The sequence below is a fragment of the Juglans regia genome, chromosome 6 (genome assembly GCF_001411555.2).
Source record: "Juglans regia cultivar Chandler chromosome 6, Walnut 2.0, whole genome shotgun sequence".
In the NCBI taxonomy this organism is placed as follows: Eukaryota; Viridiplantae; Streptophyta; class Magnoliopsida; order Fagales; family Juglandaceae; genus Juglans; species Juglans regia.
The window spans coordinates 7,049,477-7,121,565 of NC_049906.1; the positions used below are offsets into that span (position 1 = coordinate 7,049,477).

The window sequence follows — 72,089 nt, forward strand, 5'->3', positions numbered from 1 at the left end:
ATGGATAACAACCGAAATACTCTCAACCATCCCAAGACTAAAGACATCAAGGGTCATCTAATCTAACAACATTATTAAGAGCCAAACTAATGTATGAAGCAGGAATCATGTCCCACTTATGCAGATATATTTGGTGCAAAGTTTCAAAAATTATAAACCCGCAATTAAGCAATATAAGACCTTCCATTGTTAATTATGACATATCATGATTGTTTAGTATGATATCATAAACATTTTGGAAGACTTCCAATGAAAATAGTTCAATATAGAGACCTAATCCGCTATTACATAAAGACACTTCTACAAGCATAATATGAAAGTAGTCCCCATGTGCTAGTGACATCATAGAACTAGAACTAGGATTGTGAAAGATAAAGCATAATACAAAATGCACATTAAAGAATCACAAGGATATGAATTATGAAACAATTTCATTTTCTATATATTATTATTTATCAAAAAGACAATTACTTACTGTCTTATAATTTTTAATGCTGATTCTTCATTTGGAAGATATACATCTAGATCAGTATTCATGCATCAGTTAAGGAAGACACTAGGGAGCTAGGTGTTTTCTTGAAAGTTTCTGAAACTTTAAAATAGCTTTTATAATGTTTTATAAAAATAGTGGGACCCTAGTACTGTATTAGATACTACAGAACTGGCACCCACCATCAAGTGTTTTAACTTTTAACCATCAATTTTGAAAGAAGCAGCTACCTCATAGTTGGTTTTCTAGGTGCCCTTTGTGATTTTTTTGAGTGGTCACCAACCCATTCTCTTCTTCTCTTATTCCATGCTATCTTCGCTGCACAGTAAGGCCATCTCCTTGAAGGAAAAGGTATTCAATTCAAAACTTCATAAGAAGAGGGAAGAACATTTAGAATGCATCAGAAAACTTCATGGAAACAGGAAGTTCTGTAAGTCATCAAGATTAAAAGCTTCTAAAAAATGTTGGGGAAAATTCTCATCTAGCATGCACTTTCATCTCATATTACACCCCATTTACTATAAGTCCATAATGTACCACCCACTTCTAGTACTTCTATTCTCAGCTCACAAAAAAATGCTGATAAAGCCATTTTACAAAGTTCATATTCAGTAAAGACAAACCAAATTCTAGAATGCTGTCATTGAAAACAAATATCATAGATGTTAAGATGGTGTCTCTTGGGGTACAAACCCCAAGAGACACCATATATAAAACCTTCCCAAGATTGAAGCGTGACCTTAACAACCAAAACGCCCCTCCAATTGCTGCTGCCCAGATTTGCTGAGAGCACTTCCTAGAAATTCTGCAGTTCTAATTCTTGTTTCTATCAAGCCATCAATATTAAAATGTTTTAAATCATAGAACTAGAACTAGGATTGTGAAAGATAAAGCATAATACAAAAATCATAAGCACTTCTTTAAATATGGTACATGCTTCAAGATGGTACATCAAAACAAATAGATGCAAACCCAGAATACCCCTTCATTCTCATGCAAAAGTCGATTCTATTACATGTCAGCCTGTGAGCTGCCAAACACAAGCTAGTAATTTAAGTTAAAGTCTAATGTACATGCAACCAATTAACTAACTAACTAACTAACAACTATATATTAAAAATATGCAAGCATTAAAAGCAGTTCATAGGAGCTTGTCCCAAATCAGGGTATGCCATTCAGTTCAGCAGCAAACAACTTGCTGGTATGTTAGCCTCGACCAACTTCACATGCTTACATTTGGAATCAAGTCTGAGCTTTGGAACTACTTAGTTTAAGCCTTTAAATCAAATTGAGACCTGAACACTAACATTGTGAGATCTCAATTTTTATTAGTTATAGTGTTATTTTATTTGTGTTATTATGTTGTTTATACTCTTGGTATTTTATTATTTAGGTGTGTTATTATTTATTTTGGTATGTTGGGTTTTTATTATTATTATTTTTATATGTGTTATTTTATTTGTTGTATTTTAATTATTTATTGTTTTGGTCTGTTTTAAATTGAGTTTTTATTTCCTTGCTATTTTTATTTATTCTATTGATGTTATGTTTGTAGTATTTTATTTGTAGTGGATTTTATTTATTTGTGGCTTTTTATTTTAATTAGTAGTGTTTTAGATTGTTGGGCCGTGTGTGTGTTTTAAAATGTTCCAACCCGGTTTGTGTGGCCCGAAATCCAGCAGCAGCCCAGCCGAAGACCGGCCCAGCCCGTAGCCCGGCCCAGCCCGCGAGAACCCAGCCCCCACTAACCCAAACGGCGCCGTTTTGGATGGAGCTAGGGCTCCATCTTATTCTCCTCTGCGCCGTTGCTGCTTCTTCTTCCTTCTTCTTCATTTCTTCTTTATTTCTTCTTCTTCCATCCGAGTTCCACGCAGCTGCTGCCGAAATGGATCCCAGCCGTGAGCCACCTCCACCTCATCTCTCTCTCTCGTGTCGTTCGGCATGCACCCCGAGAGCTTGCTATCAACCCATGGCACCGCACGGTCCCTTGTCCTTCCGCAAGCTCCTCGGTGTCGATGGGCATGGCTTCCGTGAGTGCCGCCGTGCCACGCGTCCGCGAGAAGACTTCTATTTCTCCACGGCATGCTGCCGTTATTTCCTTCCTCCACCATGCGACACGGGTGCCTTGCAAACCGCCCCTTTGGCCTATTTATAGGCTCGGTTTTCTTAAGTTTTGGAGGGCGATTTGAGTTCTATTTAGCTTTCATTTCTTGGTAATTTTAGTGGTTTAAATCTGTGATTTTGTTGGGAATCCGAAAGCTTGAGGCTGCTTTTGGCCGTGCTTGGTGTTTGTTCTAAATTGAGGAATTTTGTTGGTTGTTTCCGTGAATCAAAACCGTGAGTGTGTGGGCTGTCGGGCACTGTGTTGCCGTGTACCATTGTTGCGCTGCCGCTTGTACAATTGTCCATTTCGTCATGTATGTAATTTTCTCTAGTAATATTGTATGTAATTTTCCATCAAGTGATATTAATTGGCTTTATAACTGTTGTTTAATTATAAATTGTTGGTTTATTGGAAATATATTGTATTTGTTGAAGTGTTGGGCTTTAAACGATGTTGTGGAAAAATTGGGCCTTGGGCCGGATTGGAGGATGGGATCACGCTTGTGGTTATGAAACTGTATTTCAGCATTTATTGAGAATTTGTAAATGAAGTATTTAAATGCGTATCTCAATAAACTGTTGAAAAGCATATTTATCGTTTTATTAAATTGTGCGGTGATGTCACGAAGTCTGTTGGATATTGATACTGCTGCATGTGTTTCACGACCCCAAGCCGAGATGGGGCATTATCTCGGTGGAGCTCCTCTGGTCACTCGGGAACGTAACAGACTGACGTGACATCCCCTGAGTTGTCGCAGGGCGACGACGGGAACGGACGAGACGGTAACGCTCTCGTACCGATTACGTGACCTTTGGCTGGCGAGGTTAGAGGATGATCAGCTACGTACGCGCTAAGCGCGGAACTGAGCATCACTCGTTACGAAGTCTCATACACGGACGTTACCCGTGATGTGACGAAGAGAGCCAGGTCGTGTGAACGGTCCATAGGAGAGACCGTGGCGCATGCTTAATAAAATAATGGTTATGATTGGACCAAAATGGGATTTTGGCGTGAGTGGTTAAAAAGGGTATTTTGAGAAAAAGAACATGTGCTGTTGTTTTATGTGGATTATGTCCGTATGGGGACGCGTGATTTTATATATCTGTTGGATGTTATTTCGGTTAATTACTTGCTGAGATGTCATAATCTCATTGTGGTGTTTTACCCTACGGTTCCATTTTATGGTGCCGTAGAGTCTGACGCAGAGCCCGAGTTTGAACCTGAAAGGCCGACTCCGCCAGATGTATAAGTTGCTGATTTGTTGTTCAGTGTTTTGGGATTTGTTTTCCTTCTGATACTTCATGTCTTTAATTTATCTGTCGGATGACAGTATAATTCTTGTAAAGTTATTTTTACTGTTTTTGAACAAATTCTGGTACTAAATAAAGAAAGACTTTTATTTCTCCGCTGCGTATATTTTTGTACACTTATTGCATGTTGTACACACTCTGAGCATTGGACGATGGGGTGCGTGATCCGTGTGATCATCATCCCGGTATCACGAACTCCACTAAAATAACACGTGGGGGTCGAGGGCGCCACAAACATTACCGGACATTTGCCAACATAGAGATTCACAATTGTATGTGTTTACAAAGTGTCTTACACAAAAAATAAAAGCATGTAAATCTCTTAAACAAAAAATCAAAGCATTTTAAAAGTGATATTGAATCTCAAATAAACAAAAAATAATTTGAATTGGTTGCATAGAAAATATTCTCAAGGAAAAAGAATCGGCTTCTATAGTAACTTATTCACGGGATCCCAAGATAGGTATTCCTGAAATGTTTCAATCTTCAAATTGAACAAAGGCCCCAGTAAAAGCTGAAAAAAAAAACAACAAAAATGATGGGTACAAGGAGAAAACAACGCATCCCTGAACAAGAACCCACAACTTTTCCAGAGACATTACATACTAAAATCTATGCGAAGAAAAAATAGAAGAAAAGAAGAATCGAAACACACAAGGGAGTGGCAAAACTGTTGCGGCCGCGTGGGGGTCGTGGTTTGCGAATAGAGCAAGGGAGAGAGGGAGGGCCTCGGGCTGCTGGGATAGGCATGGAGGAGAAAGGGGCTCCGACGGAGGACTGGCGATTGTGTCAAGGTGTTAGCGGTGGCGAACGGTTCCCCTAGCGGCGACGACATAGAGAAACCTGAGAGAGACAGAGGTTGAGGCCAAATTTGGGGGAAAGGATATTCCCGCCGTGGGGGCTGGGGGAGAAGGAGGGGGTGGCCATTGAGGTGAGGTGGCGGTAGCGTGGAGGGGTCGCTGGCGACGGGTTGTGCGTGGCGGCGTGGGTTGAGGGAGAAGAGGGATTGGGAAGACAGAGCGGGACAGGGAAAGAAATGAGGGGAAATGGTAATGCGGGTTGTTTAAATTTAATTTCACTTTTCCGGCGATTTGGATTTGCCGCTAATAGTATATAATTTACTAGATATGCTCTTGCGCAGTGTTTTAAATTTCATACCGTACCGGCCTGTAAGGCTGAAATTTTTCGTTTTGGCCGTCCGGCCGGTACAGGTATTATATCTGTTTCATACCGGTTAAAATACCGGCCGTACCGGCAGGAACCGGCCATTTCGAACTAAATTTCAGTCTGTACCGGCCTATATTTCGGCCGATATTTCGGCCTGTATGTTTTTTTTTTTCGTTTTTTCAAACTACAAATTTATTTTTAACTCCTAATTTAGACTAGACTATTTATAATTTTTATATATATTTATATATATAATTTATTTATATATCGACTATCCCGAAACGTTATCCCGAAATGCTATCTCGAAACGGTACCGGTACCGAAATATTTCGTTCCAGTGCCTTGACCGGTACGACGTCCGGTACGGTATTCAAAACATTGCTCTTGCGGCAAAAATACGGAGAATATTTTCGCTACAAATAGTATCTCTTGTTCAATTTGCGATGATAATAAAATCGCTGCAAAAAGTAAAAGTAATTTCTTCTCCATCCACTCAAAAATTCGAGATGGAAAGCAAGCGGCGACTTAGAAATCGTTGGAAATAATGTTTATTAGTGGTATTTTTGTTGCAACGATATTAAAATCGTTGGGAAAGACCTAAATTTTCTAGAAGACTATTTCTAGCGTTTTTTATTCGCCACAAAACTAGCTATTATGGCGATTTTTCCATTCGTCGCAATTAAAATACTGCTACAATTGTTAATATTATTTGCGGCGATTCAAACTCGCCTCAAAAGGTCGAATAGTCACCGCAAATGAGTGAACAATAATTGCACATCAGTTTTTCGGATACATTGCTTTAGATTTCAGCGGCGATAATAAAATCACTACAAATAAGGGTTAATTGCAGCGATTTTTTTTTGCGACGATAGTAAAATCGTTGGAAAATGCATTATTTCTTGTAGTGATTTTTCCTACTTTATAAATTCGCCACTACATCATGCACGTACGAATATAGTGCATGTAAAGGTGATCACTGAATTGGGGAAACGGATTTTTGAGAGAAAGAAAGTTCGCTCACCAAAATACAGTGAATGACAGAGAAAAAGTAGGGCTGTAATATTATAAAATCTACTCCTGCGCTGTTTTCTTCCTGTTGCATCATTTACTTCTTTGTTTTTTTTTCTATTTTTATTAATGCAAATTATAAGAACTAGGAGGAATGTTTGAATTAGTAGATGCCTTTTTTATTAATGCAAATCATCGACACCATTTTCAAGCATGCAGCAGCCCCTCCTAGCTAGTCATGTATTGAAAAGCATGGATCTTAATTTTGGCCAGCTTTCATTTATCATATATATATTTGAATTGAATGCTGAAATTAGAAAGCATGCAGACGTTGGTCTTCCCTTGTGTGCCTCAATATATATTAATGTCCAGATCAAACTTGGAGAATGTTTGGTCAGCGAATTATGTTTATATATAGTTCTTTGTCATATCATGCGGATGTACTTAAGATTTAACCCTAAGAAAAACGATTTTCAGCAATCTTTTAACCATAATCTTTTTATAATTTCTGATCAACATGGTCTCGCATTATTAGCAAAATATTTTATTTTACTTATAATATATATGATAATTAATTTATTTGATGCTACATCAATAAATGATAATAGAATGATAATAAAAGGCTTATGATCAATGAGTTTGGCTTACATTCTGTTAAAAATTCACTAGATATAATATACATCTTCTTAAAAGTAAATAAACAAGATTAATTAGAAGATTGATGGAAAAGTCAACTCAAAATTGAATATTTAACCGGGTGTAAGCCAATGAATTTTTCAAACAGGAATATGTAATCCAAACTCGTTAATAATAGCATTTTCCTTGACATAATAACATTATTTCGGTAATTAAATTGGAACATCTATTGCAATGGTCAAGACTGTAATAATAATGATCCATAACCAAAGTATGTACTCACATATTCAAAATTATATTATCATCTTCATGATACTGCAATCACTACAACAAAAAAGACTTTTTGGGACGATTTTCTCTTGGAATGAAATAAAAATCATCTCAAAAAATCATATTTAGGGACGAATTTCATATTTCGTCCCTAAAAAATGATGGAAGAACAAAACTGTTTGAACGCGTTCAAACGGGATAATTAGGGACGAAATATTTTGTCCTTAATAATAATACCGTTCGAATGTAATGCTTTAACGTTCGGACTGTTAAATTTAATCGTTTGAATGTACATTTTGGCGCGTTAGAACGTACAATTTTCACCATTCGAATGATTAATCAGCACTGTTCGAAAGTACATTTCGGCACGTTAAATATAATTATTATAGCGGGAAATTGATCTACTGTTCAAACGTACAATATTCAGCATTCGAATGTTATTTGCATGGTTCAAACGGTGATCATATGTTTTTTTTGGGAGAATTATATTTATATTAACTAGTAATTATAAAAAATTCATCAATTAAATAATAGAAATAATATCAATCAATAACTAGTTTAGAAAATATAAACTCATACTAATTCATAATTAAATACTGAATTTACAAAACACTAACTATTGTCCATTCTAAAAACAAAAATAAATAAATAAATAAAAGATAGAAAGTACTAAGAACTTAACTCTTTGCACACTTCCTCGACTGTAGCTAAGCATTCCTCTATCTGTGTCAATCGAGTACTGATGGTGACCTGAGTCGCAAACATGGCATCAAGCTTCGTACGTAACTCAAAGATGGTACCAGTAATCTCTATACGAAACTCAAACACAGCAGAACGAACCTCCAAACTCACTGCATCGATCAACACTGATGTCTGTCCGCTAATCACTGCACGCACGACCTCGGCCATATCCTCACGAGTAGCACTGTGTACTGATGCCTCGGTCTGTCTGGATGTCCCAGTAGCCGATAATCCATGATCTCCCGGCTGTGCATATCTCTGAGGATCAACCGGGTCTGGAACATGTCCACAAAGACACAGTCTCGAATGTCCAGTGCTGCGTGAGAGGGTGGTGCTGTTGATCGGTCCCATCGGCTCTCGTTTACACTCGGCAACATCAGGCATGACACCGGCAAATAGCATAAATCGAGTGATCAGGATCTCGAATGGCAGTATATCAGTCGAAATGTACCGGGACTCTAATCGAATCCTAACGAATATATACCCCACCAGGTCGATAGGAATACCACGAGCGACCCGTATCATAAATTTCATCCGGGCAATGCCAACACCTGTCTTGTGCTGCCGAGGGTCAAAATTATTGGCTATTATCAAATTCAGGATCTTGAAGAAAGAAGATAGATTTGCCAGCTTGATGCTCTTCGTCCCGTCATTCGGGGAAGCATCTGGACCAACAACCAAATCCCTCACCTCATGATCAGCAAGGGTATCGACCTCATCTGTATAAACTGGTGCCTCCTCTTCGTCAAGGTCGAGGCTACATTAGAGGGGTGATGTTGGACAAATATTGTAAGGTGGGTAAGATCAAGGTTGACATTCCTGACGAACATACCGGGGGTGAAGGACAACCTGCAGCTTGGCTTGCATCGCATGTGGGTGTTCTTACATGAATTTATGCACCTTTGGCAACGACTTCATGGAAGAAAGTCCCCCAAGATGTTAAAGAGCTTATCAAGAAGCGTCGTTTGGTAATGTTTAAAACATCGATTTAGTAAAATAAATTTCTATATTTTACTTAAATTTAGAATATTATAAATCATAATGTGTTTGTGACTATTTTTTTAAGGATGATTTCGAATTAAATTTTGGTCGGAGAGAGGAGCTTAAGACTGTGGAAGAGTTTATTGGTAATGCATTCCAAAAATGTAAGGCGATGTGTCATGAGCATTATAATAAGTTTAAGAAGAATGAAGATGCATGCCAACATCCTTTTTAAGATGTTCGACCTTCTGAGTGGGAAAAGCTTTATGATATGTTTAAGGATCCATCATATCAGGTATAATTAAATTTAATTATTTTACTTGTCCTATTTGTCATTTCGCTTCATAATATTTTCAATTTCTTTGTAGGAGTGAAGTTCTATAAACAAAACAAATAAATCAAAATTGAAGATTAATTATCATACAGGCTCAAGATCTTTCCATCGTCTCTTTAAGAAATTGGTATTGCTATTTTTTTTATTGGATATAGTGAATTATTTGGATTAATCATAATGACTTTATATCTTAACACATTTATTGTAACAAGATTCAGATACCAATTATGATCTGACAAAATTATATACTGCATCGCACACTAATCCTAATGGAGAGTGGACTCATCCTGATGCCCGTGTAAATTATGTAAGTATTATAACCTGTTTTAATTAAATATATTAGAATATTTTTGATGATATTAATTCTTTATCTTATATATGTCTAGGATAAAATGGTTGCCCTACGTGCTGAGTCTGCGTCAGATCAAAATTCCTCAACAAGTGATATTAATATTTTTACACAAGTCCTGGGTCAACGTTCAGGATATTTGAGGGGTTTGGGTCGCTATGTAAAGCCTTCTCCCTCTTCCTCTTCTTCTGGGAATGCATCTATGACTTCTATAGCACTAGAAAATGCGAATTCCAAAATTGAAGAATTGACAACAAGGCTAGAGCTGAGCACCGACCCTTTCGGAGTCGGAGGGCCCAACCTTCGACTCCAACTCCGACTTTGTCGGAGGTCAATTCCGACCTCCGACTTGTCGGAGCACAGTCGGATTTTTTTATTTTTGTCTTTTTTAACTTCATATTTGACCCACTTTTTTAAAAAAAAAAAAAATTGAAAGGCTTTCAAATTTCAATTTTCTCAACATTATAATCTAAACTAATTAAACTTTTGATTATAACAAAAAATACAAGTAAATAAAACAAGTAACATACTAAAATGCATTCAAAAATAAAACAAGTAACACACTAATATCTAATACTAGTATATCACTATAGTTAATAGTACCCTATAGTAATAGTTATATCGTGAATAGTACCCTATAGTAATATAACTATATTAGTATTAGTTATAGTGATTTAAATTTTAGTATAACTATATTAATATATGTTATAGTGATTTATTATAGTTATAATACTATAAGTTATAACTATAGTCTGTATTAGTATTAGTATTAGTTATAGTGATTAGTATAATTATATATTAGTATTTGTTATAGTGATTTTAATTTAGTATAACTATATAAAAGTATTAGTATAAATATTATACTAATTATATCACTGATTGTATTAGTACACTAATGTCTAATACTAGTATATCACTATATATAGTTAATAGTATCATATAGTAATATAGTATTAGTAATTAATAGTATAGTGATTTATATAGTAATTTATATATAGGCTTAAAGTGGTTTACTAATTTATATATAGTAATTAATACTATTAGTAATTATATGAATAATACTTTAGTTATTATACATTAGTATTATATGTTATTATAAATTTATAGATTAGTGTTTATTCATTAGTATTACAATATTGCATGTTGATGTTATTATGCATCTTAGTGTTTATAGTAGTATATTATAGTCATATACTAAACTATTATTAGTCAATTTAGTCTATATATTATAGTATAAATATATTATTTAACTAGTATATTATTGAGTTTAACTAACTATATAAGATATAGTTGTATAAAATTTAAATAATTAATATATAGAAAAACACATCTTTTTATAAAATATGTATAAAATCGGAGGCGGAGTCGGAGGGTCGGAGTCGGACCGGAGCGGAGCCTGAGTCGATTCATCAGGGACTCCGACTCCGACTCTGAATTCCACTTCCAAGGGGAAAAAACCTCCGACTCCGGCTCTGACAGGTCGGAGCCGGAGCGGAGTCGGAGCGGAGCCGGTACGGAATCAGATTGTCGGATTTTTGCTCAGCCCTATCCAAGACAGCTTGAGTTAGAGGCTCAATTGGCAAAACAAGCAGATATGGAGATGCGCCTCAAACAACATGAAGAACAACAAGAGAGTTTAGAAGATAGATGGAACTCCAAATGCAACAGTACAGGCCTCCAAGCAACTTATGATTTTTTGCATACAGATTTTGGGATTATCAATTTATCTACGAACAATGCCAGTCTCACGGTTATTTATTTAGTTCGCACTTATTATAAAACTTTTGTAAGTGTTAAACAGTTTCTAATGTATTTTTTCAAATATTATGAATGCCTATTTGGTTTTCTATTATTGACTTTAAATAAAATAGTTATCGTTCGAACGACCAAATAACGTTCGAACGCTATGACATAATGTTCAAACGCAATTTATTTTCATAGTGTTCGAACGATCACACAACGTTCAAACGTCATTTATTTCCATAGTGTTTGAACATAACTTATACTGTTCGAACCCATATATTGTTCGATCTGATTCTTTAATGTTCAAACGCAAAGCTAAATTCATACCGTTCGAACGAATTTATTTTTGTTCGAATGTATTTTGCAATCGTTCAAACATATTACTACTGTAAATTTTTTTCCACTCGAACGATATTCAGGGACGAATTTCATCCGTGACAACAGAAATTCCCGTTCGAATGTGTTCGAACGGTTTCCTTCAATTTCGTCCCAAAAGATATTTTTTGGGACAAAATGGTGATTTTTGTCCCAATATACCTTTTGGCACATTGTTGTTGGAACGAGCTCGGGTCGACTTTTTTACGTCCCAAAAAATTTTTTGAGATGAAATGGCTATCTTTTGGGATGAAAGTTTTCGTCCCAAAAGAGCGTTTATGTTATAGTGAGTACTCGATCCTCTATGCAATATCGATCTCATATGAATAGGGTTACAAATGGTAGTTAAAGTCTTTCATCTGCATAACTTGACATATTAGCAAATGGCAGGCTAGGGGTTAATTAATTCAAACCTCTGAAGTAGTCATGTAAGTTTACTCATCTATATATATATATATATGAAAAATTTTATATACTATATTATCATCCTACTTTCAAATACCGCTAGTTGTCCATGTCTTAGCAAATCCTCTTTCCCTATCTCACATGCTTCTCCCATACTCTCTAAGCATCCAAGCACTGCCTATAATTGTACGTTATCACTCCATTTTTATTTTTTACAACAAATCGATCTACAGTCTTTGCTTTAGTTGGTAAAACCGTTTTCAAGTGGCTTATTCTTGATTAGGGGTGCTAACCGCCCCCTACGGGGTGGGGGCACCCTTTCCCCGCACCCCGCCCCACATGGGGCGGGGGGGTTTTCACCCCCCCGGGGGCAGTGTACCCTGACCCGGTGGGCGGGGTGCAAGGCAGATTCCCAATTCGCCCCGCCTCTTTTCACTTAAAAAAAACATATATTTATTTTATTTAAAAATTATTTATAAGTGTAAAAATAATTAAAAATAAATTTTTAGATCCAAATTATAAATTTAAATTTTGTAAATATGACCATAATTTAAAAACTATGTAATTTTTAAATTTATTAGTGATATTTTGTGCAAATTGTAGTGTATTAGTTTTTAAACTATGTAATTTTAAAATTTGTCAATGCATATTTTGTGAACAAGTCTAACAAATTGTAATATATATTTATATATATAAAATTTGTAAAATATAAATAGATATTTATGTTTATATATATGTATATAATATATATTTATATATATAAATGGGGTTGGGCCCTTCCCGTCACCCGCCCCCGCTAGGGCCCCTAGATGTGAGGCGGGGGGCCCCGCCCCCAAATGGGCAGAGCGGGGTTGCCCGCCCTGCCATGCGGGGGTGGGGCCCCGCTGCCCACTCCTATTCTTGACCAGTTTTTTAAGTAGTTCAAAGCTTTAAAGCAATAAAAATGGTACATTTTTTTAATCCAACACAAATGTTTCTACACCAGCAGCTAGCACGGGGGGCATGCCCCCGACAATATATATATATATATATATATATATATATATATATATATATATATATACTAGCACTAGGGTAACGTCCGAGGGACGTTTGCCTAATTTTTATTTTTATTTTTTTTTCTTTTATCTAGTGATTGAGGAAGTGTTTTTTTAATGATGTTGTGAATTTTTTATTTTTTTTTAAATGTTTATGATGATTAAAACAATACATGAAAAAAAATAAAAAATAAAAAAATGAAATACACATTTAGGACACATTTTCAAACTACTTTTTCGGTAGCTGTAGCTGTTCTCTTTAATTAATTAAGAATATTATCATATTTAAATTATGTTAAAACTCTAATTATTTATATAGTTTTACTTTTTTAAAAATATTTAACAAAATTTCATTATTTATTTAATGATGAAAGATTAGTATTTTATAAATTAAATTTGATAATTTATTTTTGATATGATATTTATATGTTAATTATTTATTTTGAATTAATTTAAATCAGTATTTAAATTTTCACCATTGATCAAATTTGAAGAGTTATGATGAAGAGTTAGATTTAAATCCCAAAAAGTTTCTTTTCCCCTCACTTTATCTTTCTCCCTCTCTCTCCTTTCGCTCAGCCACGGCTTCTCTCTCTCACCCGATCTCCTCCCTCAAGCAGTCGTACGCCACCATGGGTATCACCGACCTCGTCACCGGCTTCCTCTCACGCCGGCGTGCAAACCCCACCGTCGAAGACCCTTGGCAGCTCCTCCATTCGCCGCACGCGAGCAACCCGAAATGGGTCTCAACGCTTGCACCACTTCGCCACCGCACGAACACCATTGAGCTCCTCTTCCTCCAGCGATCACCCCCATGGACCCAAGCCACCGTCGAAGCCCCTATGGCAGCTCTCGTCTCCCTGCAACTCCCTCGACCGCATGGGTCTCACAAAGTTTCTCCACCATACCGCCGTCGTACATTGTCCCCATGTCACCGCACCACCACCATCGAGCTCCTCTTCCTCCGGCGACCACCCCCTGAACCCAAGCCACCATCAAAGCCCCCATGGCAGCCCTCTTCTCCTCGCAACTCCCTCTCTCGAAACGAGTCTCTCCGTTTATTGATCATTACATATAATTCAATTAAGATATTGTATGCGGTGATTTTGTGATTTGTTGTGTTATTTTGTAATAACTTTTGTGATATTTTGTGGTGATTTTGTGAAGAGGATTGCTGTGAGGATGTAGAAATGAACGAAGAAGGAAAGCGTAAAATAAGAATATTGTTTATCATTGTTCATTGTTGTTCATCTTACTATTCATCAGAAGATACACCATTTTAAATATGAGGAGATATATATACGCAAACATATATAAAAGGTTAATTGGCATTCTAGTATAGTAAGGTTGGCAAGGACAAAAGAGTCAGATCGGCCAGACGACAGTAATTTATTAGTTCATATTTTATTATTTTTTTTTTCAGTTTGTGCTATTTATTTGATTCAGTGATTGCGCTGATCTCTAGAATGGGCTTGGTTACTTTAAAATTAGTGGTACTTGTGTAAAATCCTGTATGGCGTAAGATTTTCTAATTGATAAAAAAAAGCACGTTTGCCACATCTGTCAACTTGAAGAAAAAAATAAAGTGTAATTTCAAATATTAAAATAGTCTAATGTATAAGAATAAAATTATTATTTATTTATGTTCATCATTTATTATGAAATTTAAATTATATTAAAAATTCAAATTAATTAGATAATTTTTCTCTTAAAAATGAACAGTAAAATTTCATCATTTATTTAATGATGAAAAATTAGTATTCCATAAATTAAAGTTGATTTTTAGTGTATGATAAAGTAAAATTTTATCATTTATTTAATGATATAATACGCACAATTGTGGTATTAGGTCGCACATTGACATTCACACGGACAAAAAAAAAAAATCTTTACTGGTCATTACTATTCATCATTACTGTTGGTGAACAGTAATAGAGATATGCGGAAAAACATGTCAAGAAAAAAAAAAACTTATTTACTGTTCATTACTGTTAAACAATAACAAATATAGACACTTTTAAGTAATAGGAAGATATATATATATATACACACACACCTAGCTACTTTGACTTTGTTGAAATCACTTGGTCACAACCCGTATTGAGATGATCATTTACGATGATAAATTTGTACCACAATATCCGGATGAAAAAAATTCAAGCTGAAAGATCTTATATAGGGCTATCATTTGTCGAAATAATCAGCTTGATTTTGCCCAGTTCTTACCAAAGATTGGCAACCGACCGACCTTACAACTTGGGGAGAATAAACCAGGCCAGAGCATAAGATGATTCGCTTTCATATTTTCGCAGCATATAAAATAATAAATGTATTAAAAAAAATTCTTGATTTTTTAGCTAACCATGTATATACATTACTGTTCCCATAGCACTATTTTCTCTCAATTGATTTTTCTTCATATATTATATGTGCATGATACAAAAATCACATTATTTTTACAAGAAAATTCTCTAAAGGTAGCCCGTGAGTTTGGATCGATCTTCATTTCCATGTCCAGTTTGCATTTAACAATAGAAATCCAGCAGGGAAAGTTCGTGCCTACAGTAAGATCAGCACCGTAGACCATCCGGCAAAGAGCGGCCTGAGCCGGATATTTGCCCAATTTGACAATTGTTCCCCTTCGCGTTTCCACGCTGTGCTGTTGACAATGATCTCGTTCACGGGCATCTGGGGCTCAGACAAAATCCCAGTTGAATATAAAATATTGTTTCTGGAATTCCATGTTGCATATTTTAATCTTGAACCGAATTCCATTGGAAATCTATTATTAATTATAAAACCATTAATGTTGCCTCTTCGCCTATAAATACACGTAAGACAGAGAGTTCCCTCCAATACATGAGTCGCATCCTTTGAACCGAAAACAAGCAGGGAAAGCAACGACGACTACATTTCTGAAGGAGCGAATTAAACAATGAAACACCCTCATCGGATCATCTTCTTTGCCCTCAATGCCACCTTCGTTTTTATTTTCGTCATCCTTGTTTCATGTTCCACAGATGTGGAGGGCTTTAGGCCTTTAATGTTTCATCCTCATCCTGCTAGTACTTCAGTCAATACGTCGTTAATGGCAGAGGCATATTCCGGACCTAGTGAAAGAGGAATCGGCCACAAATAAGCCGGTCGAGAAATATTTGCTCGGTGAAAATGAAATTGTCTGTTGTTGATGAGTTTCTGAACTTTTTCTTCATTTCCGTTATAAGCCTGGATGCTTACTGTATCCGTTTTCCTTTCTCTTAATTTTCAACGTGTATTTTTTTTTTTTTTGTTCCCATGTACTATTTTTTGTGTTACAGAATGATTTGGATTCAGAGATGAGTTGAGATGGTTTGTGAATTGTATAATAAAAATTGAATTATTTATTATATTTTATGTGAAAATTTGAAAAAATTGAATTTTTTATTATATTTTATGTAAAAATTTAAAAAAATTATAATAATAAAATGAGATGAGTTGAGGTGAGTTTTGAAAACGAAAACTTAAGCTCAGCTTAGTTTAAATTTAAACTACATCCGCCATCCAAAAGCACTTTGAGCTAAGTTTTCAAATGTAAGACTCATTTCACCACTGTAGATAGACGTAAGACATTGACTTTATAGGATTCCTGACATTATTCTCGCATGCCTTTACTTTTTTTTTTCTTTCAATTATAACTCCTCTCTCTCTCTCTCTCTTTCCCGTCCATCATCTTCTCCAACCTGTCTTCCAGAACATCGCAAAATTGAAGTTCCATTCAAAACCCTCTCAGCAGCTAACATAGAAAACTTCAATGCGCGTCGAAGGATTTTTTCCCAATCGCAATCGTTGAAAACTTCCATTGTGTGAAGCGCCGGCTTTGGGAAAAAAATCAATTCAAATGAGAAAGTCACATTGTTGCTGAGAACACTGAAATAGAGAAAAAAAAAAGTCTTGTTTTGTCAGAAATTGTCAGAAATATTTCATACTTGGGTGCAAGCTTGAAGAATGGGTACTGTCCCTAGCCGGTTTTAGCAATGTACGAATAGTGGACTAATCGTTGGCTGCATGGGAGAAAACATTGACATGTGAACAATATATTTATGGTAGGATCCAATTATTTCACAAATTTTTATAAATATATCTAAACTCATCTCAATATCCAAACACATATAAACTCATTTTAAATGGGTTCCACAAAACTCACTCAATCACCTCAACTCACTACTATTTATAAAGAACTGAACTCAATTCAATATCCAAACGCAGACTTAATACATTATTTGTGGATCCTGCTAGGGACATAAAGGGATTCCACAAACAAACATGTCACCACATAAGTTAATTATTTTATCGTTCTGTAACAAAATGAAATGCAGAGCTGGAAACCCAAAATTTGGAGAGAAAAAATATGTTTCTGTTATATGTTTGTTCTGTACATCGACCTGTGTATATAAGTACATAAAAGAATATTCTAACAACCTATAAAATGAAAATACAATGTTGCACTTATGTACAACTCAACATAAACAAATCAAAGAATAAAAATAACAAGCTAGCTCTCAGCATTAGTTGGCGTCTTCCCTCTATTCAATAACAGAGATGATGTTGAAGATTGCATGGTATGCTCCAATACCCCCCGCAAGATGGAGAGTGCAGATTAAAAACTCCCATCTTGGATAAGTGATGATGAAGGACAATGGAGGGTAGAGCCTTAGTTAAAATATCAGTCAATTAATGGGTACTTGAAACATGACAGGTTTGGATGCTACCCTCTTGAATCTTATCACGTATCAAGTGGCAATCGAGTTCTATATGTTTCATTTGCTCGTGGAAAACAAGGTTGGCAGCGATGTGGATGGCAGCTTTGTTGTCACAGTGCAAGAAGGTAGCTTGTGGATGAGATACCTGAAGGGTAGAGAATATGTAGCACAACCATGTGAGTTCCAAGCATGTTGCTACCATCGAGCGATACTCAGCCTCGGCTGAGGAGTGAGACACAATAGATTGCTTCTTTGATTTCCATGAAATCAAAGAGGTGCCAAGGAATATGCTGTAACCTGTTACCGAGCGCCTGGTGTCAGGGCAGGAGGCCCAATCCGAGTCGCAATAGGCATTGAGTTGAAGAGAGGATGAACTAGAGAGAAGTAAACCCTGTCCAGGTGCAACCTTAAGATACTTCAAAATTTTCTGAGCTGCTAACAAGTGGAAATCAGTAGGATGAGCCATAAATTGACTCAATGTTTGCACACTATAACAAATGTTGGGTCGAGTGATTGTGAGATAGAGAAGACGACCAATTAATCTCTTATACACACTCGGGTCTGATGATGGTTAGCCTGAAGATTGACTGAACTTGAGATTTGGCTCCATGGGAACTTTAGTTGGCTTGCTGCCCAAATTTCCAGAATCTGCTAGAATGACCAAAAGGTATTTCCTTTGGCACAAATGAATGCCCTTGGAGGATCTAGCAATTTCAATTCCAAGAAAATATCTCAATGAGCCGAGATCCTTTATTTTGAATTTGCTGTCAAGAAAATCCTTCAAGGCATTCACACAGGCAGTGTCATTACTAGCCACAAGTATGTCATCAACGTAAACAAGTAGAGCTATGAAAGAACCATTAACCTCTTTGGTGAAAAGGCTGTAATTAACCATAGATTGGAAGAAACCAGATTCAATCAATGAGGTGGAAAACTTAGAATACCATTGCCTCGAAACTTGTTTGAGGGCATACAAACTTTTGAGTAACATACAAACTTGAGTGGGTTTTCCCTTGGTGTAACCAGGAGGTTTCTTCATGTAAATGTCTTCATTTAAATCTCCATGTAAAAATACATTATTTACATCAAATTGATGTAAATGCTAGCCCTTAACTGAAGCAATGGCAAGGAGACACCTCACGATTACCAATTTGGCAACAGGTGAGAATGTCTCATGAAAATCAACTCCTTCAAGCTGGGTGTAACCCTTGGCTACTAAACGGGCCTTTAATCTCTCAACTTAGCCAACAGAGTGATATTTAATTTTATAAACGTATTTACAATCAATTGGAACTTTTCCAGGAGGCAAATATGTAAGTATCCAAGTGTTGTTGGCTTCTAAGGAAGCCAATTCAGTGTCCAACGCCTGACACCATCCCGGGTGGCTAAGGGCTTGTCTATAGGTTTTTGGTTCAAAATGGGTAGAGATAGAAGTGGAAAAGGCTTGATAAGTGGGTGAAAAACCATGATAAGATAAAGTATTTTCAAGAGGAAAAGACTTATCTAGTAGAGGTCCAAGCTTCGTGGTCAACAATTGGTTGGAAGGAATGAGAGTAGCCTGTTGACAATGGAAGTCCTGCATAAATTAGGGTGCACTCCTATGTCGGGTTGACCTGCGAGGAAGATGTGGGAGTGAAGGAAGGGGAGGAGGGGAAGAAAGAGAGGTAGAGGGAGAAGTTGGTAGTATAGATGGAGAAGAAACTGGTGTGGGAGTGTCAGGATTTGGTGTGGCAGAGATTGAAAATTGATCAGCATTGGTGGGATGGGGGGTGGGAGTGTTTGAAGTGAGGTTCTAGGAATAAAAATTGAAAGGAGTAGGTGTGGTGAGGGGGATGGTGGAGGGAGGAGATGTGTAATGCTTGGAAGACTTGGTATTGAATGGAAAAACTCCTTCATGAAACACAACATCCCGAGAATATAAAATCTGGTTGGTTTGTATGTCTAACAGCTTGTAACCTTTCACTCCAAACGAATAACCAAGGAACACACATCTCCTACCTCTCGAATCAAATTTATTTCGTCCATGAGATAAAGTGGAAGCAAAACTAAGGCAACCAAAGACTCTCATGTGATGATAAGTGGGGGGTTTATTGAAAATGGTTTCAAAGGGGGTTTTATTGTGAAGTAATGGTATAGGGGTCCTATTTATGATGTAAGCTGTAGTTAGGATACAATCACTCCAATATTTGATAGGACCATTAGATTGAAATTTTAGTGCGCGAGCTAAATTCATGATGTGTTGATGTTTACACTAAATTATCTCATTTTGTTGGGGGTGTTTCGACACAATTTGTGTGGTGGATAATGCCCTTGGATTTGAAGAGATTTGTCATAGAGAATTCCTTGCCATTATCACTTCAAGCACTTTCAAATTGTGTTTCAATTAAAGAGATAAAACTCTCAATACATTGTCTTACTTCAGACTTGGTTTTCAGCATGTAGACCCATGTGGTCCTTGAGAAATCATCAACAAGAGTTAGGAAAAACCGAGAACCATCAATCGCAACAGTGGGGTGAGGGCTCCATATGTCACAATGAACAATATCAAAAGCATAAAGAGACTTAGTTGTGGAAGTTGGAAAAGGAAAACGATGTTGCTTGGTCAAAGGACAAACACAACAAGGTGATTGATTAATAGAATTCATGGTCTGTCGTACAAGGGGATCAGTGATTAAAAGAAGTCTAGAAAATGAAATGTGACCAAGCCTATAATGCCACAAATCAGAATTGGAATCCTTTCAAGTAACAGAACCACTAAGAGGCTGGTCTTGATGAAGAAAGGCTGGAAAAAAATCAACCAAAGCTGAGGGTAACACACCAAATCGTAGCAAATGATATAGGCCTCCTCTCACTTCACCCATCCTAATCGTTGTCCATGAAATTAAGTCCTATATAAAACACGAATGAGAAAAGAAAATAAGGCAGCAAGCTGAGTTAAGAGCAAGCTTTTTGGTAGAAATTAAATTGAATTGAAAGGAGGGAACACAAAGCACATTTTGAAGCACTAGAGTTGGTGAGAGACGCACAACACCAATGTGAGTAACAGGGACAGCTGCACCATTAGGTAATTTAACCAAAGAGGAAATACTGGCAGTGATGGATGTATAAAGAGAGGGGTAGTTTGTGATGAAGCAGGTGTGTGTGTGTGTGTGAGTGGATAAGCAGGTGACCATACTAGAAACTTTGGAGTTGTGAATAGGATGAGAAGATGTTGAGGGTTGAGCAAACGAGATGGATGCCATGGCTAAACTGGAGTCCTTAGAATTCAGCAATGCAAGGACTTGATTGTATTGGCTCTTGGTGAGAGCCATGGGCTCAGTAGGTTCCTCATCAATATCTTCATTGGAACAAGGCAGAGATAAAGCAACAACAGTAGTAGAGCTCTTAGTCTTTCCATGGAGTTTATGACCAGGTGGATACCCGTGTAGTTTATAACACTTGTCAATGGAATGACCAGTCATGTTGCAGTGGGAACACAGAGGTGGGGTAGCATTTCCTACCTTAAAACAATTCTCAAAGGAGTGGCCCTGAATTTTACAATGAGTGCAGTAGGGGCGGACTGATTTCTGGTTTGGTTTGGAGGATGAAAATGTATTTTTAGCCAACATAGCCATAAGGTCAAAGGTGGGGGATTGGTGAAGCATGAGTTGTTGACGTTCTTGTTGTTGAATCATGGAGAAAACTCGATTAAGAGGGGGTAGGGGCTTAATAAGCATAATCTGATCTCGTGAGGAGGAATAAGGATCGTTGAGGCCCATGAGAAACTGTATAACACAGTCTTTGTCGTAACGAGCGTGAAGAATTTTCAGCTTGCCACAATCACAATCAGGTAGAGGGTCATAAACAGCCAATTCATCCCAAAAAGCTTTCAAATAGCCAAAATAAATGCTAACGGAATCCTGACCTTGAGAGAGGCTAGCAAGGTTGCATTTCAATTGGAAAATACGAGGACCATTTTGTTGAGTAAAATGGTCCTGAAGTTGGAGCCAAAGAATTCTAGAATCATCGACTAGAGCAAGGCTGGATTTAACAGATGCGCTTACCGAATTTTGAAGCCAAGAGACTACAAGGTCGTTGCATCATTCCCAAGCTTCAAGGAGGGGATCTGCAACATCGTTTGGTTTTGGAAGATTGTCATTCATAAAACCAAGCTTGTTCTTAGCCCGAAGGGCACGGCTGATGGCGTGAGACCAACTAACATAGTTATCAGCATTTAAAAGGTCCGAAACCAAAGCAGCGACTGGGTTATCACCATTGTCTCTGTGAAAGGGATTGAAAGGATCTGAAAAGTTGAGATACCTTTCATTCGAAGGTTTGGGTGGAGGGGAGGGGTTAGAAACTTCTTTACCAAAGTTGCTTGACATGGCGTGGATTTGGGATCGAAGGGATCTCTGATACCATGTAACAAAATGAAATGCAGAGCAGGAAACCCAGAAATTGGAGAGAAAAAAACTGTTTATGTTATATGTATTGTTCTGTACATCGACCAGTGTATATAAGTACATAAAAGAATATTCTAACAACCTATAAAATGAAAATACGATGTTGCCCTTATGTACAACTCAGCATAAACAAATCAAAGAATTAAAATAACAAACTAGCTCTCAGCATTAGCTGGAGTTTTTGCTGTTATCCACTTTCTCATCCCTGCCGGTATTTTTTCTCTTGCTTTTTTTTTTTCCCACTTAGTCGTCCCCACTCCCATATACATCCTTAAGACATTGTTTCCTCATTCATGTTCTTTATGTTGCCGACAACCATTGTTTCACCGTCGATGTTGGAATTTTTACTGTTTTTGTTAATAACCAATGGGAAAATAGCATTCACGTTGGTCCAAGAATCACGAACAATACAAAAAATATAGCATCAAGAGCAAGATGAAAAACACAACATCAGATAAAAATCAAAATGAAAAATGAAGATGAAAAACAAAGCATCAAAATCAGGAGAGCAAGCTCTTCTATGTTTTTTTTTTCTTTTTTCCTGTTACTGGTATAGGCCACCAACTGCTAAAAATGGAGAGACCGAAGTTTTGAGTTTGAGAGAGAGAGGGGGGGGGGGGAGGAAAATTCGGTGTGCGTGGGATAATGAAAAGAATAAAAAAAAAAATTAACATCACACGTCAGTTTGTAGAAATTTTTGTGTAGAATTATTTTGTCTCTAGTAGTTTTCTTATTTGTGTTACAGATATATAGTACGTACAAGGAAACCTATATTGTTTTATGTATTACTCTTCGCTTATGGTGACAATCATTATCGCATGCAGTATGCGTAGAGTGATGAAAAGAAATAAACAAGATCATATTTTTCTATTATCATAGCATGCTTAAACTCACGAATAGAAGAAAACATACCTCCTACATGGTTAAAAGATGAGTTTGCCATCACCTCTTTGTATTCCAAAATGATCTGGTATTTGTGTGTTGAGGAGACTTTTACTCTCCTCCCTCTTGACACAAAAGTGGCTTACATGGAGTCTAATAGACCAACTCCATTTATATATATATATGGGGTGAGAGTAAGGACTTCCTCAAGTGCTCACTAAATAGCCCAGCCCATTATGGGCTCATATTATGACTATGCTAGTCCACACATAAAAAATACAACAAACTCCCACTTGGACAACAAAGTCATCCACGCATAAATTGAATACGAACTTGCATTCAAAGAACACAATTTGGATCAAGTGCATTTGCAAGCAACGAGTTATGAGTACATCGATAGGATGCACGACACAAAGCAAGTACCTACAATCACGATATCCAGACAAATAATATGCAAGTACAACATACATATCAACACAAAAGAAATTGCTAGATTCTCAAATGAAGCCCAACAAGACTATTTTATAGTGTCTCACTTTCAAACACAAAAAATCTCATAATTAATACAAAATACATGCACAATGAAATGTAGCAACCAAGTGCTCACAATAAATACAAAGATACATCTCCCACTAACTTAATAAAATTGAAGACTCTAACAATCCCATATGAGTCACATGCTCTCGAAACAGTTTTGGAGATAAACCTTTAGTTAGTGGGTCAGCTAACATATGCTCTGTGGAAATATGCTCAACACAAATATTAAACTCGGTTATTTTCTCTCTAACAAATAAATACTTAATATCAATATGCTTAGAGCGAGAAGAGCTCCTAGTGTTTCGAGAGAAAGCGACTGCTGCAGAATTGTCACAAAATATCTTTAGCGGCCTCGAAATGGTGTTCACAACACCTAACTCCAAGATAAAGTTCCGCAACCATATAGCCTGACATGTAGCCTCGTAATAAGCTACATACTCTGCCTCCATTGTAGAGAAAGTTGTAAGTATTTGTTTGACACTTTTCCATGAAATAGCCCCTCCTGCCATCATAAAAATATAACCAGAAGTAGATTTCCTGTCATCTAAACAACCTGCAAAGTCGGCATCAGAATATTCAACTACATCAAGAATATTAGATCGCCGATATGTAAGAACTAGATCTTTAGTGCCTTGCAAATACCTAAGTACTTTCTTTGCAGCTTTCCAGTGAGCCAAACCAGGATCGCTTAAGTATCTTCCAAGTACACCAACAACATAAGCAATATCAGGCCGTGTACATACTTGAGCATACATCAAACTACCCACAACTAACGAATAGAGAACCGTTTGCATTTGAGTCCTCTCACTATCATCCTAAGGGCATTGAGACCTAGAAAATTTATCACATTTTACAATAGGTGTTTTTCCATGAGAACAAGAATGCATATTAAACCTGCTTAAAACTCGATCAATATAGGTTTCCTGAGATAATCCAAGAACGCCTCTAGATCTCTCACGAAAAATCTGGATGCCTAAAACATAAGAGGCCTCACCAAGATCCTTCATATCAAAATTTGATGACAACATGCATTTTGTCTGAAACAAAAGCTCAATGTCATTTGCGGCAAGTAATATATCATCAACATAAAGAACAAGAAAGATATACTTACTCCCACTGACCCTCAAATATATGCATTGATCAACAAGATTCTCCCTAAAACTGCAAGAGGTGACAATTTCATCAAACTTCAAGTACCACTGTCTCGATGCCTGTTTAAGCCCATAAATTGATTTTTTTAGTTTGCATACCATATGTTCCTTATTCTTCACTTGAAAACCAACTGGTTGCTTCATAAACATTTCTTCAGACAAATGCCCATTAAGAAAATCTGTTTTGACATCCATTTGATGTAGTTCCAAGTCAAAATGAGTTACAAGTGCCATGATTATCCGAAATGAGTCTTTGGTAGACACTGGTGAGAACGTATCATTATAGTCAATGCCTTCTCTTTGGCTAAAGCCTTTAGCAACGAGTCTAGCCTTATACTTCTCTACATGGCCACTAGAATCATGTTTGGTTTTAAAGACCCATTTGCAACCTATTGGTTTGCAACCATTCGGTAACTCAATCAAATCCCATACATCATTCTGACCCATGGATCTCATCTCATCATGCATAGCCTCTACCCAATGTGAAGATTGGGGACTATCAACAACCTCCTGAAAGGAAGCCGGATCAATAGATGTTCCAACACTAAACTCATGCTCTTGCAAATAAATCATATAATTATCAGAGATTGAAGGTTTACGTGTCCTTTGTGATCTCCTCAAATGAGCATCATTAGTTGTCCCTTCAACGATAGTAGGTCCATTGTCAATAATGGGTTCTTGAGTAATGGCAACAGGGTGCTCTGTAGGCGAAGGAAAAATTATAGATGGAGAGATAATGGGTACCGGGACAATGGCACGCTCCTCCTTGAATGCAATCTCTCGTGGTATTGAATGCTCACAACTAATATCATCCTCAAAGTAAACAGCTCGATCCGACTCAATGATTCTAGTTGCACGAGAAGGGCAATAGAACCTGGAGCCTCTTGAGCCAATACAATAGCCCACAAAATACCCAGTAATGGTTTTAAGATCAAGTTTCTTTAGGTGTGGATTGTAAGGTCTTACTTCTACCCTGCAGCCCCAAACATGAAAATGATGCAAACTGGGTTTCTTTCCTAACCATAACTCATAAGGAGTTTTAGGAACTGACTTGCTCGGTACTTGATTCAAAATGTATGCAGTGGTTTTTAAAGCCTCTCCCCACAAGAACTCAGGTAAAGACGAGTGACTAAGCATACATCGCGTCATATCCATTAAAGTACGATTTCTTCTTTCTGCAATCCTATTTTGCTCAGGAGTGCCAGGCATAGTATATTGTGCCTCAATTTCACATGCTTGAAGGAATCTTGCAAAAGGTCCTGTGCATTTTGTCTAGTTTCGTCATATCGTTCATAATACTCTCCACCTCTATCAGATCTAATGACTTTAAAACGTCTATCTTTTTGAAGCTCAACAGTAGCCTTGAAAACTTTAAAAGCTTCGAATGATTCAGACTTTTCACAAATGAGCTCAATGTGACTATAACGAGAATGATCATCAATAAAGGTGATGAAGTACTTATAATTTCCCAATGCAGGAGGAGTGATGGGACCACATATATCAGTGTGTATCAAATCCAGAACCTAATCTCTTTTGCCAATCTTTTCCCTTCTCACTTTAGCAGTTCTTTCCTTTAATACAATCAATACAAGTGTCAAAATCAGAAAAATCTAAATTAACAAGGACACCATCTTTGACCAACCTTTTCATTCTAGATTTGGAAATTTGACCAAATCGTTTGTGCCATAGCATGGAAGATGCTTCATTCACTCTACTCCGTTTGGAGCCAATTGCAGCATTCACAACATGTGTATTAGAAGAACAATGAGACAAAATGGGAATCAAGTCGATTTTATATAAACCATCACACAAAACACCAGAACCAATCACAACAGAGTCATAATGTATCGTAATCTTTCTGTTTTCAAATACAAAAGTGTAACCACATTGGTCCAAAAGAGAAATAGAAATAAGATTCCTCCTGATGGAAGGTACAAAAGCAGTGCCTTTTAGGTCTAAAAGCTCCCCAGAGGCCAAAAGAAGTATGATTGTTCCAATGTATTCAACTTTAACCTTCACTCCATTTCTCATATTCACCATCAACTCTCCATCATTCGGCTTTCTGATGCTTCTTAATTCCTGAAAATAATTTGTAATGTAAATTGTTGCACCAGTATCTAACCACCAAGTATCAGAGGGAACATCAATCATATTAGACTCAAAACATACTAGTGTCATATGTGTACCTTTCTTCTCTAACCAAGCTGTAAATCTCCTGCAATTTGCCTTTTTGTGTCCAAACATGTCACAAAAATTACATTTTCCTTTAAAAACTTTCATCTTGGGTTTAGAAGAAGTACCCAAGCTAGCTTGTCAGGTGGGCTTTCCAACCTTTTTCACCTTATATGGTTTACTGTTGGTTTTGCTTTTAGAAAAAATTTTCTTGAAATTTCCAGAATCTTGAGTTATAACAAATGCAGCCTGAGACCTCCCCTTTTTTATCATTTCTTCCTCTTGAGAGACTATAGCAATCATCTCACTCAAGCTCCATTCATCTCTTTAAGCGTTGTATATAGTCTTGAGAGCATCAAACTGAGATGGCAGAGACTCAAGCACTTGCCACACTAGAAAACTATCTGCCAACTTAACTTTCATTTCTCTCAGCTTATTAAAGAAATGAATAAGCATCATAATATGCTCACAGACTCTACTGATACCATCGTAAGTCGTGGTAGTAAGCAACTTCATGAGGGTTCCCTTTTCTACTTTATCAAATTTTGTGAACTTCTTCCCAACAGCCTCAAGAAAATTTTTGGCATTATCAATTTGGTGAATGCTCTCCCTAATAGACTTGTCAATGGTGTGCCTCATTATCATAAGACAAGTCCTATTTGAGTGCTCCCAACGTTCATAGCGAGTTTTCTCCTCAATAGAGCTTTCATTAGTAGGCTTGGTGGGTATCTCTGTCCTTAAGGCCAAATCTAGATTCATAATTGTCAAGCTAATAGTGAGAGACTTATGTCAATCCTTATAATTAGTCCCGATTAATGTTTTGATCACAGATAATTGAAGAGACAATCCAGGATTCCCAAAAACTGAGGATATCACAAAGGAAAGTAATTAAGCATGTGAAAATACATATCTAAATTATTTTCATTCCTCAAAGTATTAAAATATGTATCTCAAATTTATGCTAGTGTCCTAGTACACAATGGACACATAAACACGAATTTCATCTTAAAATTTATTTTAAGGTCCGTAATACATAATGGACACCTAAACACGAATCTCATCTTAAATTTATTTTAGGGTCCATAATACACAATGGACACCTTTCGCATGATAAAGCCAAATAATTAAATGCAACGACTTAAGATAACTAGCTATCGAAAAGATATAACCAAGTTACCAAGTATAAGGTATTTAAAAATTTCTTTATCGTCCTAAGTGTTTAACCAAATAAATATTTACTAATAGAATAAATTAATTATTTGTATGAAACTTAGTAAAATTACCATATGCAAGCAATGTGTCCCATTTATATATATATTTAAATAAACCCCTACTATCTAATAATTTATCATGATTAGTCGTGCGATAGGTAGAAACATAATCAATTAAATTATCAGCTTTATCACAAAAGGATATATATATATATACACATACACACTTCATTATATATGGAGTTTAACACAAAATTTTATTTATTAACATTTCACATGTTAAGTTTGTCGAAGCCCAAACATAAAAATTTTAAAAAAATTAAAATTACTGGCGTGTCTTTCATGACAGTCTTACTACAAGAGAATTAAAAAAAGAAAAAAAACTTGCCGGCGTGCCTTTCTCTTTACGATAAAACAATTAAAAAAAAATTTGCAGCTTTTCGGAATTGCCGGCGTGGTTTTTTTATTTTTTTCTTTTATGTAGACTTTGTCTTACTACAAGACAATTAAGGATATGCTTGAGTATCAAATTACTCTTAACATTTTTTAAATAATTTTATATTTTTAAAAATACTTTATATATAAATAATTTAAAATATTCTTAATGGGATCCACAAACCCACTTCAATCTCTACTCATAATTATTCACAAATATTCTATAATATTTATCACTATTAAATATAAATAAAATAAAATCACTATAATATATAAATAAAAAATAAAATCACTATAATATATAAATAAAAAATAAAATCACTATTATATATAAATAAAAAATAAAATCATTATAATATATAAATAAAAAATAAAATTACTATAATATATAAATAAAAAATAAAATCATTATAATATATAAATAAAAAAATAAAATTGCTATAATATATAAATAAAACATAAAATAACTATAATATATAAATAAAAAATATTTATCACTATAACATATAAATTAAAATTAAAATCGCTATAATATATAAATAAAAAATAAAATCGCTATAATATATAAATGAAAAATAAAATCACTATAATATATAAATGAAAAATAAAATCACTATAATATATAAATAAAAAATAAAATTACTATAATATTTATCACTATTAAATATAAATAAAAAATAAAATCATTATAATATATAAATAAAAAATAAAATCACTAAAATATATAAATAAAAATAAAATCACTATTATATATAAATAAAAAATAAAATACTATAATATTTATCACTATTATATATAAATTAAAAATAAAATCACTATAATATATAAATAAATAATAACATTACTATAATATTTATCACTATTATATATATATATATATAAATAAAATCATTATAATATTTATCACTATTATATATAAATTAAAAATAAAATCATTATAATATTTATTATTAAAAATAAAATCACTATAATAGTTATGAGATCTATCCATTTTTCAACTACATACTCAAAAGTTAACAATTCAACATATTTCATATATCTAAATAATTCAAAATACTCTCAATAGGATCAACAAACTCATCTCAATCTTTATTCATAACTTTTTACAAATATTTTTAATACTTCTCAACACCCAAACGTATCCTAAATCTTGCCGGGCGTGCCTTTACACTAAAACAATAAAAAAAGCATGTTGCAACTTTTCAGAATTGTGGCAGCCTTGCCAATTTTTTTTTAAACAATATATATAAATATGTGATAGGCTACTTTGCAGAATTAGAGCATTGGATGAGTTAAATATATTTTTATTTTTAAATTTAACAAATATCATTCATATTTATTTTATATTAAATTAATTAAATTATTTTCATTTAAATTATAAATTACATTAAAATCATTCTTTTTTTAAATATGAAAAAAATTATAACAAGTCTAAAAATATTTTTTTAGATTATTATATTATAGATATAAAATTTTTATTTATATAAAATTTTATTATCTATACATATATGAGATTATTACATTATATATTATTAGATTATGAAAATAAAAATGAATATGATTTGTTGGACCTCACAACTCTTGAGTTCTTATTACTCACAACATTGTGCGGAAGAGTTGGCACCTCTACAGTTTTCAGTCGATTCAAGAACTAGTTCAAGTGGAGGCGCAACATACTATCGTGAAGGGGTATAATTGCTAATTCTTTTTCTTGTTGGGCGATAGATAAATTTAAAGATGAAATGAGATAATTTTAAATAAAAGATAAAAATTTAAAAAAATATTATTAAAATATTATTTTTATTTAAAAATTTGAGACGGTGGAAGACTCAACAAACGCGTCAAAATAGTTGCTAGTGGAGTCCTTAGCATTAGATGATGATGCTCAACAAGGATTTGTTGACCCATCGCTATCAAGCCTGATTATAAATTATCTAAATAAATAAATAAACTGTTGAGAGGGGACGCCAATGCATTAATGCTTGTATTCCGTCCAACACATGCGATATATTTTTTTATTTTAAATTCTATTTTTTTATTTATAGAAATATCATTGATATTAGTCTTGCGATATATTCTTCGGAGCTAAGGATTGTGACGTAAGTTGGTTTCTGTGGCCGATAACAGCTCTAATTTTAGCTAAAGTTTAGTTGATATGTCCGTTAAAATTTTCGCGTTAAATTAAAGACAAGTTCGAATAGTGAGATGAGAATTTTTTTATTTTAGATAAAATGTTTAAATAAAATTTGATAATATTAATATTATTTAAAAATTTAAAAAAATTAAACTATTTATTATATTTTATATAAAAATTTTTATTTAAAACAATTATAATATTAAAACAAAATAAAAATTTTACATCTGATTCCATTTGTCAAACCTATCAGTATCATTAGTATATAAATTTGATCATGAGCTACAGTAACTCAATAAATTTGTTAAGCTGCAGCAGCTAAGTCAAAGGAATTTTATATTATTTTTCACACATTTGTGAATATATTATGTGTATATTTTAATATTTTGTATCTGAAAATGAAGTTAATTTATGATGATAGATGAATTCTATGTATTTTAGTATATGGACGGTGAAAATTATAAAAATACAAGTAAAATGTTGTTAAAAAACAAATAATGCATTAACTAGGTAGATAAAAAAATAATATTATTTTACAATTTTAGAAAATAAGATGACTAATCCAATAATTCAAGTTTTGAGAAAAAGCCAAAAAATATTTTCCAGCTGAACAATGATATAATTACAATTATTTCACTATTTTATTTTTTATTAATAATGAGATATGAAATGGACCAAATTAGCCCTTGCTTTGTGCAGAGATGACGGTCCAACAAACTCTTAAATAACTGGGGTCATTGACTTGACCGGTTGCAATCAGGTGGTGTTGGTCCATAATGTTGATGTTGTGTTTTGGAGCCCAAGCAGCACCACGGTAGCTAAACCCTCTGGACTTGCAGTGAGGAGGAAAAATGGGCTCTGGTGATGTCCGGGATCCCTCCAATGCCAAAATCAGTAAAGATTATTTGAGTGATAAAGAAAATTAAGTGAGTCCAGAAGAAGAAGAGTTTAAAGAGTCTTCTCCAGGGAGGGATGCCTGTATTTATACCTAGCTTGGACTCGATTGTCGAGGTAGATCATGGGGTGTTAGGCCGTGCTTGGATCAAACCTGCCACCACCCTCTTGTTGTGGCAGTATGTTAGGTCGTGGTTGTGCCTTCCCACGACACCTTTGGCAACACATCTTTGCGTGTTGGGCTCCTTGACATACATTGAATGCGGCGTGTCTCTGGCCAAGCATGCCCACGATCGGACATGCCCAGCCGCATGCGCTCTGCTGCAGTCGTTTGCTACGTACCCTATTGCAGGGCTTGACCGCACACCGAGGTCCCAGGCGATCGCTGTCTTGTGGAGGGATCCTTGATTGGGTCGAGCCCCGTGCCAAGGCCTTTCCGGATGGATAGACGAGTTGTGGGCTTGGCACACAGCTTCTTGGCTTGGGCCCCTGGCCTACTTTGGTTCCCACCTGAGGGGCCTGGGGCCTCCATGGCTTGATCTCTTTGGGCCTGGGCCACTTTCCGGAAAGTCTAAGGAGAGGACCCCCTCATACACGAAATTAAACCTATTCGTCCATATATCAACAATGCTTATATTCAACTCCATCCACTATCTCCATGGTAATATGTATGCTTCACACTAGCACATGGATCGAACACGATAATATAATTAGAGGAAAAATCTAAGAAAGTTGCAGCTTTGGCACAAGAGGAATTGTTCCGCACATTCAAATCTAATGTTTCGTAGAGACCAACTGGGATTAGGATATCGCGATTGAGTTGAGTTGGGGTACCGGTGAATGATGGTTGTGGTTCAATTATATTAAATTCAGATTCTAGTTTGACTCGAAATTCGACTCAAATACAATTATAAAAAATTACAAATACACTTTTTTTTTCCTTATAAAATAAAAACTATATATAATTTATAAAAAGAATGAAATATATATATATATATATATATATTTTTATGTAGACACTAGTTGACAAAGTACAACTCCAATCAAGTAAAGACCTTGATACAAATACACTTTACAAGTAAAGACACCACTACTTCTGATTAGCTAAAATCTATGAGGTGATGTTAGCCACACAGGTAATACACCCTTCGCGCCATATGATAACAAATTTGTGCGCACGTGCAAAACGATTGTGTGTAGTTAAAATTTGCAACAGAAATAAAATGAGTCATTAAATCTAAATAGTTTTACCATAATATATTTAAATTACATAACTACACATTATCCATAAGTAACTTGTCTCAATCCGTAAGCAACAGAATATTACAATCATCCTATTAATGTCATGTTTCGTACTCATTTGGATCAGGTTCCAGTGACTCGGGTCTTCAAAGTTAGGCCAGCAAAAACGAAGATGCAAGAAGCTAGGAGGGGGCGACCTTGGAGCCAAGGAGTCTCCAATACTAAAATCAGTAGAGAATTGTCGAAGTTCATAAATAATAGTGGGTCTAGAGAGCTTTTTTGTACCTGAGAATTACTATTTATACCGGGAGTCTGGGGGGACAGATCGTGCCTGCCCTTCTGGAGCCTATTTCTTTTTTACTGTTCCTTTTATCAGAGTCCTTTAATGCGGCATGCCTCTACGATGGCTTCATAAATGTGGCGTGTTACCAAGGTAGTGGTACCATTAGTGCTGCATGGTTCCCCGATTACTTTATTCCACAGGTCTTGTTGGTTGTCCGTCAATGTTCATTTGTTAGAAGAACAAAGGTTCTCTGTCTTTCCTGTTCTGCCTAGTACGAGTCCCCATGAGTGGTTTGCGGCCGAGCGGCATCGGGCTTATCCGTCCCATTAGCCATTATTACTTACTTTTCCTTGTAGACAAGTTGTTTTGTTGCCAAGTTTGAGCCCTGGGGCCGGGTATCGGTGCAAAACCCATTATTCTCGACTGAGCGCCTAGTGGGTTTATGAGTGAGGGAGAAATCCCCTTACACATCCAGTACGGCGTCTAGTATCTTGATAACGAGCCTGACAAGAACCCGTGATGTCAAGGATGCCAGCCGGTTTGCAACACCCTGATATTTCTATCTAATCTAGATGCATAATTATGGATTAAATATACGATAAGTGATATAAGTTCAAAGGAGTAAGTAAATGTTTAATCAAAGACTAGTGATAGTTGTACCAGAGGTCTAAACTAATAATAGGTGAATCCATTAATGAAAAAAGTAATGCTTTTTGGAGGCTTTTACACCACACACCATCCACATGACATAATTTGATTATAAGATTCAAAATTTAAAATTTATCTTTCAGATCAAATTATGCTATGCGAATGGTGCATGGTGTAAAGTACCAATTGTTCATTACTCTCATCCATGTACGATATACCGAACACAATTTGTCGCCTGACTAAATAATGCATTTTCATAAATACAATAACTAATAACGAAGACAAGACTTCGTCTTTATCATTCAAGTGGGGTCGGTCCTTCCTTCTCAGAAATCTCCTCTTAGCATATATTTGCATCAAGGCCTTCAGTTTTGATAAACACAACCATAGATAAGTTAAACATCTATGACAATACTATTAATGAGAAACAATGCAAGTGAAGATGCAAGTCCTATTTCATGTAAATAATTTGTGAACACATATATTTATACATGAAGAGGAATCACTCTTTGAGCAAAAATACATGTATTTATAGTTATGGTGAGGAACTACCCTCTGAAAGAAAATACAAGTATATAAGTATAGCGAGGAATCATCCTCTGAGCAAATCTCTAGTATACGTAATTATCACCAAGGTGAAGAACCATCCTTTTATCAAAACACACAAAACTCATCATATCACTTCGTATAAATGACGAGCTAGGAATCACTCAACCGTTCAACAAGAGGAATCATACTACATGGCCAACGTGCAACCTGATTCACTAGTTTCAAAGCATTCGACAAGGGAAATAACTCAACCTAGTCCACACACTCGACGACAACACACATGATCGACCTAGAGAATCACTATACCTTGTCAATTGACTCAAAGACAACACCCATGATATGCCTGGAGAATCTCTTTCCTATCTATCAAATGAGGCCAATATGAAAATATTTCGCCCTAATCATCAAGAGGACTCCATGTACCCGTATGAAACTCGTGGTAAAGTGTTGTAGGAACGACATCGGGAATCACTCTACCTGTACATAATGATCAACAGACGATAAGCCTCATGCACCTGAAAGTCACAATCATCACCAATCCACACGTTCCAACTCATCATCCCAAAATCGTAGTGTAAAGATAATTCATAAACATAATGAAGACTATCATTTTTCACGTAGAAAGGTGGGAAAAGTTTTTTAGAATATACAAAACATATCCTTACAACATGTATGCTTGAATAAGAGCTCTTTGATCTCAGCCATCCATTTGCCCTCTGGAATTGAAGAATTGTAGAGACCAAGTGACTGATGGGACAAGACACTAGATTCTTGCAGCTTGCCTTGAGTCCAATATCGCAGTCCTTCCCCTAATGAGGGACTCTCACATGGCGCTGGACCATACCTATGAGAATAGACAATATGGCCTGCAAGTATGTAATCTTTTTTTTGTAGGCTCATTTCATACGTGGCATCTCAGGTGGAGTATGGGTCTTTGCGTATGACACTTGCCACCTTCTTAACATAGAATTTCATCCTTGAAATTCGGTGAAGAACATCCCTCGATATGACATTCCAAGGGATGTGTATGAGGCGGGGCATTCTTTGGAGTTCTCCATCGACACCATTTAAGCTGACAACCCATTCCTCCTCTTGTCTCCTCTGTTGGTTGCTCCTGTTACAAACGTTGGTACTGCTTTGTCGTGTCCTAGCTCCTCTGCTAGACTTGGTGGCATAGGACATTGGTAAATGCTCACCCTTGTCCTTTTCTTGTTCATCACATTCCTGGATCGTTCGTTTCTCCCCTTGTTGCCTTGCAGCATGGTCCATCATTTCTGAGATTAGGATCCTAGCTCTCTGATGATCCTCTTCATCTTGATGTCGTTCCTCCTCGATCCGTCATTGTTCTTCCTTAAGTCTTGCTACTTTGCATTGTCCTTCCCATAAATGCCGAATTACTTCCGGCAGTACGACAGCTTTTCATGTCATCCTCTTCTTTCAAACCATGACGATAATTAAGAGTTATAGTATCTAAAAAGGTAGTATGAAGACTCATGTATAGATGTGCTACTATCATCGATTTGACTAATCTACTCTCACTTAGTGCACCCCAAGTCAGTTACTGTTGGACGAATAAATAGGAAAACTGCTCCAGTGTGACCTGCTCACTTTCACATGTATATTCCTCTTATTTTGTGCTTCCCCATTGCACCTTCACCAAAGATCGTAGTCTATGCTCCTTCCAGTCTACGATTCATATAGGCCTTTCTTCATAGGTTAGGTTTGGTTGCAATGGAACCAGATTTAGGTCAATCACTAGGGTTTGTTGGTTCCCGAAACTTTTTCTTAATGAAGAAATGTAAAACATGTTATGGACTCCTTTGTATTCATCCAGTAATGCCACTTTATATGCTACAGGGCCTACCTTCTCTACTGCTTGACAGGGTCCAATGTATCTTGGGTTTATTTTCGCTCTTAGCCCAAATCTTTTTACTCCTTTCATGGCTGATACTTTAAGATACATCCAATCACTTTTTTTGAAGGCTAACTCCCCCTTCTCACACTGGCATAACTCTTCTGCCTACTCTGAACCGTCGCCATCCTTTCCCGTATGAGCTTCACTTACTCTCTCAATTCCTAAATGATTTCTAATCCAATTATTCTAGCCTCCCTAGCTTCGTCCCAACATAAAGGTGATCTACATTTTTTCTGGACAATATCTCATAATGGGCAATCTGAATAGTCTCTTGGTAAATATTATTGTAGGAAAATTCTATGAGTGGGACATTTCTTTCACATAAGCCTTTAAAAGTCCAAAAAGCATGCCCTTAGCATGTCCTCCAGTGTTTGGATCATCCTTTCTGACTAACTGTTGATCTGCGGTGGTATGAACTACTAAATCTCAACTTCGTACCCATTATCACTTGCAAAATGTCCGAACATTTACCCCACATTATTCCTAGTACATACAATCTTAGACTATAACCTACCTAAGCAATATTTAAATTACAACATGGATGCTGGGGCTGCTCCTCCAGTTGCTTTCTTAGCAGTCACTTACTTTTTCTAAAGACTCTTACTCCAAAGAAGATGAATCACTTTACTATCTTAAAAGTGAGATTTTTTCTCGTCCCATGCTTTTTATAGGGTGGGACCATCAGGTGTCATTTTGACGTTCTTCTGAATCCATGTATGCTTTAATAAGAGCCCTTTGATCTTGACTGTCTATTTGTCCTCTAGAGTTGAAGAATTGTAGAGATCGAGTGACTAATGAGATAAGGCATGTATGTTCTTGCGGCTTGCCTTGAGTCCAATTCCATAATCTTTCCCCCAATAAGTGTCTCCCACATGGTTGAGATTAGATGATATGGTCGATAGGCATGTAATCTTTTCGCCATAGGCTAACTCCAGACGTGACGTCCCAGGCAGAGTATGGGCTTCTATGTATGGCACATCCCGCCTTCCGAACATCTCCTCATTATCCCAGAGAGCCTTACATTCGTATTGGTCTTGTCCTTAACTGTTGCTTGTCCTTGTATTGTGAGCCACCCTTTTCCAGAACTACCAGCCTTGTCCTTGTATTGTATTCTCACCTTCATACGGATAGTACAATGCTTGTTCGCCTAGCACAAGGTGAAAAGTCTTTTATCACCCGGGCTGAGATGTGCCAGCTAGGCTTTTTACATAGTGTTGATTGCCCCTATCCTCCAAACTAGTTGAACTTTTCCTGACTGTTGCCTCATCTTCCAAAGCACCTTGATTACAGGAAGGGGTTTCTTCCATTGCTTTGGCACAGTCCTCACACCAAGCCTAATTATAAAAAGTACAAAACAACACTTAATTACAAGATGGGAATAACCTTAATCGTCACTCTTCTAGGGGACCTGAGCCTTCATGCTTGTAACCACCACTATATCCATCATTTGCATCAAATCTATGATTCCAAGGAGTGGAATTGTATATGAGACTACCATGGTGAGATTTCTTAAAATCTCAATAAGAGCCTACATTTAGCACTTAAAAATGAATGACAAGGGATATGAAAATTATAAAACCATTCAACACGAGAAAAGAAAATGATAATTTATGCAAATCAATTCACCAAGTTAATCATAACTAGGTATACCTCATGGTTATCACTTGCAACCAACTATCCAAACATGCTTAGCCTCCACTAGTCAAGGGGCACCCATTGGACCCTAGACATTTATACCCTCTGAGTCCAGTGGGTTTACTTGGCCAAAGATATTTATACCCTCTGAAACCAAGCTAGTTGGTAGAGTGGAGATCTTTATAACTCAGAAATGTTTATATCCTCTAAATCTCCATTTCAAGAAGCATACATTAGACTTGAGACATTTATACCCTCAAGGTCTCAATTGGTTTCACTTGGCCAGAGACATTTATACCTTTTGAAACCATTTCAAGAAGTACACACTGGACATGAGGCATTTATACCCTCTAGATCTCATTTGGTTTCACCTGGCTGGAGACATTTATACCCTTTGAAACTATTTCAAGAAACACACACTGGATCCAAGATATTTGTACCCTCAAGGTCTCAATTGGTCTCATTAGAGACATGTATACGCTCTGAAACCAATTGCAATGATTTGTTCGTAGTCAGTTTGGAAAATTTGCCAACATAAACTCATAGTGCAATAATAGGAATTCTAGCAAATATGTATAAGTTAAATAACAGACCAATAATGAATGTTTAGTAGAAATTTACATAATGATGAACAATGCACGTGGGGAAAGTTTCTATCAAGCATCCATAAGCTATAATTGAGTACAAGGGACGGAATTTTCAGCACACTTCCACAAGTTGTAAATTAGTGCAAAAGTGAGAAATTTCATTACCACCTTCCGACTGAAAATAAGTGTGAATGAGAGTAAAATCCTTACGTCGTGACTTAAGGATAACAGTATGTTCAACAAGAGATTTACAATATCATTCAAGTAACAAAAATGGACCTAAAAACAAATTAAAAGTGAAGGTTCTACACAATGACACAAATTCATAACATCATAAATCCTCCACCACAACGTTAAATTCCACAAAACAAGCCTAACACTTCGCGAGGTAGGATTAATAGGATATCTGTTATATATCTAGATAATTCCCTATCAATTGTTTATTGCTTAGTGCTGGTGGTGGTGATTTTTTTCTCATAATAGTAGACTAGCAGGGGCGAAACTAGGATTTGGCGTCTGGGGGAGCGATCGGCAAAGTGTGCGGTATGTGTCAACATAAGTAATATGTACATTTTACATGTGACTATATAAAAAAATAATTATACGTCATAAAATTATACAATTTTTCTCGATTTACTCATATTTTTCTAAACTTTAAGAAACACTTGTAGATTAAGAATAAACTTGAAAAAGTATCTAATAATATAAAAATCGTTAAATGTTTTATTGTATAATTGTATTACTATTAATAGGTGCATAAAAAAAACATGTGAATAACTAATAAATTCTTCACAAAAGAAAATAAATTCTTCACATACTCTCTATCTCTCTAGAAACATCTCATCAATCATCTAGCTAGATAAATTTGCTACCTCTCATATGCAAGAATCTTCCAGATTTGTTTTAATTATTAGATAAACTCTTTTGAAACTTTTAGCTAGTTAACTAATTAATATGTGGTTAAAAACATCTCAAAGATTGTAAAGGAAGATTATGTACAGGTGATAGGCAAGAAATTTAATGAAGTTGAGAATGACCCAAATGAAAAATAAAAAATAAAAAAATCGTGTATTTATATATGTAAACTCAGAAAGACAAGAAAAACTTATATAATATCATTAATATGAAACTAAACAAATCGCATAATGCACACCAAAGACAAATAAAGAGAGACAGAGATGTCAAATCAAGACTATTATTAATTTATGTTAATGGACTTAAAAATATTTGAGTGATATACTTTGTGTTTGAGTGTTGGGGGGATAACCTTAAATATTTTAAGAATATTTACACTTAAAATTATAATTATATAATATATAAGACTAATTTTTAAAATTTTTGGATGGGTGGTAGCCCCCCAACCTACAACATAGTTCCGCCCCTGTAGACTAGTATAAGCCCCAACCATTCGATCGATCAAATGATGCTCTGCTCCTTTATGAGACTAATTGTGTCTTGTAGCGGTAGAACTTGGTGAACCGGGACGGTGTGGTTTTATATTGGATATACATTAATATAATATTACAAATAAGGCTGTATGATTGAATATATTTTTAAATAAAAAAATTATTTGTATGTTTCATTATTGACATACTCAACCCATCGTCACGCTAATTATTATAAAACATTATTGATATTTTTATTTTATCAAAACCTGTAATCATGAGTTCTACAACAAATATTGAGTTTGCACTGTGATTTGTATGCAACAGAATTCATTATCACATGACTCTTTCTATTTATATATGTTGTCGCTCAATGAAAGTGAAAGAATTTTTGTAATTAGACGAGATTATGCTTTATATATGGCATCAACGAGAGAGAATGTGATAGACACACTCTTACGTGAGGGAGGGAGATACCAAAATATATGTTTTTTTTTTTTTTTGATAAATGGAGCACATTCATTCATTAAAAGCAGACATTACAAAATTGACCTGAAACCAATAGTATAAGCCAATTACAACGTTGATAGTTTCCTAGTACACTTCCATGACTGACATGATCTAGTTCATATTGTAAATCTCTAAAGACCTAAGTGTAAGAGACAGCACTACTCTGTTCACGATAGAGATAACAAAAGTAATCAATCCCCCTACCTTGACTAAGCGGAGTAGGGAGCACCAACTTCACCAAACACCGTCAAAGCGAAGGGGGGACTTGTTTTTGGTTTTTTATTTTTCTAAAAAAATGACAATACAGGAAATAAAAATACAATGGGAAAGTTGGATTACATCTTGGTAAGAGCGGGATTCGGTTTTCAACCTTGGAGGAACTGTACAAAACACAAGTAGCGGCTGAGGTGGCGTGTGAGGGCAACACGCCACCCTGGAGGGATGGCGGTCGATCTGGTCAGTAGCAGTCGATAGTCCTGAACCCAATGCAACCATGCATGGCAGTTGAAAAGCGCTCGGCGTGGGTTACACGCGCTCGTGGCCTAAAACTTTGTGCCACGCATATGGCTCACGCGTCGCTCCATTCGACAAATTTATTTGCTCTTCTGAAAGATCGGTGCCTTGAAAATCCCATGGAGGGGCGCATGGCAGTCGCCGGACGTCGGAGCACGACAGATCGGACTTCTTCCATCCTTTGCCTTGAAAAAACTCTAAAAAATAAAAGAAAAAAGTGGGAAGGATAAAAGAGAGAAAAAAGAAAAGAGATGAGAGAGAGAGACAGAGGGGGGAGGAGCCTCGCCTGTGCTTTTAGGGCTTGTTTGGATTCGCAAGTCATCTCAGCTCATCTCAACTCATCTCACTACTATTCATTACTATTCAGCAACTTTAACTCATAAATCTCACTACTATTCACAACTCATCTCATTACTATTCACAATCCATCTCAAGTCATCTCAGCTCATCTCAAGTCATCTCAAGTCATTTTCGAATCCAAACATCTCCTTAGAAAATTTTGGTGGTTTTAAAGAGAAGGGAGAGAAAAGAGAGCTTAGAGAGAGAGACTTCTGTGTCCCATAGTCTCGGTAGATACCAAAAAATATATAATTTAATTCTAGATGGATTTAAATTATATATTTTTTAAATCACTATATAAAATATAAGAATTCTATATTTTAACTATCTTTACTGTTTTCCATATAAATTTTTAACAAATAAACTTATATTTAAATTTAAAAAAAAAAACTCTACGTGGGCCATAATTATTGCCGTATTGTCTTACTTCATTATTACCCATGTACTGTTACTGTCTTACTTCATTATTGCCCATGTGATACTGTCTTAGAGGACAGTGCCTTGATATTTGAGAAACGCATTCAAGTACCACCGTGTCGAAAATAATAAAAAAAATAAGTTCAACTTTCACAAATATCTGAAAAAATAATAAAAAAACTACATTCAAGTTAGTTTTCATATTTGACTTTTCACCCTCGACAATTTTCTTTGTTGACAGCATCTTCATGCGCAGCATATGCAAAGCTAGCTCAGTACTTCACAACCGCGGGCCTCAACTCGTGACTGGTTTCAAATTCATCATGATCATCAATTCTCATGGTCAACGACGGCCTGAATCTAAGGTGAGATATCCTTTGTCTCTGGTGCTACTGAAAGGTTTTTGAGGTGAGATATATTGGGTCCTAACTAGGGAGTCTAATATCTATTATTATCTTTGATGTGTCCTAGTGTAGGTTTAGCTTCCTTGTTTGTGATACCCATGCCACAACACAGTCTTTCAGCATCCATAGTCTCGGCAAAGCCACCACTCCCTGGCACCTCTCATCTCCCTCCACCGTAAACTGCACCGTAACACTCCTGCTTAACACTGCCCAGGCCACTCGAATGTACCCCCTGCACCATGAGCAGTCGTAGACTCCGTACACGTACGTTCGCAGCAAGCCCCTTCGCAACGCCACCTCAAGCCGCCAGCCCTGTCCGTTGACCCCTACTCCTCAGCCGTTAATCACAGAAACGCAGCCTCACCACGCCGAAGGACCGTTAAGCCACTGCCCACGCCGGTTGCCTCAGCCGCTAAGGACACACTTCCACCGCTCCCAGCCTCATTGTCGTTGCTTCGCCGCTGCCACAGGGTGAGTCCCTCTCACGGCTTACTCTCTTCCTCTCTCCGTCCCTCTCTCTCTCTCATCACTCACTCTCTCTCTCTCTCTCTCTCGTGCTCAGCCGCTCGGCTCGACGGCATCTCCGCCGCACTCCCTTCCCTGCTCTTCAGCCACGCCACCACTATTTATACAGCCCAGCCCCGTCGCGCATTGCCTCCTCCATACGTACCTCGGTTCTACTGAGTAAGCTCCTGCCGCCACACATTATACCTTGGTCTTCTCTTTTATTTTGTTCTTTGTAGTTGTCTTAAAATGTTTCTTTCTTTTCTAAAATAACATATTCCACCCTTAGAAGAGATACTGTAACGCCATTGGAATTACGTCCTGTCTCTTACAAATCAGTCTTCCAAAAGCATAAAAAAATTCCAAAGATTTCATAAAAAGCACGCAATCTCATATTTTTCAAATAACTATGAAACATACTCCATAAATTATCATTACAAAATAATATAAATCAAGGAGATCCACAATCTCTCAATAATCTCAACAAAATAAACTGATATATCTTTAGGTCCCCAATATATCCAAATAACATAAAGAACTTCAAATACTCAAGTTAAACCCTTCTACTAATAATGGTACCTTTAGGTACTCGACCTTCTATCATATCTAGTCAAGTTTCAATTTCTAATACGACTTCTAGTTGGATCATCAATATCATCTGAAAAATATTATGAGATAAGAGTTAAGTTATCAACAACTCAGTAAGCAGAAAACTATATTAGTATGTAAACATGAGTTATTTTTAGAAAGTTTGGTATACAGAAACAAAATATTTCATTTTCATATGCACATCTCAAAACGTATTATCAGAAAATCAGAGCGACTTTTCAATTTTTTCATATTCATAAATCATTTTCATATTAAAAAACGCTTTGACATAACATAACTGAACGTCTTCATCTTATCATATCGTATCGTATCATATATCATATCATATCATATCATATACTATGTTTAATCCCGTGGTAGGGTTGTGCTATCTCTAGTGGCCAAACCAGACAATATCATATTGTGAAACTTCCTATTTTTAATATCGGAGCCCCAAGTGTGCATACAAGAAAGAACACATAAAAGACTATTTTGTTTCTAAAATGGGTGCACTCATATCATATTGGTACCAACTATATCACGTGAATCTGTATCATCATATTAAAACCATATTCAAAATTAGAATCAAAATAGATAAGTATGCCAAAAGTTTATCGTATCCATATCACATCAAACCACGTGCTGAACATATTCATATAATTTCTATTTGATAAAAAATAAATCTAAATCATTTTCATATCACATGTAGAAAAATTCACAGATATCATATTGGTTCTTTTGTACATTTCAGAAACATGTCAAATATTGCTTATGTCTACACTATTCATGTTAAAAACATTTATTTTCTCTTTCATACATATCTTATGAGTGAATGCAAAATATATATTGAGGTTGTTTTTCACATTTTCTTTTTAAAACAAAATGCACATTTTTACAAACTAACATCAGTTCATTTCTTTTTATGCAAATCTAGCATAGGAATCATGCTTACCTGATTCTTACAGCGTATTATCTATGCCTTAAAAACGACCTCTAACAATCTCGTCACCTATTCATAAAAATAAATATATAAACTAAGTATTAAAGACCGACAACACAATTTCAATCTAAAAATTAAGACCCAAATTCTAAACCATATTCTAGCAAATTTAACTCAACTCAAACAGCCATATAATCATTTGGACAACCCACACTTTAACCCAAAATGCCAAATACCAATTTCAATATTGACCTATACACCCACTGATGCCAACATCAAACTCAAATAATCAATATATCAACTCCCTCCAGTGGCCCCTAACTCTAAGCAACCACCAACTCAACCAATTCAGCAATATTGTTCCTCCAAATAATTTTACACTCCACTCCAACGGTCGTATAAAACCCGAATAGTACAAAAGTAGCTACTACACAACCCCGAGTATCCATTAAAATCACTGCATGTCCCACCCAAATAATCCAAACTCAGAAACCTTTCCAACACATGGTGTCTGCCTACACCAAAAAAAAAAAAAAAAATGCCCAAAGAAACCCACGGACTACACGTTATGAAATCATGTCCCATAAATTTTATTGGAGTGAAATAAAATAATTTGAAGTGAATGTGTGTGTGTGCGAGAGAAACATAGAATGAGAATGGACTACCGACGAACAATAGTGTCACTAGTGGTGGGCTTCGTTGGTTACAAAGCTTCAGGGACTCATGAAAATGCAGCACAAAAATCACACAGCAAAGAAAATCTGCACTGGAGAGAAAGAGTGTCGACTATGAAGGCCTTGTATTTCGGAGTCAAGGTGTAAAAAATGAGAGAGAGAGAGAGAGAGAGAGAGATGATGATGATGATGATGATGATTACCAGCGTTAGTAGCCTGGGTGATTCAATCTGGATACCCAAAATCACAGTACCAAAACACACTTTCAGCAACAACCTCTAAGAGCAGAAAAAAAAAATAAATCTGAAGGAGAGCAACGGAGTGAGGGTTAATCTATTTTGAGAAAAAGAGGGTGAGAAAATCGCACATAGGAAACTGATAGAGGAGTGGGAGTATGAATCGGAGATGAGGGAAGGGGAAAAAGAAAACTGAGTGATAACCGAAAAAAGAAAAAAAAGAAAGTAGATACGGGGGAAAAGAAACTAAGGAGAAAAAGCTCACCAAAATGGTACCGCTTAAAGAAAAAAAATTAATTTCAGGGGCTGGGCTCTCATGGACCTGGGTTGGGCCTTACATCCGTCCCAAGCAATGTGGGATTCCATACACCACCTACTTTTATTCATATCATATGGGGTATCACAATCTATCTCCCTTAAATTTCCGACGTTCTCGTCGGGCCTATCCATTATAGGTGGCACGGCTCAAGTCCCACATTTCTTATTGGGATAGGCTTTGATACCATTTGTAATGTCTCAATAGAAGGCCCAAACCATATGGCCTATACTCTAAAAAGACTAGTCAATGATACAATTTGAGCCTTATTGGAACCTTATAAAGGGCAAGAACTTCTCATTTCCAAGCAATATTGTGAGATCCCATATACCACCTACCTTTATCCATATCATATGGTGTATCACAGATACAAAGTTTTTTCAGTTGGATACAAGGTTTAGTCCAATCTGGACAATCTTCTAACCAGACCACCTCATCCTCACATTGCAGAGCAAATTGAGCAAGTTTATGAGATACCACATTACTCTTTCTCAGGGTGTAATGCCATAGCCATCTCTGATCATATCGGCACTTCAGCTTTATGTCTTCAATCACTTGTCCGTACCATGCATAATTCTCTTCACTGGCTTGCACTTCCTTGATAACTTTCATAGCATCCTCTTCCAAAATAACTGCCTCAATATCAATTTCTTCATAGAAAATAATAGCTCTCCAAAGCGCATTCGCTTAAGCCACCACAACATCCTTAACAGTTTTCTTAGGCATACACATAACAACTATAACATCTCTTGCACCATCCCTAATTATAATCCCTACCCCCATTTTTAGAGTAGATTCCTCAAACTAGGCATCCTAATTCACCTTGTAAGAGAGCTGTGTTAGGGCTTGCCAGATAATTATATTCCCTGCCCCCATTTTTAGAGTAGATTCCTCAAACCCAGCATCCCAATTCACCTTGTAAGAGAGCTGTGTTAGGGCTTTCTAGATAACATTTCGATTTACAGGGGCAGAACCAGAAAAGTCATCTCTGGTTGCACCCTTAGCTAGAATATACTCCTCCCTATCTGTCATAGCAACAACAATTACTTTAGATGGACTCTGAAAGGAATTCTCAAAGATCCAATTGTTCATTCTCTGCCATACCTTTCTAAAAATAAAAGCCATGCTTTCTAATTCACTCTTCTGCAACTTCTGTGATAACTTAGTCCATGAATCAAGGAAAACTTCTTCTCTGCATATATGTTTCTGTGCTTTACAAATGTTTTCAGACCACACATCAGAGGTGGCCACACAGCTCTTAAAAGCCAGGTTGTCTTAAAACGTTGTGTGTTTGTGTATATATATATATATATATATATATATATCTCGGTAAACCTAGTAGAAGAGGGGTGTTATTACCATTTTTCCCTTTTGAAAACATGTATATTGGAGGAGTTTTTACGTGGGCTACATAATTAAGACTTAGACGTATGGGCTTATATTGTTAGGTTGGTATACTGATGTATTTTGTTTTGTGACATAGTTGTATTTAGTAAAAATATTTTTATACAGTTTTAGAAATGTCTTATAATTTAATATCTTAGTCGGAGAAATTAAGTGCATATTGATGGATTTGGAAAAATGATAGTATTTTAAGGTTATGAGAATTTTAGATACCGAGAAATTAAAATATTTTAATTTTAACATTTTCAGTTTTAATTATTGAAATATGTGTCCGACTAGAAATTTATGAAACTTACATGATTATAGGTGACGAATAATTTTTGTTCAGCATTATTGAGGAAAAGTTAAGAAATCCAGGTAAGCGGGGTTCTTATACTAGACTTTGCATAAAAATGAAATGAAACGAGGTTGATTTGAAAATATGCATGTTTGTTTTGAAAATAAATCTGAAAACAACTTCAGATATATGTTCCACATATGCATGAAAGCTGTATAAGAGAAAATATTTTTTGTAATGACTGGTGTAGACATGAACTAATTTTGTGCATTCTGTTTCTGAATTATGCAAAAAGAGCGAATATGAAATTTATGAAAATATGTGCATGTGATGCGAAAATGTTTTGAAACTGTTTTTGAATATGTGAAAGATCTAAATTTGTTCAGTACTCTATTTGGATATGTCGTGACATCTGAAAACCTTGGCATGAGATTCTGATTTTGTATTCTGATGTTCTGCTCGGTTTTTGTTACGACTAATAGTGGTTACGACCCAACCACAAGCATAATGATAGTTTATAACCCTATCACGGCGGTTAAACATGGTATACGGCCCAACCATGAGTTATAATAGTTGATAAGGCCCAGTCACGGGTATAATGGTGGTTTATAACCCTACCACAAGGGTTAAACATGGTATCTATCCTGATATGATGCTCCGATATGATGCTCCGATATGATGAAGACGAGGTCTCAGATTTTGATATGCCAAAGGATTTTGAATAAGAAAGTTTTCTGAGAGCTTCGCTCAGAAATTTTTGGTAATGTTTGATTTTGCATTCTGAAAGCAAATGGTTCTGATTATGCATTTTGAAAGTAAATATTTTGTTAAACATTCTGAATTCTAAAACTGTTCATGTTTATATATTAGTATATGTTCTTTGCCTACTGAGTTGTTGATAACTCAGCTCTTATCTCCACAATTTTTTCAGATAATTTTGATGCATTAGCTAGAAGTCAGGAATAGAGAGTACTTGCAAGTTTTGTTGATCATAGAAGATTAAGTGTCTTAGGGTACAAGGATTTTTTGGAGTCTTTTCGGTAGTGTTATTTTTTTATGTTGCTTTGGTATTTTGAGTAATGGGTATTTCTGTGTTGTAGTGGAAATGTTAATGTATATTATTGAGGTACTTCTGTTGTGTCCTTATAAAGGAACATGAACGTTTGTGTTGAACAAATAAGTTAATATTTTATGGAAACTCTGGGTTATTTTAAAAGTGTTATTGAAGATGATTTTAGGTGATATAAGTTAATTCTCCAAACTCACGGGGACGGAGCGTTACATGCATGAAAACTCCACAAAATCCCCAAGTTTTAAGGCCGATTAGCGCACTCCGCAGCGCAATGAGCAGTCACCAAATTAAAATTTGGTAACATAGCGGCCTCATGCATATGCTCTCGATCCCTTCTAAATTTTTATGCCCGCAAGGATCCACCACTAGCTCTGTCATACTGATCCTATTAGTTCCTTTACTATTTTACGTGACGTGCCTAGGAAAAAAAAATGAAGATAAAAAGGCAGTTGAAAATAGAAAATAGTGATCAATGTCTCTCACTCGGCACTCACGCACAACAATAGTAAGGGCTAATATTCATTCACCCAGCCAGCATACATGTATATATATATGGGGCAGCCATGCACGCGGCTTCATTATGGATTGACTAATATTAATTGAGAGAATCACTTCCTCAGTCTTCTTATTGCTTCCTAGTTGAAGGAAGTGATAACATAGAGAGAGAGAATATATGTACTAGCAATGAATGGTCTGATTTGATATTGATATGAGGCTGGGGGAAGAGTGGGGCCGGTAGGTTGGAACTGAGTGATCCGAATTAGATGCTGAGTCCTCTGGTGTCACTGCATGAAATAGCTAGCGCAACGACATGTGAAGCAGTCTCACATGCAAGTTAATTAATATAGGCCATAGCTAGGCGAGTCTCATGCACTAATCATTAACAGGAGTTCCGGTCCTTTTGGTAGCCAAGAAATAGAAGGATCACTTATAAATATTTGATTAAACGGTACATTTTCCTGGTATATTTGATTAGTCACTGCACTGATTCCTACCTTTGACACCAAGAGGATCTGCTTGCTTTAATTTCTCTCCCCAAACCGCTGTTGATACAATTATAGTTAAGATCTTCTATTGACGTTCTTTTCATGATTTTAGCTAAACAAAAATGTAGATATATAGAGTGAATCTTATCTCGTTTATTAAGTACTGTTCAAGTCTTATAACATTCGTTTCATTTTAGATATGCTAGTCTGAACAACACTTCCAAGAAATTTTCATCCTTGATCCAAAAAAGTCAACATTTTATGTTTCTAAATTCTCCATTGTTTTTCAATTGAATAAATCTGATGTCCCAGTGAAAAAAAATTGTGTTTCTCACTAGCTGCATGGCATCTGTAATTTCCTTTTAAGGCTGTCTCGAGGAAAGAAAGTTGAAAGTTGTCTAGTAGAAAGAACTGCGGCATGACCTTTCATTCGTTCGGTTTATTTTTCGAACCAAAAGTGAGATAGATCAAGGGAAAGTAACGAAAAGGAGATATGGTCGAGCTCATTCCGATCAGGCTGCAGAAGACATGGGAGATATGGAATGTCAGGGGAGTCATTCTCTTCAGCCTTTCACTACAAATCGTACTGTTTTTGGGTGCTCCCATGAGAAAGCGCACAGGAAATAAGCTCTCCATCATGATCATCTGGGGATCATACTTTCTAGCCGATTGGACAGCTAGCTTCACTATCGGGCTCATCACCAACAGCCGGAACTCATCTAAGATTATTGAAAGGAGTGATCACCTTCTTGCATTTTGGGCTCCGTTCTTGTTGTTACATCTTGGTGGGCCGGACACCATAACTGCTTTTGCACTGGAGGATAATGAGCTCTGGCTTAGGCACTTTTTCACCCTGATAGTCCAGGTTGTCGCCTCGTTTTATGTCTTCCTGGAAACACTACCAAGCAACAAGCTATGGCTCCCGACTTCCCTCATTTTCCTGGCAGGAGTCATCAAATATACTGAACGGACACGTTCTTTATATCGTGCAAGCTGGGGTACATTCCGAGAAACCATGCTTACAGAACCAGATCCTGGACCAGAGTACGCGAAGCTCATGGAGGCATTCTCTTCAAAGAAAGTAGCCGGACTTCCCACAACAATGTCACAAACAGTAGATGATGATATTAAAGCATGGAAGTCCGCCTTCTATTCTATTCAACCGAGCGATCAGAATAAAGTATTAGATGAGTTTGAGGTGGTGAAATATGGTTACCACTTCTTCAAAATCTTCAAGGGACTCGTTGTTGATCTCATTAGCCACAAAGATAGAAATGAGAGCAGAGTATTTTTTCATGAGAGAACTCCTGAAGATGCGCTTGAAGTGTTGGAGGTTGAACTCAACTTCATCTACGAAGTCCTCTATACCAAGTTCGTTGTGATGCATGATCTCAAAGGATACCTTTTGCGCTTTCTAAGCTTGGTTTCGGTTTTGGTGTCCCTTGGGATCTTCTTTTTTCTTGATTGCAAGCATGGTTTAGATAAGTTTGATATTCGAGTTACCTACACCCTGCTGCTCGGTGCCTTGAGCCTGGAGGCAATAGCACTCTTCAAGCTCATGATTTTCTCTGATTGGACAACAGCTTTTCTCGGCAAGAGGAATACAAATCCAACAGTTCGGGCCATCTTCAAAAAATATCTCAAAATTAGAAGGCCAAGGTGGTCTCCACCCAAGGGTAAGCTGTCTGCAGGTACCGAGTCAAGGATTACATCAGTATTACTTCGCAGGTGGTCTGAATCCGTGGCAGGATTTAATTTGATAACATACTGCCTCAAGGACCTTCCGAAAAAATCCAATGAATGCTGCCTTGGCATTTCTAAGACGACTACTCATTTGTTGCACTCTATACGGAGGTATTGTCGCAAAGTGGTCGTTGATCGATTGGGTGCTAAGGATTTTCTAGATGAGTTGAAATATGCGTCAAAAAACTCCTTCACGAAAGAGCTATGGAAATTAATCTTTCGCGAACTGTTGCGGAAATCTAAAGAAGCAGATAAACCAGAAAATATCAAGATGATAAGTTCAGCTAGAGGTGCTTATGTTCTCGGAGAACTCATGGATGATCCCCTTATGGTGACTGCAGATTATGAAACAGTTTACGAAACACTAAAAAAAGATTATATTGAAAATGTTACCTATGATGAGAGCCTTCTGCTTTGGCACATTGCTACTGAACTCTGCTATGGAAGAGAAGACTCTGATCCTGAAACGGTAGCTCAAAAAGTAGCAAAATATCGTCGACTCAGTAAGCTCCTTTCGGATTACATGCTATATCTCTTAGTGATGAAATCTGCTATGATGTCTGCTGTGGCAGGTATTGGACAAATTAGATATAGAGATACATGTGCCGAGGCTAAAAGATTCTTTCGCTATAAGGAACTAGAACCAAACAAGGTAAATGATGCTTGTGAAAACCTCCTTGCTGTGAATACAGATGTTAAACCTGTTCATGTGAAGGGAGATAAAAGCAAATCTGTATTGTTTGATGCATGCATGCTGGCCAAAGAGCTGCAAAAATTGGAGGAGAAGAAATGGAAGGTAATCAGCAAAGTGTGGGTGGAGATGTTGTCATACGCGTCAAATCATTGCCGACCAGATGCTCATGTTCAGCAAGTAAGTAGAGGCGGACAGCTTATCAATCTTGTTTGGCTGCTGATGGCTCATTTTGGCCTGATTGAGCAGTTCGTATACACTGCCGGTGTTGGCCCTGCAAAATTGATTGTGAAAAAGTAGTAACTTTTTCTTCCTTCATGCTACATGTTTATGGTTGGAATTTGACGTACTTTTTTTGTTTTTTCGATGTATGATCTCTAATCTCCTTCGCTTGGAAAGAATCAATTGAATTGGGATATAATCACCAATATATATCTAATCTCCTTCCACTAGGAAAATTCAACTTTACTCATTTTGACCTTTTTCATGCAAAGAAAGTGAAGTAATTACAGGTATATCAAAAAAGAAAAATTTTAAAGACGTAATAATTTCAAAAATTTTGAAGAAAAAAACTAACCATGCTTGTATTTTTTTTTTCTTAATTACGAAAGAGCAAATAGTTGCATCCGGTTAAGGTATGAGATTCTCAAACACAACCTAATTATTTATTGTATACAAAATTAAAAGGTCCATGGCATTGGCTACAAAGATGAGAAAATGGTAAGAGCTTCCTCCGGCTGCAGGTTTTAGGGTAGAATTGGGGTATAAAATAATGCTTAGGCCAAGGGAATAATCTCTAGACTGCCTTTGCAAAGTGGAAACCAAGAATGGGTGTAAAAGAGTCTCAAGCACAGACGGACAAATTAGGTTACATGAGATCGAGAATTTTGTACTTTTGAGATCAGGCTCAAGTTCTCATGGGCCGGTAGTATGTCCCAAACAACTTTTGTAATACCCTGCCTAATTAACCATTAGGATTAGTGTTTAAATGCTCTAGATTAAGTTTTTAATTTTGAGTTATTACTAACAATAATGTTGATAGTAAGGTTAGCCTTAACCTTGGTAATTAGAATCATTAAGCAAATGATTAGAGAAGCAAGCCCATTAGTAAATTTAGTGAGGCTTTTAGGACCTTAGAACATTCATGGGTCTAGTCCAAGAAGCCTTGAACCAAGCTCTTAGAGAATTCAAGACTTAGTAGCTAGCTTTGACCCATGGCCTAATTTCAAGCCCATCTTAGTGGATTTTGAGGTCTCTTTACAACCCTCAAAATATGGAAATGAGACCCCCTCTCATTCAAGCCCAAAAGCTCAAAAGTCATCAACCTACACACTTGACCCTTTTAAGCCTACAAGGCCCAAAGCCATGTTTTGGTTTATTTCACTATTCAAGTTGAAAGCCCAATACACCATACCAAAGGTTTCCTTAAGCCCATATCATATCCTAAATGCCCAAATTAAGTTTTGAAAGTTGGTTAAGACCATTAATGAACATACATGAGATTAGTGATATTTAAGCCATGTTTTGAAGTTTAATTTCATTGTAATCTTTCTTAACCTTTTAATCCGAAATTTTTTTGATGTATTATTCAATTTCATCATATTAGACCTTACTAATACCCTAGATAAACCTCCCCACATGTCATTTAGGAAAATGACATATCAAACCCCCAAACTTACATCAATCGGCTCATATGTATCCCCTTTAAGTGCATGGATTGTTTTGCCCTTAGGTCCAGTATTTTTGTGCCATTTCCTCAAGGGTAATATGGTCCTTAGACACCTCATGAGACTCTTTCAAACCCAGAATAAGTTTTGGACGAAATTAGTTTCATAAACCAAACCAATTGACCAAACCGATTGCACCCTTAGTCTAAGTTGAGTGGGAACCGGTTGGGTTGAGATTTAACCAACTATCTACCTTGGTTGAGCCACCACCCCACGCCACCTCCATCATCACCCAATTCCCAAGAGATCCGAAGGCCATCACGAGAATTTGACTCAGATTTTCCAACCCAAAACCATCCAAAACAGAAACTCAAATCTGCCAAGTGAAAACCACTTGAATCCGTTGGTTAGCATAGGTGATTTGCTTGACTTTTTGTCAACTGAACCATGCCCCATGAGCTAGCCACCTCTACAGGAGCATTGTAGCCATAGTAAGGAGGAAATCATGGTGGTTTCAGGCCACTATTCCCCCTGCACAAGGTGACAAAAGCCAATGGAAGCAAATCTGAAAAATTTAGACCTTACACCACCTCTCATCTCAACCAATCACCTTGTACAAACGCCAACGTCACCACCCCCTTGGACACTTATAAATACCTCCCTCACTTCCTCATTTTCTCTACACCTCAGCTCCAAGCTTCCTCTTGAGTCTTGAGAGCACTTCTCCCCCTTAGAGAGCAATAGAGTGAAACCGAGTGAGTTTTGGTGAGTTCTATAGTGTTCTTGAGCAAAGTTGTCTTGAGAGCTTTGAAGGCCACAAATTTTGTAAGTCTTCTTGCTCTTGATCTTAGTTTGCATATCAAGCTTGTTTTCAATTGTTGGTACGAGATTTTGTTGAGTGTTGGGAAGTTTATCATGCTTAGTTCAAAATTGGGTTATTAAAGATTGGTTTGAATGTTTAAATGATTTTAAGTGGAAATTTAGGTATAGCATGTATTAAGTATGATTTGATATGATTTATCATTGTCTTTGAATGATTATGGAGGTTTAATTTTTGATTAAAAGTATGCCATGATAGGCTTTAATTCTATCACATTTTGATCATCAAAGTATGTATCTGTTTTGAATAAGTTGGTGATTAAGGATTCTTAGCCATGATTAAGTATTGGGATGAGATTGATTATCTAAGAATTATCCTTTATCATATCATTAAGGACCTTAGTGATTGTTTGTGATTAAAGAAAATCTCATATGCATGCATTCATAGGTATCGATAGTTGAAAACACACTTAGGCATCAACTAGAGTGCATGCCACGGATTGGGACTGTTTGAGTAAGTTCAAATTTGATTTTTAAAAATTCAAGGGTATAGATGGTTTTAGAATGCTAAAAATAAGAAGTTAATGAGGTTTGGTTAAATTCGGAGTTTGTTTGCAATTAGGGAAAAAAATTAGGGCCTTAATAGTAATTTTTGAAAGTCTAGGGGTATTTTTGTAAATGCCCATTTTGAAGCTTTTGTTTATGAACCTCATCCATAGTAGTATTAATCTTAATGTAGTACGCACTTCATTTCAGCTGCTACGACGTTTTTTCGAATTGCTCAGGAAGTTTGTAAGTTGGCCTCTAACTTACACCTTGATAGATTATTTATAAATTATTGATAAATACTTCATTCATATTTCAATTATCATTTTGAGCATAAAATATTATGTTATATGATACATTGAGTGCATACTTACATGACATGAGATATTTGTCACTAATTTTGCATATTGCTTCTATAAATGTCATTTTGTTTTTTTTTTTTGTTTTGTTTTTTTTTTTTTTGCATAAAAGCTTGCCACATATGCACATGTCATGAAAAACATTTTTCAAGCATAGAATGATAATAATTTTTGTCACGACCCCAAAGGTTAGGATGGGGAATTATCCTAGTAGATCTCTTTTGTCCACTCTGAAGTGTTTAAAAATAGAGTGATAACCCTTAGGTTGACGATAAAAATCAACATGCTTCAAATGTGTTCTTTTTAAAGAACGCTGGAGCGAAGTCAATATGTTATGACACATAATGCTGGTGAGTGTACACGTTATGATGTTGTGATGTTATGTTATATTTACCAAGCATTGAGAACGAGTCTATAGACAACGTAGTCTCAACATGACTTTTACTATGGTCACCGGTAGGTACTCACAATGCATATGTTATATGAATTGTTAATAATGATGAAGTTATGTTTTCAAAAATGAAAGTAAAAATGTTCATTGAACGAAAATATGTGTCTCCATTTTTTTTTTCCTGAAAATGTTAATGAAGCTGGATGGGAGACATGCATACTATTTTTTTTGCTTGTAATGCATTGCATATTTATCATTCTTCATGCTTAATTTATCTTTGTGCACGTTGATTGTTTAACTTATTGAGATTTCGAGTAAATCTCACTCCTTGTGGGACTATTATCGGAATGATAGAAGTTGTGTCTGGTTTTGAGGAGGATGAGATAGATGGAGCGCTGGATCCCACTGATTGAGGGGGAGCCGGACCTTGAGAGGAGATTGAATTTAATCCTGATATGTATAGCCCAAGTCCTTCATGCTTTAGAACGCATGAAGCGGGTGATTTGACCTTGATCTATAGTTGTACTAAGATTATATTATATTTGGAACTTTGAACTTGATGATCACTAATGAATTGTGATGGTTTTAGTTATTTTGGCAAAAGTTATACTTATACCTTTATTTTCGCTGCGATTATTGTATACTGCTAGTTGCATACTATGATGCATTGCATAAGAACTGTCATGTACAAGAGGTATGTAACTTTTTGTTACATGTCTCGATGCTTTAAGTCTCCGTTCCATTCTAAGCAGAGGTTGGGGGCGTCAAAACTTTCCACATAAGCATTTTCATGCATTGATGCAAAATTAAATTTCCATACAGATTTCCAAGGAGTTGGTTGAAAGGGGACCATGATTTTACATCGATACATTGTCTTTTCATATCAATAGATCAACAAAACATAAACCTTGTTGTGTCAAAGAGACAAAGACTAATGAGTAGTATATATCCCATAATGATAAAGCTTGATAAGGAACAAAAGTACAAGTACAAATTAACCACACACAAGCATTGTTTCACTCATCAACCAAAATTTAAATTAATGATAAAGAATCCATTGACCAAATATCCTTTGCTTTTTTTTTTTCCGTCTTGGCCATCCATGCATATCACAAGATGAGAGAAGGAAAATCCGCCGACCAAAATGAAATCCAACTGGAATCTTTGAACCGAAATCCACACCAAGATCCCAAATAGCCAGCCTAAATTATTATAAAAGATCAACTGAGAAGAATTTGTGAAGATGTTTAAGCTAATTGAGACAATAGGTTAAAATGAAGATAAGAGCAATGCAAACCACAAAGGCGCCCAAGTCAAACACAAAATTTCTTTGTATTTTCTTGTTTGCATAATTTTCTCATTTTCCACTTGTATCTATTTTGGAGTGTTGGTCTTAGTTCTACTTACTGAGATTTTTTGAAATCTCACAGTGGTGTCCCCACTTAAGGTTCCGCTCTGTGGAACAGTAGATTTTGATCTAGATGATGGCTACATGTATGGAGGTTTGGCTTTGCTTGATGAGTGAACGTCTTTTTCCTATTTTTTATTTATTAAGTATATTTTAGCCTTTTATTATTATGGGATCATTATAATAATTTTCTCGTCTATGATTGAAGATTTGGGACTTATGGATTATTTGGAAGGTGATGTTTAAATTTTTTTGGTACTATTAGATTTTAATGACTGCCCTGTTATATTTTTCGCTACGAATTAACTGCACACCATTTTATTGCATGTATGCACACCCTTTGTTCTCACAATGTGCTAGGGGTGTATGACCCAAGTGGCCAACTTCTCGATGTCACGACATCCGCCAAAAGACAAGCGGGGGTCAAGGGAGCCACAACAACTCCACAACTTGTAAAAGTCCTTCCATAAAACTATATATACTTCCAAAAGAATAACATCAATGATATCCCCCAACACATTTAATAATAATAAATATTCCTCAAGATCTAATAAAAGTAGAAAGGTTACAACAATACCAAACCAAGAAAAATGACAAAGTTCTCATAATAAGACTCTCCAATACTCCTACGGTACTTATCGCACTGCTCTCACTAGTCTTGTAGACACATTCTTTTCTCGGTCCCCAGTTGAACCATCAAGATCATCTAAAAATATTGAAGGTAATTTGGTAAGTTTTCAACAACTCAGTAAGCAGTGAATATATACTATTATGTAAACATGAGCCAGTTACAGAATGCAAAACAAAAACAACTTATCAAAAATACCAGACCGACAGTTCAGAAACACTTACATACAAAAGTCTCATGGTATAGCATAACTGAATAGCATCATATCATAACAGATTCTATGTTTAACCCCCGTGGTAGGGTGGTAGGGTGGTAGGGTTATGTGAAATCCGGCGGCCAACTAAGCAAAAATAAAATGTGAAATTTTCACCTTATTATTCTTGGAGCCCTGAGTGTGCATACAGGAAAGACTACGTAGAAAATCACTTTGTTTCCAAAGTGGGTGCACCAGAAAAAGATATGTTAGTACCCAACATAATAACAGAGGCCATAGTTTTACACCTGTGGTAAGGTTGGGACGGAAGCAGAAATAAAATGTCATGCTAGAGATTTTCAGATACAAAAATTCATATAAAAAACAAAGTCTAAGCATATACTTGTCATATAATTATATGCAAATTTTCAAATTTTATAATCGATCCTTTTTATATAGTTGTTAACAGAAAGCCAAAATTGCTCATGTCTACACTAGTCATGATAAAAAAATATTTTTCTTTTCTTATTCGGTTACAATGAGTAATGCAGAATAATTACTGTTCCATAACAAAATATGCAAGTTTTTTAAAAAATTAACCTCATTGTTTTTAGGCAAACTGTAGCTCTAAGAGCACCTCTTACTTGACTCTTGTAGTGCATTGTCTAAGCCTTGAACCCGAACTCTAGTAATATCAACACCAAAATCAGAAAATATTCGCTGACATATTAACAACCTACACAAGCACAAAACAAATCCAACTAACATAATTTACACGATCCCAACAGTAGAATAATGATAGCCCATAAACAACTGAGTAAGTAAACAATCCATAATTAGCAATTTATCCATCATAGTGCCTCGGAATTCTAAAATCACACAACACTAGTTCCAATAAACAATACATTAATATTTTGCCATCTTTCTTAAATTCACTTCACCATTCACAATACGCACATCAACTAAACAACCCACAAGTTCGAATCACTTACTCCCGTTTTATCAAACAATTAACTAGCCTACATTTGCCTCGAAGTGTCCAACAACTAAACATCCACACATCAACCCTTAGCAGCCACACATCAACCCAACCAGCCACACTCCAAACCTGGATAGCCTCAAATCCTTCATACATTCCTCTGCCCACCTCACACAACCAAGAGACTTTCCCAAAGAGCAACCCAACAGGAAATAACAACGTATAGGTTCTATCATTTAAACACAACATGATAAAATTCCAGCAATCACCAATCATTCATATCACACACGTAATAGTGCAAAAATGCGCCTAATACTTTGGAAATCTTACCCAATCTCGTGCGGTGGCCCGTTGAATTAGACAGGGAAGCGACATTGTCCAGGGATGTAACTACTACCTTGTGATCTAACAACAACACCAATATTTGAGTTTTGAATTTGGGGATATCACGTGATAGAACAACTCAAATTGAACAAGCGAAAGGGCAAATTACCTTGGCAATGCACGACAACCGAAATCAAAACAGAGACAAGTGAGAGAAATAAGAGAGAGAAAGAGAGGGAGATAGAGACCTTGATAGAGACAACGGGGCTTACCGACATGATGAGGGGAAACCTACGTCGGCGCCTAGATAGTAGTGATGCACGACAGGGAGGAGGGAGGAAGAGATCTGTGAGAGAGAGAATTTGTGTGTGAGAAATTAGAGAGGGAAAGAGTCTTAGGCACAGACAGACATAGGGCACATAATTCTCTACTTTTGAGATCAGGCTCAAGTTCTCATGGATTCATTGGCTGGTAGTATGTCTCAAGCAACTTTCCACATAGGCATTTTCATGCATTGATGCAAAATTGAATTTCCATGCAAAATTGGACCATGATTTTGCAGCTTCTTGTCCTAGTGGTTTGGGCTAGATGAATATTGTGATATTGTAAATTCTATTGGATTTAGAAAGTTGAGTAAAAAACTCATCCCATTGTTGAGAAGAAAGTTTTACTTATAAGATCCTTGATGAGGTAATTATCCATAGATGGAAGTAGGATGTGGTAAGCTTTTAGTTAGCCATAGATTCCAAGAAGGCATCTTTGGAAAACCCAATCCAAAGTTTTTGGTATAGACAGAGAGTAACATACTTTTTGTGTGCAATGCCAATCATAATCAAATCATCAGAAGTTCTTAAGTTCAAAATCAAGAGATCTATAAATCTTAGTGAGGGTTGCTATAGCAGTTTCAGGTAATATCTTTGCTTTGTGTCTAGATATTTTTCTTCTCGGTGCTTTCTTGGATAGAGACGAGAGAGCTAGTGTTTTAGCAAAATGTAAGGAGAGCTTGCCAAACAAAAGTTACACATCTGGTCCATATGCCAACTGAAAGATAAGAAGTGATACATCAATATATTGTCTCTCTCATATCAATAGATCAACAAAACATATGGGAAGTATAAGGGGGTTTTGCCCCCCTATCGGCCCACAAGGCAAGCCCAACTTTATGGAGACTCTCAACGAGACACTCAAAGCAGCCATCAACTAGCCAGAAAATGAAGCAGAACCAAGCAACAACGAGAACGTGGGACCCACAACGTAGGAGAAGGAGACAACGTAGAAGAAGAAAGAAAAAACATGCAGGACGAGCTGCGTAAGCTCGAAGGGAAGTACGAGGAGATGGTGGAAAAGAAAGGCATGTCGTCACTAGTAGACCAACTGCTCACTGGCTCGGGCCTACCCTACAGCGGGGTGGTGACGGTTGTGCCCCTACCACCAAAATTCCTAACCCTTCAAGGAGTGGGAGAGATCCGTGGGGAGTAGGTCATTGCACGAGGTACATGTGGTCCACTTCCTGACCAATGGCCACGACCTCATACCCCTGCCCAAGCAGACCCCGATGGAGGGGGAGGTCTAAGACAACCTGAGTCTTACGAAGGTTGAGACGGATGAACAATTGGAGTTGATCCCCATGAACCCGAGCTGCTTGAAAGCTACCCTTAAGATTGGCAGTGGGATGATGCCCAACATGAGAAGCGCCATATAACAGCTCCTCACAAGGCACCTGGATGTCTTCGCTTGGACTCACAAAGACATGCCCTGGATTGACCTAGAGATCATATAGCACCACCAGAGTGTGGACCCAAAGGCTAAGGAAGTAAGGCAAAACCGTCGAAACTTCAGCGCAAAAAAGAATGTCGCCATTGCGGTGGAAGTCAATCGGCTACTCGCAGTGGGCTTCATATGGGAGGCCCATTACCTGGACTAGTTGTCAAACGTGGTGTTGGTGAAGAAATAAAACGGCCAGTGGAGAATGCGTATTGACTTCACTGACTTGAATAAGGTTTGCCTGAAAGAGAGCTTCCCACTATCCCAGATTTACCTGATTGTTGACTCCACGGCGGGCCACCGCATGGTCAGATTTATGGACACCTACTCCATGTACAAGCAGATCTGCATGAACCCAGTGCAATATATACAACTAGAGAGAGAACCTCCAACTTCTCGCTAAAAAAAACTCCTCAACTTTGAAATAGCTTAAAGGGGTGGAGCCTTGGCTCCTCTCCCCTCACTTCTTTCCTGCACTAGTGTTTTTTTTTTTTTTCCAGATCTAATAAAGGAGGAACACTCTCTGGTGATCCCAGTCTAAATTCCTGTGGAATACATCCGTTTCAAGTCCGTTTCAGGTCCGTTTCTTGCCCTGCAACCCAACTATACGCATGCTAGTGTCGGGCAAGAAGACAAGCCGCACGGCGAGGGACGGTGGAAGAGCCGCCTGTGGTGTGGCGTTGATGGGTGAGATGGAGCCGCATGTGGAGACCAAGAAGACCAGGCGACAGCGCTTCAATGGTGTCGATGCTCGTGGTGAAAGGTCGGTGCAGGTGTCACAGAGATGGTGCTCGTGCGTAGATAGAAAACCGATGCCGCTCTTGGCCAATCGTGGTGGGTGACACACGCAGAGGAGAAAAAAAAACGAAGATCGGGTGTATGAGTAGCAGGAAAAGAAAGAAAAAAGAAAAAAGAAGGGGGCGGTGTAATTGATAGTGATGAAACCCTAAGGTGCCTTCCCACTTGCAAATAGGCTGGTCTTTTTTGTTTGGACTGGGCCTGTGTGTTTTCTTCAGCCCATGTGGTTTTTTTTTCTTAGATGTGTTTTTTAGTTTTTTCTATGTATGTGGTTTAATATTAGAAAATGAATAATAAGGAATAGACTATTGGACTTGGTGTCCATAGCAGTAGAGTCTCGTTCCTCCTTTGGGAGGAGTTAGAGAGATAGTAATCCCAGTGTTTCAAATATTGTACCGTACCGACCGGTACATGGATTATATTTTCGTACCGGCCTATATTTTGGCCTGTACCGGCCTGTATTTTAGCGTTTATTTATTTATTTTTCTTTAAACTACAATCTCATTTTTTGACCCACAATTCAAACTAGGCTATTTATAATTTATATGTATATGTATTTATATATAATTTATTCATACATAGACTATTATTTTAGAATATAATTTATATATATAATTTATTCATATATCGACCATCCCGAAACAATACACGAAACGGTACCGGTATCGAAATATTTCGTTCTAGTGCCTTGATTGGTACGACATCCGGTACGGTATTCAAAACATTGAGTAATCCTCCTCTTGGGGAGGATGAAGATAGTACTTCTCTTCTTTGGAAGATTGGGCTTTTAGTTCTGTTTTTATAGAGTGCTCATCTCTGTTAAGAGAGAGTTTTTTTAGAAGTTAAGACGATGTCCATCTCAAAGAAATTTGTGTGTGGGGGTGCTCCAGAGCAGATGCATTAGTTTGTCTTGTAGTCCAGGTTTTTCCCTATATTGATAAGTCACAGCTAAAACTTCGATTCATTGAATGAAATGAAGTCTATTTCCATAAAAAAAAAAAAAAAAAAGATCTGCATGAACCCAGGCGATGAGGAAAAAATCTGATTCATTACCGATAGAGGATTATACTGCTACTCGGCCATGCCATTTGGACTAAAAAATAGGGGCCCACTACCAATAGTTGCTCAACGCTATGTTCAAAAATCAGATCAGGAGAAACATGGAGGTCTACGTGGACGAATTTGTGGTCAGAAGCGAGACCCCCGAGCAACACCTGGATGACCTCCGCGAAGCCTTCACGGTGTTAAGACAATACCAGATGAAGCTGAACCCGGCGAAGTGCTATACTCAGCATGGCCCCCACTCAAAGCATAAATGAAGTGCAAAAACTAGCTAGATGGGTAGCAGCCCTTAACAGATTCATGTCCACTAACAAGTGCCTACCATTTTTAAGGTTTTACGGAAAGCACGAACATGAGATGAAGAGTGTGACCACGCGTTTGAAGCTCTCAAGAAATACCTCACTAGCCGTCCACTCCTCAGCCAAACTAGGTGTGGAGAAATGTTGACCCTATACCTATCAATCTCCCCATAGGTGGCTTCCTCAGCCCTAGTAAGAGACAAAGGTGGGGCCTAGAGGCCCGTGTACTACACAAGCCAGGACGAGAAGAAGCTAGGTACCTACGCATAAGCAACTTGCCTTTGCCCTAGTGGTGACCACTCGAAAACTCCGATTGTACTTCCAATCACACAAGGTAAGGGTCCTTGCCAAGACCCCTTGAAGAAGATCCTACAAAGATCGAACGCCTCAAGTCATCTTACGAACCAGGCCATGGAGCTGAGTGAGTTTGACATCGAATACTCACCACAAAATACTATTTAAGGGCAAGTGTTGGTAGATTTCATAGCATAATTCACCGGTTTCCCGAAGAGGTCGAACATGCACCTCCTATGAAGCCTTGGCAGGTTTCATTGATAGTTCAACCTATCGGGCTAGTGGGGAAGTGGGGGTGCAAATAATAAAGGAAGAAAGTGAAGAACATAATTATGTTGTCAAGCTGACATTTAAAACCTTTAAGAATGAGGCAAAGTATGAGGCATTGCTCTCGGGTTTGGAGGTCGCCAAATTCTAGGTGCCAAGGAGGTAGAGGTGCGAGCCGATTATCAAGTTGTGGTCAATCAAGTACGGGGGGAGCGCGTGCACGTCAAAATCTTTCAGATCCAACAAGTTTTGAGGACTGAGAATCAAAAGGCGAATAAATTGGCGAGAGTGGCGTCCGGGCAGGAAAATTCTCCCACGCCAAAAGGGACAGTATCAGGATCGTCAAAATGCCAACCGTCGGGATTGAAATGGTGGAAGTAAAGTCGGGAGCTCCAGAATGGGCATTGGATATTATTAGGTATATAGATACCAACAGATACCAACGAGGTACCCGGCAACAGACACAAGGCTAGACATATTAGGCTTAGAGCGGCGCGTGACACTCTAATCGAGGGGGTCCTATACCGAAGAGGACATTCTGCACCTCTATTGAGGTGCATCTCATTTGAAGAGGCCCAATACATGCTGGCGAAAGTACACGAGGGAATATGTGGTGACCACTCTAGAGGAAAAGTGCTGGTGGGCAAAGTGATAAGGGCAGGGTACTACTAGCCTCGTGCCCTATGGGATGCCGAGGAGTACGTACGGAAGTGCAAGAAATGCCAAGAATACTCCAAGTGCCAAGAATACGCCAGAAGAACTGACATTGATCACCTCACCATGGCCGTTTGCCCAATGGGGAATCGACCTAGTAGAAATCTTTCCCCCAAGCAAGGGAGGAGTAAAGTTTTTAGTAGTGGCAATGGATTACTTTACCAAGTGGATAGAGGCTGAGGCATTGGCGACTACCACGACAAGTAGCATCACGCAATGTTTGTAGAAAACGGTCATCTGCAGATTTGGCATCCCTCACGCCATCATATCGGATAACGATAGGCAGTTTGACTTTGACCACTACTGAGATTGGTGGCGAGAGCTGGGAATCGAATTCTGATAATTGTCTCCGGGACATCCTCAATTCAATGGGCAGGTGGAAGCAACCAACCAGAATTTCATGGGGATGCTTAAAAAGAAGCTTAGTGGTAAAAAGGGTGCATGGTAGAAGAACTTCCCGGATTCCTATGGGCGTACCATGTCATAGTAAGGACCCTGACGGGAGTAACTCCATTCACCCTCACTTACGGTCATGAGGCAATGCCACCAGTCAAGATCGGGATCCCATCCTACAAGGTACAACACTTCGAGAACAACTCCAACAACGAACGACTAGAAGAACAACTTGACTTGCTGGAGGAGGTCAGGCTTGAGGCAGTAGTAAGAACAGTTGTCAACAAAAGAAGAGCAGAGCGATGCTTCAATAAACGCATGCGACCAAGGGCATTCAGAATTGGGGACCTTGTGCTGAAGCAGACGGGAACAACTACCCAAGACGAAGGAAAGCTGGGCCCACGATGGGATGACCCTTACTCTTACTGGCTTCGAGACTCCGGAGTGAACGAGCTGCTGCACCCCTAGAATACTGAACACATGTGGAAGTTTTATTGCTAAAAAACTTTACAATATGTAACTTGCATTTCCGTGTCAATAGTGTAAACTCCATTAATGAATGTGTGACCTTTTAGGGATAAAATACCTATCTCGATTCCTTGCTCTGTCAACGTATTCTGCATTGATACAATCCCCACCGACATAATCTCCACCAAAGTAATCTCTACCATCGAAACCTCCATCAACAAAATCTCCACCAACGTGATCGCCACCAATGAAATCTCCATCAACGAAATCTGCATCAACAATATCTCCACAACCGTGATCGCCACCAAAGGGAGGAGTCATGCCAGATGCTACTCTATCCTTCTTGCGATGGAGAGCAGGCCATCCCTTCGCTGCCTGACACATTACCTTCCTCGTGAGCGTCAACAAGAGGGAGAGGGTCCAGACCAAAACTATCTGGTAACTTACCTCCTCAAGGGAGATAGGGGGTGAGATGAACCTTAATGTCATCTCACCCTTCTTGTGATGGAAAACAGATCCTGCCCTTCCACTACCTGACATCTTACCCCTACTTCCTCCAGGACGAACAGTGGGATCAACACCAGCCTGACCCAACACTTACCTTCCCTGTGATGTCAACGGGCGAGAGTGGGTCCAGTCCGAAATTGCCTGACTACTTACCTCCCCATGAGGGCCAAAGGGCGAGCAGGCGGCCCAACCACCCTAGCAGGGAGAGTGGGTCTAGCTCCTCAGATCTACGAACAACTTACCTCGCCCCATACTTACCTTTCTCGTGAACTAGCTTCTTAGCTGCCCCATACTTACCTTTCTCGTGAGCGTCAACAGACAGGAGCGTGTCTAGTCTGAAACTACCCAGTAACTTACCTCCCCGCGGGCGATAGAGGCTAATATAAGCCTTAAGGCCATCTCACCCCTCCTGAGATAGAGAGTGAGTCCAGCCCCTCGGCTGCCAGACGACTTACCCCAACTTCCACCACAATGAAGAGTGGGATCAGCACCAGCTTGACCTAACACTTACCTTCCATGTGATGTCAATGGGTGGGAGAGGGTTTAGTCTCAAACTGCCCGACAACTTATCCCACCCCCACATGGCAAAGAGCGGAACAACTTCTGAGCCATCTGACAAACTACCTCCTCGGGGGACCAAATGTGTGGGCTTGGCCTAAGGCATCTCGAATCCTCCCTCGAAGGAGAGCAGGTCTTGTTCTTTGACTACCAGACACAACGCCACCTCCAATAACGAAACACAAAATGAGTGATGCCTCAGGCTCCTCACCTCGGTCCTCCTCCACCAATTGAATGCTAAGTGATTAATGCCCAGGTTTGCTGATTCCGCACTCGTAGGTCAAAGATAGATTAATATAGCTTGTTCATTTTGCCCAGCAATGCATTGTCATCCTGCATAGTGCCTCCTTGAGAGAATTAAAGGGGCAAGCTGGACCTAAAAGCATGCCAACCCCTTCCCCGGTGGAAAGTAGATTTAGTCTTTCGATTGGCTAGCATAATAACATCTGTAACAACGGAACACTAGGCATATGATGTCTCAGAATCCTCATAAACTCCTCCACCAAATAAGAAGCCAGAGCAAGACAACCCATCAACAACACAGTGACTCACCTTTCACAGAGAATACAGACCCATTCTCTCCTCCACCCACGAAGTGTGTCGATACCATAAGGGTAGTGCCTAGTTGGAGGGGTAAGCATTAGTGGGATAGCTTGAGAAAATCCTTGGCATCAACTCCTTCCTTGTCAAGGCCCCGCGCTCCAACACCATGGGGTTTGGGGGAAATACTTACACTCTCAATACCCTCGAATCATTTCAGGGATTCGAGGGCATGTGATCTCTCACTCTCTCCAAACCCTCAAGATAGCCGTGATTCCAAGCGTCACCATGTCTCTACGAGCTTGTTAGTCTACGAGGCCGATGAGAAGGCCGGGGAGCCAAGTATCTCATCCCCCCGGATTTGAATTATCCCTCATCAGGGCCACCTTGCCTACAGAACAAAAATCAAAGGAAAAGAACATGGAGGAAGAAACAAAAACTAAGGCACATGAGCGTTAGGGTTCTGCTCAGGAGCATTGGGGCTTGGCATAGGCACATTAGGATCTAGGTCGGGAGCTTCAAAATTAGAAGAAAAGGCGTCAGGAATCATGTCCCTGCCCAAGGTTCAGCCATGCTCGTGTGCGACAGGATCTGGAGGAAGATAACAGGGGTCAAGGGCTCTTAAGTGTGCGTCAAGGGCTCCTGAGTTAGCTTGAGGGTTCTCGTCTGCACTGGAACCTCTTGTGCAATTCTCGATAGCGCCCTCAAAGACTTGACCCCTCGATGGCGGATTGCGCTATGAAAGGAGACTAGGGGATCATCTCCACATTCATCTCCAAAGGAGGCTTCACCAGTGTTGATTGATGAGGGTCCGGTTCTAGGAGGGCCCCATAAAAATGAGTTGAGAGCATATTTTCCCTATGGCACAGGCAACGTAGACCTGTCGGAGCAACTAGAGCCTCAGGGATCGTGATGGGCTCAAGGGTCATAACGCCTATTGGAGGAGGAACGATCGGTGTCTCTAGGACAGCGGGTCTCCCGCCTCTCGTGCTCCTTGGAGGATTGGGTCGAGGGACAGGTGCCATCAGTTGAGAAGGCGACACGAATTGGGGGGGATTTCATACCTCAATCAACACCGAGGACTTCCCTAAAGGGAATCGAGAAAGGGACACAGGGCTACTATTGGCCCTAGCAACCTCCATGCGAACCTTATTTCCCTTCCCCACAGCGAGAGGGCTCACCGAACTCTTCCAAGCTGAGGTGGCTCTGGCTTGCATGGGAATGGTACGGTCGTTGAAAATAGTGTGGTCGAGGGGAGGCAGGAAGGCCCTTATGTTCTTCTCGCCGAGGAGAGCCTCCGAAAGGTCGTTGACTTGATGTTTCAGTACCCATTCTCTGACCAGAGTGTTACGTTGCAGCTTGTCGGGTGAACCCCAAATTCCCCCCCATAGCCAGACACGAAGAGAAATTTGGGAGTCTAGTCATTGACCTTGTGGTAGCGAGGATCTAGAGAAACAAGGGTGTGTATCTCCCTAAAATTGCAAATGTTCCCCTCATGCTTTATAACCTTGCGAGTCAGGAGAAACATGTGGCTAGTAAGGTCGGCATGCTTCAAGTCTGACTCCGACAAAGCCTGCTGCCAGAGGATTCAACAACACATTAATATCCTCCAAGCATTTGGGTGGAGTTGAGAGGGAGCCAACACGAGGCGACCTAACAGGTAGCGAATAGGGTGAGGGAAGCGTAACATGCTAGGGAAGAGAGCGATCTTCGAAGCGTAACCCTCATCGTCAACATCCCCCTCATAGGGCCCAGGAACCTCAAAAACCACCTTCTCTGGGACGTGAAAGGTGGAAGCCAGTGATGATAAGAACTCAGGAGTGAGGTTGGAATGGCAGTTATGCCTGATGAAGAATTGCTCTGCGGTGTGAACCTTGGGTTGGTCCAATTCCCCGAGAATTTTGGGTTGAATAGTCTTCTTGAGAGCCATGAAAACTGAAGTATAGAAAGGCAATAGAAAAGAAGAGGAGTCGAGTAAAAGAAACAAGAAAGCTAGAGCAAAAGGAGAAGAGGATGCAAAAAAGGTGGGAAAAAGCGGCCAGAGTTGTGTTTATATAAAGGGAAGTGATGGTTCCCCTTCCGTACCCATGTGGTGGAACAATGAACATGAAAGGGTTCAGATCTTGCAAAACATATGGCAAAAGGGGACTAGTCTTAAGAGTCTAATTATTAGAATGGGAAGGGCAAAAATTTAAAAGAATGGAGGAGAAGTTTAAATAAATGGCAGTGGTGGTTAGCATCCCAAAATCATAGGGACGCATGCGCTCAATGAGGTTGGTAAGATGTGGGTGCATCCCACCGCATGTAATGTGAGTTGCGACGTGGTGAGAAGGAACCGCCCGACACCATCAATGCAAAGTGAGCGGAAAGGGCGCAATCAAGTGCCGGATCCAACTGTCATGAAGCTAGCCAATAAAGAATGAAGAGACAGGAGAATAATAACCGCCTGCTTCTAAGGAAGAGGGTTTCAACGATGGAGACAATGGGAAGGTATGAAGAATGAAGATCGAGGCCAAAAGGAATTCCCATCGGACTAGTCAGACAAGAACTGGCGATGTAACTATAATCAGAACTCGCAGGCTCATGAGGGGCCATTAGGAAGTAAGTCAGAGAGCCCGGCTGGGGCCAATGACCCTATTCTAAAAGGAGTTAGTGGGAACCCATCTCAACTTTGACTTTAACTCAAAATAGAATTTGATGTATTGAAGAAGTCTCCAATCAAAACCAAATTGTAACAACCAAGCAATTGACTTAGGCCACATTTGGGTACCCGTCTCATCTCATCTCCTTCTTAGACATCACTCAAATACAAACACTTTTCAATTTCAAAATTTTGACTTTTTTATCTAATCATTATCTAATAATTACAACTTTCGCAAACTTTCAAACAAAATATAAAGAACAATTCAACTTTTTCAAATTCTAAACAAAACTTATATTCAAAAAATTATATTCTAACAATATTTGAACTTTATAGTATTTTTATTCACTTTTTTTTCTCTCCAAAATTCAATAAAACATTTTAACTCAAACAATTTCACTACAATTCATAGATTTTTTATCTTATCTTATTTCCATAATGAAGCCTATTGATATTAACATTTATCACATATCTATAAATCTTTTTTGTAGTGATAGCTATATATGAACTTTGAAATCTGACATTTTATCATGACTAGTGTAGACATGAACAATTTTTTTATACTATGTTTCTCTACGTATAAAGTGTGAATATGAAATTTTAGATTTTTATCTGATTATATGATATTATTTTTTTAGGATACTATTTTTGTTATTGCATTGAATCAAAAAATCCAGAGGCATAATTTCTGTTTTGTATGATTTTTGGCCCCACCACAGGAAATAATAGTGGTCACTAGTTCTAGCCGTGCCACAGGATATAATAGTGGTCTCTATTTCTGCCGTGCAACGGGATATAATAGTGGTCTCGATTTCTGGCCCTGCCACAAGATATGATAGTGGCCTATGTTTCTATTACTAATATTGTTTCAGTAGGCTAGTGTCAAAATTTTTTGTTTATATTTTTATTGTAATGAAGTGCTTCTGAAAATATCACTATCATCTTCTAGGATTTTGTTTCTTTGCATTCTGTTACTGGCTCATTTTTACAGACTAGTATAGATTCACTGCTTACTGAGTTGTTGATAGCTCACCCAATTATCTCAATTATTTTTCATATGAACTTTGAGATTCTAGCTAAGGATCAAAAATAAGAAGCACGTGTGAGATTAGTTTAGCATAAAGGAATAAGGGCCTAAGAGACACAAGAGAGTATACAGATTGGAATAAGTGTCAAAGGGTGCAAAAGACTATTGGAGGATTGTTATTCATGATATTAGTTATTCTACTTTAGAATAGTATTTTTAGATAATGATGAGTTATCTAAAAGTTATCTAAAAATACTATTCTAAAGTATTTGTTGCAAACATTATGACTGGGGAAATTACAAAGATCTCAAATTGTTTTAGATCTTGCTCTTTCATTCATATCTATATGGAAGGTAATACGACGGCTCATTATTTAGCCCGTTATGCCTGGAATGTTGCAAACATTGAAATGTGGTAGGATTGTATTCCAGACATTTTTTCTCAGGCCATTTGGCTTGAAAAATGTCTGTAATCCTCATTATTAATGATATTGTTGTTTCCTATAAAAAAAATAAAAATAAAAGATAATGATGAGTTAGAGGAGACCTTATGGAATTTTCTTATTTTATATGTTGGAGGAGTTCATTGACGTCTCTGTGGTGGAATGTATATTTTTGAATATATGATTTTTACATATTATAGATTGTATATATCTATATACAATATATTTATTTATTTATATAAATAAATTTTTTTTTTATATTTGGAGAAGGGGCGGGGGGCGGGGCCCCGTACAGGGCCCCGCGCGGGGTCATCCCGCCCCCGCTAGGCCCTCTCTATGCAGGGCGGGGCGGAAATGGGGCAGGGCAGCTGGGGCGGGGCCATGTACACGCCAGGCATGGAACTTGGCATCACTACGAAGCCAGGGTGTGTGGATGATCCCTAGGGGAGATCATGGTGCATACGATAAAATGGACTATTTTTTGGAAAAATAGCGTGTGTTGGATTTTGTAAATTGTGTGATCATTTTCTGGGAAAATGTGTTGCGGATATTTTGGGCCAAATGAGGTTTTGGCTTGTGTTAGAAAATATTCATTTTCGGGAAAAATGTTGTTTTGAGAATAATGCATATTTCATCATATGCATACATGTTGGTTGCAATAATACATTTTGATCTTGTGAGTTGTTTGGTTTATACTTAGCTGCGGTACCGTTTTATGATAACGCAGATTTTGATGCAGATGAGGCTGAAGGTGAGCCTGAGGATTCGGCTTCGCCCGAGGAGTGATTTGGGATCACTTGTATCTGTATTTGGGACTTATATTATTTTTATTTTGAACGACTGTATAACTACTTTTTAAACCTTTATTGATGTTTAGATTGTGTTTAAATTCTGGACTTAGTTGACATAATCCGCTACGTTGTTATTGTATACCATTGCATGTACACACACTTGGCATTATCATTGGGATGCATGACCATGTTGTTATCATCCTGGCGTCTCGATCCCCGAGTTTCCATACATGGGGGTCGGGGGCACCACATTTGGCACATCCACCACATGATAAGAATTAGCAAGAGGTCCTTCATCCAACCAAGGATCCCACCGAAATGAAATATTTCCAACCCAGACTCTCCATTTTGAATTATCTAACACTGCCGAAATGCATTTCACCACCATCTTCCAAAACCGCGAGCCCTTTTTGGGATCTAATAAAGAAACATGTTTATCCCCCAATATATTTAGCACGAAAAAATTGTGACTAAAGATCTTTCCCAATCATAACTTTCAATGCAAATTTCATATGAAGCGAAGTCTGAACCTCATCAAAATCATGAAGGCCAATTCCCCCCTCATCAGTTGGCTTACACATCGACTTCCAAGCAACTCATTTCTTTATATCCTTTCCATCTTTTTCCCCCCAAAAAAATGAGCTAAGAAGCCAGTTTAGATTTTTCAAAATCCATTTTGGCAATTGAAGGATAGACATAATATTAATAGGCATACTAGCTAGCACATGCTTCAACAAAATAAACTTGCCACTAGCTAAGAGACATTTTAATTTCTACCCCCTAAGTTTATTCCTCACCTGATTGA

At 37.6% G+C, this 72,089-nt stretch overlaps 2 protein-coding genes across 7 annotated transcripts; one reads left to right on the top strand and one right to left on the bottom strand.

Moving 5' to 3' along the window:
- Positions 1–27,200: 27,200 nt before the first annotated feature.
- On the bottom strand, positions 27,201–27,632 carry LOC109019664. The gene has a single exon (XM_019002017.1). It carries the CDS (start codon positions 27,630–27,632, stop codon positions 27,201–27,203), a length of 432 nt encoding a protein of 143 aa, XP_018857562.1.
- Positions 27,633–41,820: 14,188 nt separating this feature from the next.
- On the top strand, positions 41,821–51,816 carry LOC109019663. Of its 6 annotated transcripts, XM_019002014.2 has the most exons (5): positions 41,821–41,935; positions 42,047–42,445; positions 42,537–42,658; positions 46,943–46,993; positions 49,339–51,816. In XM_019002014.2, the coding sequence occupies exon 5, from the start codon at positions 49,465–49,467 to the stop codon at positions 51,703–51,705; it is 2,241 nt and encodes a 746-aa protein (XP_018857559.1). In that variant the 5' UTR covers positions 41,821–41,935; positions 42,047–42,445; positions 42,537–42,658; positions 46,943–46,993; positions 49,339–49,464; the 3' UTR covers positions 51,706–51,816. The 6 variants fall into 6 exon arrangements, with proteins under 6 accessions (XP_018857559.1, XP_035546730.1, XP_035546729.1 ...); XM_035690837.1 differs by lacking the exon at positions 46,943–46,993 and having other exon boundaries at positions 42,042–42,445; XM_035690836.1 differs by lacking the exon at positions 46,943–46,993.
- The last annotated feature ends 20,273 nt before the right edge of the window (positions 51,817–72,089 follow it).

Coding starts and splice junctions, on each gene's coding strand:
- LOC109019664 (XM_019002017.1), bottom strand. CDS start 27,632: ATGAATCTAGATTTGGCCTTAAGGACAGAGATACCCACCAAGCCTACT.
- LOC109019663 (XM_035690837.1), top strand. CDS start 49,465: ATGGTCGAGCTCATTCCGATCAGGCTGCAGAAGACATGGGAGATATGG.